Source organism: Eutrigla gurnardus, assembly GCF_963514095.1.
Source record: "Eutrigla gurnardus genome assembly, chromosome: 17".
In the NCBI taxonomy this organism is placed as follows: Eukaryota; Metazoa; Chordata; class Actinopteri; order Perciformes; family Triglidae; genus Eutrigla; species Eutrigla gurnardus.
The window spans coordinates 16,942,627-17,014,715 of NC_139928.1; the positions used below are offsets into that span (position 1 = coordinate 16,942,627).

The 72,089-nt window shown below is 42.6% G+C and overlaps 1 protein-coding gene across 1 annotated transcript; it reads right to left on the bottom strand.

The window, feature by feature from the left end:
* Window positions 1-459: 459 nt before the first annotated feature.
* angpt1 (angiopoietin 1) lies at window positions 460-48,667 on the bottom strand. Its single transcript, XM_084031988.1, has 9 exons — window positions 47,818-48,667; window positions 27,707-27,862; window positions 27,046-27,167; window positions 26,024-26,256; window positions 21,552-21,679; window positions 20,156-20,257; window positions 16,912-17,078; window positions 6,613-6,743; window positions 460-3,240 (listed from the first exon to the last, which is right to left on the bottom strand). Exons 1-9 carry the CDS (start codon window positions 48,229-48,231, stop codon window positions 3,077-3,079), a joined length of 1,617 nt encoding a protein of 538 aa, XP_083888114.1. The 5' UTR covers window positions 48,232-48,667; the 3' UTR covers window positions 460-3,076.
* Between the last annotated feature and the right edge of the window lie 23,422 nt (window positions 48,668-72,089).

Genomic DNA, 72,089 nt, shown 5'->3' on the forward strand with positions numbered 1-72,089 from the left:
GTCCAGACTCTCTATAGGACACATTCCAGCGAGGGTGTCGGGTCAGTGCAGGCGCTGAAGGACACGTGGTGGTTTGCAGGCTGCAGTAATTTGTTTAACCTCTGATTAGGCGCAGGAATGTCAACTATGAGGAGACGCTACAGCGTCGTTTGACACATGGGTGATCTGTCATTGCTTCAATAGCCGCTCCGCTGCCTGGAAGTTTAACGTCGGAACCATCTGGTTCGGGTGGAAGAAAGTGACTTATCTCAAGTCTTTCTGTGCAGTAAGATAACGATACGCCGTTTGTGAAGATTTCAACCGATGCTGTAGATGTTATCATGAAAGCTTTTCCTCGGTTAAAGCATGGAAGCCTGACTTTAAACCGTCGCCTATCATCACATCAATTTGGCACAAAAAGTGCAGCCCAAATGCAGATTGAAGACATTTCCCCCCTTTTTTTTTTTATTTAATCTCGTAACACAACACTGAACCACATGTCACAAAAGACCGTTTAAATAAACCGGGAATTGAATGAGGTAAAAGCAGAGTTATCAGAAAGGCACATTTCTCCAGGGTTATTATCTTAACGTCTATGTTTTATGCCCAACTTTAACACACCATTGTACTTCTGGCAAAGAAACAAAAAACTGAAGGAAAAAAAAAAGAATAGCTTTCCTCAGGAGAGCCGCTTTACATACACACACGTTAAATTATATGATTTTAGTACACTAATAAACATGTCAATAGTTTAACAAGTTCCAGATACACTTCATCTTCTTGCCACATGAACCTTTTTATTAATAACGCAGTAGATTCTGTTGTTCTAAAGTTATGAAATATGCGTTCACATGGATCACTTTGTGGAATCATTAATTTCATGCTTCATATCCAACTCCAGCTCCCTCTTTTCCCCCCAAAAGCTACATTGATGAGAAACAGAAACTGGCTGGACTCTGAGGCCGTGTCACGTCGATGTCTGCCGAAAAACATTCTGGATGCAACATCTCCTAATGATCTGCTCTTTGTCTCAAGGTCGGAGGTCATTACCGGGCTTAGAGGGTGACCTGGGGGTATTTTTCAACCTGGAAGCCGCCGTAATGTAACCGCTCTGGTGCAACTCCTCACCGCTAACGCACGTCGATTTAAAGTGTTTGTTTTGTCACTGGCGAGCTCAGATTGTCTGACAACATTATGAAATGGGCCCTACGGAGAAAGAAAACAATGACCTGGCTTGTTATTGTGTCATGTGACCAGAGACTGTATTTAAGAAGGCACTTGGGACGTTGCTATATTGTTTTCTTGCAACCACAAGAGGGTGTAGCCAAGTACAACTGAATGCTCAATAAGACATTTATTAGGCAACCAAAACCTTTCATGAAGTGAAAACACTGTTAAGTTGGAAGACAAAAACATCCCAACCGGACAAAGCCGTGGTAGAAACCTGTCAAGGTAGCCCCGCCCTAAATCAAACCCTGCTTTATGGTCTATTTGACGATAATTGACTAAATGAACATCATGATGTATTGAAGACTTGAAACTAGAGACCATGAACTCATCTTTACAATGTTTACTCAGAAAAGTGAGACCAGAGTCGCCAACCTCTAGTGGCCGGTAGAAAGAATGCAGGTTTTAGGCACTTCCACCTTGGCTTCACTTTTCACACCTGCAGAACGAGATTCTTCCAATCGAAAAGACAGACTGGATCAAGCAAAAGGTAAGAAAAATGTTTTATTTCTCTGTAGGGTCCTTTCCATAATGTTGTCAGACATTTATAATAACAATCTGAGCCTGTCAGTGGCAAAAAGAAGCACTTTTAGTGGACGTAGGAGTTACATTACAGCCTGTTTAGAGGAGTCTCTCAACACTGGACCAAAAACATGGGATGAAATGGTGGAAAAATACAGAAAGTAATCTATAACTGGGTTTTAGAATGTCCTCTACAGTTAGAAATACGATTCAGGAATATGAACTTATACTCATAGACACCAGCTTAATATAAGCATTTACATCTTTGTAAATATGGACGGATCAGTAACGAGGTAATCCAACACACGCAGGAATAAACGGTATATCTTTGTATTGTTGAAAATACACATCACTTGTATATGCAAACGTGCATTCTTTCCACCCACGTGCACAAAGCCGAAATTGTTATACATCACTAATTATATGCATCTGTATTAATGTGCTTGTTTTTCATATTCTGCAGAGGTAAGGTGATCACTCACAAGCTGAACTTTGGCCGGTATTAGTCGTTTCTCGGCCAATAACGAAGGCGAATGGATTAAAGTCCAGAATCTAACCCAATAAAAACATCACAAGTCTAATAATAATAATAATAATAATCACAATCTGTCAAGACAGCTGGCGTGGAATTGCCAGCAAATACTGTCGAGTGACCTCGTAACTACAACTTGAATTTCAAGGTCACCTTAAAACTGAACGTGTTTTCTACTTAATGCACACAGAAATGCAGTTTACACTGTACAGTACAAAAGACAATTTCATCGCACTTTGGATATTGTATACAGTTGGGATTACAAAAAAAAAATGAATACTAACAATAACACAATATATAATACAATGGGAATATTTATGGGGAACACTTTAATAAAAAGGCGTTATCGCTCATTCGTCTCCAGATAAGTTCTGTCCTGCAGTTGAAGAGTCAGTGCTGCTCTGTGAGTTCAAGCCCTCCGTGTTATTACAATGCAGGTCCCCGGGAAAATAGAAAATGCTTGAATGTTCACGCGAGCTGACGTTACAGCGTCCAGGTGTGAGATAACACACCTTAAATAACGTCACGTTTGTGAATCCACTCGCCGAAGAGAAAACCAGTTCAGGTGAATCATGTCCCGTTCTGTCGTCCTCCCCGAGGCCGCTTTCAATTTCAACGAGGGGAAAGGTTATGAGGCGACGGCACCAGAGCGTTAGCTGATGCTCTGGAGGAGAACCAAGTTAAAAAAAAAAAAGAAAGAAAAGATTCATTGGATGACTCCCAAATTCCAGCAAATTGAGATGAGACAAGAGGATAAAAAGGGAAGCGTCCTTCTAATGTGCTACATAGCCGTATGGAAGTTAAAAGTTCAAGAGACTAGGAGAAGTCCAGGGGGCGGATCATCATGACCGTGGCTCGTAGCGAGTAGCTGGGGCCCTTAAAGTAGTGCCACTTGATACCGTTCAACTTCCCTACGTGTTGTCCTTGGGTGAAGTACATGCCGTTGAGGTTGGACGGGCCGCAGGCGTCGAACCACCAACCTAAATAGAGGATAAAAGAAAAGAAAAAATCATATTTTTTAGAAGAGCAAATGTGTGTTGATAACGTCCTCTGTGAAGGTTGAACGTTTCCCATGGCCTCTCCCATGAAGGGTGCCATGGCGACGGTTCAGTCACCATTACGCCGCTATCTGCTCGGCGTGTCACTGTCGCCGGGTTCACTGGCATGCCGGTACCTGACGCTGAACACTGTCGCTACCTCCTTCTATTTAAAGCTCAGAGTGCATGTGCGGGAGCTCCGGAGGGACATCAGAGTGGCGGACGGCATGGGAAACTTTCATTCCACTCCCAAGGTGACACACTTCATCATTTCTGAAGTGTATCGGGTGCTAAGAGGACGGGGACACTGGCGTCCTGACCCCTCAAGAACAAGTAGTTACAAGGGTCTGAATGGATGAGCACCATGTGAATGTATTATAATAAAGTGGTACACACACATCATACATAACATATAATCAACACGCCCTTGCTGATACAGTCAGATATAGAACATATGCGAGGCATGGCATGTATGGAACGAATGGAAGCACCTCGCCTCTCTCCGGCACGGACCTCGGTCCCTCCGCGGCCTACGGGCTGACATTTCACGAGAGCCGTCGGTAATCAGCGGCAGCGTTCTGCCCTCGTCTCTGGCACGGATCACGCAGATATAAATTTCACCTTGATTGCTGCTTCATCATATAAGACACGTACACAAAATAGCGTGGAAAAACCGGCGGACACCTTCTTACGTTTCCACAGCTGCTTATGATTGCAGGATAGTGAATCTGACATTGCACCTGCTCTGCTATAATCTTCTTCTTTCTTAAGGAGTTTTCAGGAAGAGTCCTCATCCTGCTACAGGCAACAATTATAAACGGACAATGGATTGAATGATTACATGTATAAGTGCACTGCAGTTTCCCCTCAGCAATTTTGGTTCACTCTCGCTGGGTTTCATTATTTCCCATCAGCTTTTCTCAGCATGTGGGCTCTAAACTAAACGGTAAGCTGTGAATAAAGTTATGGCCCAGGCACAGTGACTTTTGACCACTTAAATCTATCAGTCCAACCTTCAGCAAAAGTGGACGTTCGTGCCAAATTTGAAGAATCTCCCTATCGCGTGTCCACAAGAACGGTATGGACAGACGGACAGAAGGACGACCCCAATTCATAACATTATAAACATGGTGAAATAATTATTCTCCCCAGGAGTTGGAGGTGGAGACTCAAACGGAGCTAAAAGAAGACTGAATATTGGACGTTAATGCTGCTGTGTGTGTATATTAGCAATACGTTTGACATGTGCTGTGTTTACAGTCCAACAAAAACCCCATTAAAGCAACTTTAAATAGTAAACTGTCTGTGAGGCAGTTAATCACAAAAACAGCTATATAGTTTACGACATCGAAAGTGTAAAAGCTGGTAGTACGTTCCTGTACTTGATACGATGGGGTTTCGGTGATATCTTATGTGTTTCATTTCATGGAGACTGTTTTTCTTCCTCTTAAACCGTTCGGCAGAATACAGGGATTGTCTCTTACTGACCATCCCTCGCTTGTTGATGAACCACAGACCACTGAGCCGCCGCCTCGCACATAAACATTCAGCGTGTACAACAGCAATCCTTTGGCATTTATGACCAGCATCCTCTCTGTTTCCAGGCCAGATATTTTTACTGACTTGTAAAAACAGTGGGGTTGTCTCGAAAAATAAAAAAAGGTCTCGGCCAGTGCTGTTTGTTCTCATGATGGAGGGATCCCCCCCTACCTCCGACTGTCAGTGCTGTATCCCTACTGTATGCCCTGGTGTTGTGTAAATATATACATTACAGTGTGTGTGTGTCTACACTATATCCTCCTGCGTTTTCCTGCCCTCATAAATGCAGAAGTATTTTCCTCTTGTATATTCCAGACACTTACATCATTTGATGTCAGCCCCGCTCTCATGAATGCAGGGAATAAATCAAAACGGTGTACTGTACCATGTTGTCATGCCTCTCTACTTTGTAGCTGGCCTCAGACGGGCTATGAATCCAGTTAGGGGGTAGGGGTGTTGATTAGCCATCAGATGCCAGGTCCCCTTTAACCCGCTGCATTCACAGTGAGCTCAGAGGTAACGCTGATCTCAAATCTGCACTTAGAAAATGCTTGATTAGTCCCAGGTCGGGATTCCACAGTGAAAAGAGCTGCCATGAGGCGACGGCGAGGGTCACTGGGCTCCACTTACACAGCAGGAGAAGCAGAGGCACTTTAAATCTCTCTGACACTTAGTGCCGCGCCCAGGGAGTTTTACAACGTGCTCGTTTTCCAACCGCGGCGCAACTGGGAGGGGATGCCGAATACCTAATAGGTGCAGATAGATGGATAAGTGGCCGGCGTTCGCCCATTGCATGTCGAGCAAGTGCAGGTTGTGATCGTAATGACCTGGACTAAAGACCGGGCAATGAAAACATCGTGGGGTTCATCGTAAAGAAAACTGTTTTTTGGGAATGATGACATAATGCCATTGTTTTCTCGTAAAAGAATAATGATAAAAATATAGAATGTCTCGCTGGTGTTGTAAAGGCACAAACGCTGAAAGGAACATTCTGGTTTATGACATGGCTTTTCTATTGGTAACAATGACACTGTTATCCCCAAGTGAACCATCAGACAGGTTCGGTTAGCTCAACTTATTTGGAAAAGAAAAGGAATGCAAAATGGTGAAATGATCACTTAAGAGTTGCTCTTAGTGGTATGTTTCATATTAACAGTGGATAAGATCATGGATGATGATGGGCCAGGGAGCCTGCCAATCATTCCTCCCTTTTGGGGGTTCACACGTCGGATTCTCATTGTGATACGGCTATGTGGTCCTCCAAAAAGAGGCTTTTCAGAGCCACACTCCAAAGTGAGTATTATAAAAATTAAGTATTTTCTGAGTTAATCAACGCTTAAAAATAATAACATTGTTCTATCTTCATCTCAGGTCAATAAATGAATAAAAGCTTGAAATGTATCTGTGATTTTTGTGATATTGGTCACTGGATCGATAGATAGAACATGTTTTCTACTTGCTGGATGTTTAGATAAGGAATACACTAAGTCGAGTCAATATTGGACTTCCATTAATGAGGCGGCCAGAGACGTAGGCCCAATAAATGTAGCTGCTTCTAAACGTTGTGTTAAGCGTTTTTTGTGCTGCCCCAAATGGCCAAAACAAATGTATTTATTCAAGGAAGTTTTACAACTCTTGTCATATAATAATAATAATCCTAATTTAACAACCAAATGTTCTGTATTTGCCGTAGCGACTCCAGGAGGTAATGGTGATAAACGGTGGTCCCCGCTGTTTTGCCATAAATGCATGAATGCGCTGCTTGGCTGCACTCACCCCCAGTCAGCATGAGGGCACACTTGCACATGCAGTTGTCATTGTCCATGTCCTTGGTGCTGAAGTCTGCTCCGTGGATCACCAGACTGCTCTGCCTGCCGGCCGTCCCACTGTGGCTTTTCAGGAACAGCCTGGAAGACATGGAGAGGGAGTTTGGGACATGAAAACACATCAGGGGGAGGAGCTGTGTGAGCAATAAAGACAGCAAGAAGACATAACACGCTGCAAGAAGTGTCTCCTGAGAGAGATTTACTTTTTGTTGTACATGTAGAACACCTGGCATAACATTAACGGGATGGGGGGAGATAAAAAAAAGAAAGAAAGTAAATAAGAGAGTATATGAAAGAATTACAGATGGAAAGAGAGAGAGAGAAGAAAGAGCATGTTGTGTAGGAATGTCTGGGAATCACATTTCCATCTGCAGGTCCACAGTGTGTTCATTTACACCGCAAATACCCGCCATGAGAAAAAGCAATAAGCTTCATCCTCCAGCCACAGCTGGGCAGGTAGGACACGCTCGCTACCTCTCTGCTGTCCGAGTACGCAACATTTCCCCTCGTCTTCTCCTCGTGTGTTTAAGTAAACTGTGTTTCCTCTTTAGATGATGTTACATTCCTTTCACAAACCATATAAACTACTGCAGTTAAGCTGACAGTCTGTATATCATCTATGCCCCAACTTAAAGGATTTTATATTTAAAAAGTCAGAATGACTGGTCATGGTATAAGAATTATATTTTGTTGTTTTTATTATTGTTATCATGAATGTGTATTGTTTTTTACCTCCTTGTTTTCAATTTCCTGTGTTTTGCATTATTGGGTTTTTAGTGGGAATAAGTTGAACTGATCTTGCATTTTTAAAAACAATCTGCTGCATCTGAGCTGCTAAGAAGAACTCCTCATTTCTTCAGGAGAACCTTCCTATTAATTCCCTGATTAAATCCCCTAAACCAAACTAAAAAGCTAAAATGATACCCTTCTTTTTAGACTTTTTGTGCCTGAAGTTGGACTTTCTGTAGGTGGCACTATTGCCTTTGTCTGTTCGGTCCATGCTATCCACTTCCTCTTTTTTTCTCCCCAAAAAGAACAGTCCCTGCTGTTGTTAATGCCGACCGAATAAACGGAGTGACGAGACAATAAGCAGCTGCTAAGCATCACCTGGCAGCTCTCCATCCAATGTAAGAGGTGACCAGATAGTGAGAATTAAAATGTCTGAGGATTATTGCAACAAACACGGACGTCTGGGACTGATAAGCCAAATTTCAGCACTCAACACACAAACTGGAAACTAATATGCAGCTTGGAGCGGATGTCTCCAGGGTGTGTCCCTCTGTGAACTCACTGGCGGACGGGAAAACTTCTGCATGTGGATCTGACGATCTCTTCATCCCATTGATAGCTCTAGCATTACCAGCAGAACCCCCCCACCCCCACCCCTCCAACCTGCTGCATCACACACTTTCTCGGTTTCTCTCACGCTCTCCAGCTTTCACTTTCTCCCAGTAGAAGAGATTGCACATCCACATTTCAGGACAGCAGCAACAAGCCGATGAGGTCTCTATTGTTGTTATATAATTCCAATTCGCTTGAAAGCAATTTCCTGACAGGGGACCAGGGCTGCAGGGTGAACCGTACGCCCGGTTCAGCTATTTTCCGATGAGAAAGTTACAAATGTGAACACATTTGATGTTTTTGGGAGATGCTGAACAACTGTGTCTGTCCCTCCGACCTGTGTGAATCTCAGCTTGAATACTTTAAAGCAGAGATCTTCAACAGAGGGACCGAGACATGGATATGACATGGATATAACCTATAATATGCAATAATAAATCTTGCTATTTTTTAAATGTTCGGAGGTGAAATTGTGATGAAGAAATGCCAATATAAAATTAAAATATGTTCTGTTATTAATCAAGTATTATTTAAATGGCTTAGCATTGTATACATACATCATAACAAATTGCTTTTATACGTGGCACTACACATTATTATTGGTCCGGTTTAATAAGCAACACAATTTATATGATATGTAATAGGGGGTCCTTGGCTTGTGGCCTGACTCCCCCAGGAAAGAGAAGTCATTTACCAGAAGAGACTTCTGAATTTGGACAGCTGGGTGAAAAGTGTGACTGCAGGGAATTCACTCATCCAGTAAACCGATGCACCGTAATCCTACAGTGGAAGGGTGAGTCACGTGGCACCTGATAACCCTGAGTGGTTAGCGATTGGACGATGGCCTGCGAGTGGATTCTAAGTAAATGTGAGTATGAAGTATGAACCGCCGCCCGCGAGGCAGCAGACGTCTCCGGAGATGCTTTCCAGCTCCGAGTCGACTCTGCACAGCGAGCTTACGGGTAGCCTGACTCCTATCAGCTAATTCCTGATTCGGAGGAATAAAACACGCAATGTCAAGGATGAGGTCTGCTACCGCTCTGATAGAGAACAGACTCTGCTGCACACTCGCTCTCCCGTTTTTCCCCAAAGCTGCGCTGACGGATCGCCAGGGCTCATCATCGAGAGGGATTTTCGGCGTGACACGTTTGACAGGCCGCTTTAAATAGTCTGCGGCTGTGTTTACCGGCTTTCTCTGCATATTTACCAGACCAACAATCCCCCCCCCCCAACTCCACTGACATCTGCAGTTTTTTCCCCTGTCAGGATCCATTATGTGCTCAGATGATAAGTGTGGTAATGTAAAGATGGGCCAAGTAATGAGCTCAAGGGGAAGAGCTGTTTTTTTCCCCTGAGGCCTGTGTGTGAGAATGAGAGAGGAAAAGAGTGACAGACACAGAGATGGACGGAGACGGCGTCTAGTAAATCAGATCAAATCGTAAGATCGGGATCTTAACGGACGATGCAGGCTGATCTGTAACGTGATTGGTCAAGGCTCATTAGGAGCTGAAACATTGAGCTGTGAGGGGAATCATTTGGTGACACGTCTGGGAAGTTACTGAAGACATCAAAGAGAGGCAGCTCACACTGAGTTTGCAGAAGTCAAACGAAAAGAAGCCGCGTAATTCTCAAAGAGTGACATTTCGATGCCTTCAAGCTTTAATGCAGATTCAGTTTCAGTTTCCATAATGAGTCTTTCCTCCGGAGTATCGCAGCTGCAAACTGTGTACGTGAGGAATGGGTTGTAGCACGTTCAGGTGGGGAATCCGATGACCCTGATGTTTATCTGAGAGCACTTCCAAGTCAAACGGCGTTGCTCTGACTGGACGTTTCATCACGCTGGATCTTCAATGCATCATTATCAAAAAATCATTACGACGACGAGGGCTTCACACTGACTTTCTGTCAGCCGCGTCTTGTAAATGTTAAAGCTTGCACATGAAATATAAGCCCTCCTCATCCTCCGTGTATATTATAAAATAAACTTTTGAGTTGAAGTATTTAAGAAGACATCACGCTCAGAACCTTTGAGTCAGAAATCAGCTTAAAAACCTGAACAGAATAAACACAAGTCAGCCTTCCTATTTGTAGAAATGCACTCATTTAAAGCAGAGAAGTCTTCGCTCCCCAGAATGATCCCCTTTCTCTCCGCGGACGGAAGATGTGTTAGATTACAGCGGAGCGGGCTGGGGTTGGTGTGGGGCCTCAGATCTGCTGACATGTCGCCTGTCTGCAGTTTTACTTTTATCTGACACTTCCCATTTCTCAACCCACTGTGTTACTCTGAGCAGAGGATATTGCTGTCACACAGTGACTTTATGAAGAAAATGTCTCTGGAGTGGTTAGGGAAGGGGGAGGGGGGGTGCATGAAACAGTGTCTCTAATGGAATGTATGTGTTCAAAGGTCAAGTGATTCTTTGAAGAAAATGGCAGAAATAAAATACACTATAATTCACTATAATGTGCACAAAATCTTTCTCGAGACTCAAACCTAAGTGGGTTTTTATAAAATATGCCACTTTTCATCTTTTGAGTGACGCAGACAAGGGGAGCTTGTTTTTTTTTCTTCTTCTTTCATCTCCGTACACGAAGGCAGCAACCCAGTCAGCCGAGGGTCCAGGGCGTGCTGTTACACACCTGGCAGTCATTAGCCTCCTGAACTGCAGTCTGATTGGCCCATTGCAGAGGTTAATCACCCTGACCAATGGTTCGCTTCCTACTGCAAGGCCACAGAGGTGTCTGGCTGGCTGAGACCCGGCTGACTGCTCTCCTGCCGCTGGGTGTCATGTAGCTCGACTGAAACACATACACTGATGGGAACGGTGTGTACTGTACTGATGATTCAGTCCGTAGTGCAGTTAGCTTTCATTGCTGGCATTGTGCAGGTATGTCAACAAAGTTTCCAAATGGAGTAAATTGTCATCTTCTTTATGTCTTGTGTCCATTAAAAGAACAATAGACAAACCGGGAATTTAAATTTGTGTCCAGGTAACTTCAGGCACACCTACAGGTTGTTCTTCCACAGCTTATGACTTCATCAGCATATATGGATAGACTCAAATACAACTGTGCAATAACTGCTTTTTTATATTCATATTTATATTCTACACACGAGCAACTTTTCAAACAATTTAAAATACAACTTTGATTCCAGATACACTCTAAATACACAATAGCACACAACATTGTGCTGCAGATGCTGCTTTTCTGTCCTACACAAGCGTTGCAGCCTGTAGCTTTGATGCTTTATCTCTGTATTATTGGATAACGTTGAACTTGAAGCTTCCAGAGACGGAGTTCAAGATATAATTTGAGATAGCGAAGGTAATCTCAGTGTGAGTCTTGGTAATATAGTCGCCTCGGTGTCTTGGAACCCAAATCTCTGCCAATTTCTTTCCAAAATCCTCACATGAAAAACATCTAAACGAGATCTCTCTGATTCCACGGGGGAAACCGAGCCATTACCATGTCAAGAAATCGCTGGATTTAGGAACTTGGCTGTCCAAACAGAGAAGGATATTGAATAAAGATGTAATGGCTCATTCAAAAATAAACATATACGTCTTTTCTTCAAGCTGGGGGGCTTAGAAGGTACATAGGAAACCTTTTCCATGTTAACCTCAACTTGTGTCTGTGCATATATTCACTGGCTGTGAATGTATACCTCGGACAACTTTGGAAATGATGGCTCTCTCTGGTGCCCAGGATTCTTCACTACACTGACCAAGAGTTTAACTTTAAAATCTTAATTGAAGAAGTATTTAAAAATGCTACATGTTGGAATATAAACCAAGATTCATGGTTTAAGTCCACCTTGGTGCAAAACGGCATCCCACATTACAAAAAGGGTTTGACAATAAATTCTATGTTTCATATTCAGATCTTTAAAAACAGATGTATCAGCTTGCATTTCTTTTTATGCCTGAGTAAAGACAGTCTATCTGGCCCCAAGGACTATTGTGTATAATCTGCCTTCATGTAATGCACAAGGGCTCACAATCTTATGAAACATAAAACCTTTAGGATTTTATTACTTCCATACAACAGCAACTAAAATAACGAAAACTACTGGAAAAACTGTAAGAAGTTGTACTAAATGCCACTTAAATTGCCATATGACCAAGTCTACTATTAAAACACTTATTCTATAGCGTTGGACCTCTAATTGAGTTAGTCAGTAATCCACTAGTCCTAGCCAACATTTAGGAAGTTTAAATGGACTTAATTTGTTATTCAAGTATTGTCTTTTGAATCCCTGATTGTCAAATACATCTTTATGCAGATGATACTGTTTTATACTTGATGGTTTATATACTGCAGGAATCTGCCTTCACTCACCACACCACTCTCAGATTTGTTACTGGAAATAATCAGTAATAATCTGCATGAATCTGTTTATCCAAAACATCATTGTGTATTTTTATTGTATTATTAATGTCTGTTTGTTGATCTGTCTTTTCTTGTTACATCATTTAGTTTAAGTGTCTTCATTCTGGGCCATAATTTACCTCTCACTCGGCACTAAAACCTTTTATTTCTCCATTTAATCTATTTTTTGTGTCATACAGGTCAACTTTTATTTTTCCTCTTCTATTCATATTGATACAGTATACAGCACAAAGCACTACTTTGATAAATGAGGGTGATTAACTGAATGTGTTGTTCTGATGGCTATCGTTAAAACAATATGTGCAGGTCATCAAATTATATCTGATTTTCATTATTTTCTTTTCTGCAACCCTTGCTGTATCACAGCAACCAAATTAGGTTTGATGATAGGGAACCTTTTGTGTTGTTTATAGAGACAGTAACCTCTGCAATTATGGTGACCCCAGTCACAATGGGGGGAAAAACTCAAGAGCTCATTTCACAATATTATGAGGTTGTGGTTCAGTGGGAACTTTGAAGCACTGGTCAGCCTAAATTTACCCCTCAAAGTGTTGTCCATAAGATTTGTTCGTTCAACTTTAAAACAACATTGCCAATGTCAGCTTACACTGTGCAGATGTAGCCAGTGTAGATTTCTTTTATTTGGCTGCCATTGCACTGATATATGCCTCTTGATCTGCCCCTGAGCAATTTTCGTTAAATCCTGCAAAACCAATGCAAGTTGTGCATGACAGATTTTCTGTTCTCCACTGAGGAATAAAAGTCCACGTCTTTGAGCCAGAGGTGCATAAATAGTAAAGCCAAATGTTAAATTATTCCACTATCCATTAATCTGCACTTTATTTTCTATAATAATATATTATTAGTTCGGTCCATATGATCTTATAAAAGTGAAAAATGACCCTTACCATTTTACACACACCAAGGTGAAATACTCAAATGTCTTGTTTCGTCTGACCAGCAGTGAAAACCTCAAATATATTCAGTTTACTGTCATGGAAACGGTCGATGACGGGAGAGGACGCTGGCAATGTCTGTTGCCGCTTCTCCCTCTGAGCCAAATTGTTGCTTTGTGCTCTTTTTTTGTACTGTTTTTTAAACCTGTTTTTATTTTATTTTTTTACTCTGTAGCACTTTGAGATTGTTTTTAACGTTGAAAAATGTGTTACAAAAAATGTATTATTATTATTATTATTATTATTATTATTATGGAGCATTTAGGAAACCAGCAAACATTCACATTGAGAAGTTGGAACGACTAATTTCTTCACACACAATAAATACATAAATATAGGTATACACAATTGGCCTCTTTTGACTTTTTTGGAGGTAAAAAAAAACCCTTTTTCAAATGACATTTCAAACAACTCTGTGTGATCAGTGTCTGAAGACGAATGGTGCCAAGATGGCGCCTGGCCTCCCCGCCGCGCCGCCAGCGCCTGCAGCTCTGTGCCCATCGGCCAGGAAAATTGTATCCTTTTAGGCCTCTTGAAGTTAACACTGTTGGACAGCATGAACTCTGCTGACACGCTGAAATCTGTTGTAACCTTATCAGATACGATTCATGGAAGCAAACTCTGAGGCAGGGTTAGCTTGAAAAAGCCACCGAGACAGGTAAGCACACACACCTATATAATAACCACTGAGTTATCTCTATTATTAAGATATTATGCACAAAAGTCACAAACCGTTTCTATTTTTACAATTCAAATGAAAAGAAATCAACCAAATACCCAAGAACTGAAATGACACAATTTATATTATTGAAGGTATTTCAATCATCTCATTATGATTATACTGATACAACAGTCCATATTTCAGGCGGGTCATAAATACGACACTTATTCCATGTACATGACTTCATTTAAAGGATTAGGAGCCTATATTTCACAAAGGAGTAATTGCACACCTCCCTCTCTCTCTTTCTCTGCAAGTTGAGTCATTTCCATTTCACAGTATATAGATGAAACCGAGAAGCTGGCAGCAAGACAAACATTTCCTGGCAACGCTCAGCGATTGTTTATGATAAATGGTGAGCACGATTCAATTATTATGCCTGTTTCCAAGTAGCCTGTTCGCAGCCTTGTTTGTGTGCGTTTGTTCTTGCAGCCAGTGTGTGTGTGTGTGTATGTGTGTGTGTGTGTGTGTGTGTGTGTGCAAGAGGCAGATTTACGACGTCAAATGAGGTCTTTACAAATGTTTGACGCAGACAGTGTTCCAGTAAACCGCCACGGACGACAGAAAATCATCCAAAATCAACAAAAAGAAATATTACGAACAAACAATTTTAACATTTTTTTTTATGTTTCAGAGCACGAAATGTAATTCGGAGATTGCAGGTTGTTTGACATTAAAAAAGCGAGATGCCAAAGCAGAAAAACATGGATTGTTTTGGGCCTAACCATCTGGTTTGTTTTGGCCGGCGTTTCAGAGGAGAATGTGTGATTATCATACCGCAACTACTTTTCAAGAACAAATCTATTTATAGAGATCAGTGTGTCGACTGGACTCCCAAACATGAGCCTGAAGAACACGCAGCAATGGAAAGGGATGCCCTTTGCTTGCCGCAGCAGGACTAAAACAATTACTGTGGCCTTAATTCAGAAGAACGAAAAGTCAAATATGGGATGTTAACACTAAGATAGACACAGTAAAATAAGTATTGAGGTTCAGCCGTACCAGTGCCGACGCATTCAAACCAGACTAGAAGTAAAGACTAAACTGCAATGAGAGTTGAGGTTCACACAGTCCTCACATTGCGGTTACGCAAAATCTCAACTCTGTGTTTAATTCAAAACAAAAAGAAACCAACACGATCTCTCACGCTTGATTGAAATCCATTTCTCCAGTCCTCGGAGAAAAACCGCAAGGCGCGCTCCAGGTACAAAACTCCACAAGACGGAAACCTCGTAAAGTGAAACGCCTGTCATCGCGAGACAAATCGGAAAATGAAATGTGGCAACGAGCCTCGCGGCCCGCGGCTGAAGGGAAACACTCGGTGTGCAAGGAACGGATTAAAGTCGAGGCTCGAGTTAAAGGCTTTCAAGCCGCAGGATCTCGTTCCTCATTTCGTCATTCAGAGCTGGACGCGAGACGTTTTTGCAACTAAAGGGACCTCTTATCAGAGAGAACCGGCCGCCCCGTGCAAACTGCACAATTGGAGATGTCAGACCTTCTCCTGTGAAGCCAGCGATTGCTTGGAACTCTGTGGAATTCGCTGTAGTTTTCCACATCTGAGAGGGCCAAGCATCTGCCATAGTTTGAGGCCTGTTATCATTAACCCCCTCAAAAGAAAACAGAAACCTTCGCCCCCGCAACAGGCAAGGACAAAGCGTCAATCAAAGGGAATGAGGAGACGATGACAAGTGATAGATTTGGTTTGGAAGGAATTTGCAACAGACTTGCATAACAGGATCGACGTGATTGAAGTGTCTGGAGAGTTACTAGCAATGTTTATAATCTTAAAACTTTTGAACGTTTTGTCCTTCCATTAAAGTATTATTTCCTCATATAATGAATTTCCCCATTCCCTCTTCCTCACTTTCTTCCATTAGTGACATACAATAAAGACAGCTTCGATTTAGGGGACCACCAAGGTTAGTAAAATTCAACCTGAGATATGAACGTTCAACACGTCACACACTCGTCAGATCCCTTTTGCATCCCTTTCTAATACAATGGGTAGCCATTAAACACTCAGGAAGGTTGAGCTTAAATAAACTAAGTAAACAACTTCTTGTACAGAAGACACATCACAAGCATGACTACTTCAATACAACACTTTTGCAACATGAACAGCGTCCTCCTGGTTGAAAGTCCTGTGTCTGTGTGACCCCATCTACCTCCCCTCCCACTCACCAACAACGTGGGTAATTTCAGTCTTTATAGTTCGACATCACACTTTTTTTTTCTCTTTTTGACAAGACATTGGTACTTGACACTTGACAACTGGCTGGAATGTTGGACCAAACGTCATGGCAAATTCAAACAATTATACAAATAAAAGAAAAATGACTGTCCATCTTATGAAAGAAGACACGGCCCTCTGCAGAACTTTGCAACTAGCGTGGTTAAAAACTACTTTGTTCAATTATTTGTAGATTAATTCAGATGTCAGCCTGAAGTCTGTATCATTCAACATGTGGCGCAAATATGAATTCAAAGCCGAGGATATTTAGCAGCCACTGTAATAAGCTGTAATGAAGACGGACAAATCTTAACCACATCTGCTAATAGCACAAATGGTACACTTTTGCTTCCTGACAAACACAAACTAAACATAGTATTATTACTTGCCAGTATCTAGCTGTGGGTTTCTGGGCTCCCATTCGCTGTTTTGACCACATCTCCCAGTATTACCCAACTCTCTCGAAACCATTTGGATTAACTGAATTGAATCACAATCCTTAATCATTTTCATGAAACACAAGCTTGCAAGAAAGCAGTGAACCGAAGCAAAAATGTTAAATAACCCAAACATGATTCCATCTTTGTCCAGCAGCAATAGACGTGGTCTCACCTGTAGTTCTGTTTCTCACTGCCGATCTGGAAGCGGTCATACAGTGAGAAGGCCTGGTGTGAGTCCCAGTCGGTGAGCTCTACGCGGAGGGCGTACTGCCGCTGGCTGGTCAGCTGGTAAACATACTCGTTCCCCAACCAGTGCTCTGCAGGCAAGCTCCCAAAGCCCTGCAGCCGAGGAAGAGAGACACCACAATCAGGAGCGGAAAAAAAAGCTTTTTGTAAATCAAAGACGAGATATGATTTATTGGTGTCTCCGCTCTTTTCCTAGAAATGATAAAAATCTCAGCGCTAGAGGATTGTGGAATGGATGGGAAGGAATTTTCTCATTTATTTTGTGATTTATTTATTGACAATCAGAAATCAGACCAGAACAAACAGTTATCGTGATAATAAATAATGTGGTTTCCACCCACCAGCGGACGTTTCCAGCAGTATTCTTTCCCATTCCTCTACACACATAACTCATTTTATACCAATGTATTTTACGCAGGTTTTATAAGCTCGTTCCTGGCGTGGACAGACTTACCTACATATAAAAGTGTATAAATGGGTACCAGCTGAAATAGACACACACCTTTTCCCATTCCTCTCAAGTCACACATGCTAAACTTATTATTACATGAAGACTTCTCTCCGCAAAAAAATACATACTGCATGCACGGGACACTCCTTCAAACAACTGCAAAAGTTAGTATTTGATCAGAGTGGCTCCCGGTTCCACAGGCAAAGTGCTTCTGACAGCAGCTAGAGTGGATTGTAGAGGAGAATATCAGGATGCAGGATGACATTACACTCTGACAGGACAGTCTGGACCGCTCCATTTAGGATTGGGAAAGAGGGGGGGGGGGGCGGAGGCGGTCAGGGAGAAGTCTATGTCTGTGCTGAGCGTGTGTGGTGATGAGGAATGGGAAGGAGGGAAAGTAAATATGGGGCATTCCTCGAGCCTGAGGCATGTCCTGCTGTGTGGGTGGAAGAGAGAGTGACTGGGGCCCATTACCGCTTTCTCTCTCTCTTTTTTTTCTCCCTCTCGCTCTCTCTGCTGATGAGATGTTCCCCTCTGACTGTCCTCCAGCTCGGTCCAACGCCACCTACTGCGAGTGTGGTTTATATCGAGAGCTCTGGCTTCGAGGCTTGGGAGTCGAGCTCTGTGAACGGTTTTTCCTTCACAAAGTTCCGCTTCTTCGCGATCGTTCACACGCAAACCTGATCCACATCAGTCGCACGAGGAGATGTTTCATCACATTGTTGGACCGAGCGCTCGGTTTGCATTTCAGTTACACTTCCTAAATATCCGAATGCCTGGGGAAAAAAGTAACTTTGAACACTGAGCGCTGTAAAACTCAGGAACTGTGGTTCCCAACCCTTTTGTGTTGGACGTCTCTATCAGATGAGCCCTGAAGTATCTCTCAATTTACCATCATGTTCTCATGAATTGATTATGATTTTAAACATAATATTGAACAATATGTCAAGAGTTCTCTGCTCATTTGCAACGCGTGGTTATTGTAAACTTACTAGTTAATTACTTAGGCGTTCCCCCCAGGGGTACTGGATGGGAACCAATGCTTAACAAACAGCGTTTTCACATGCTGATAAGAAGAGTGAGCTGTGAACATAATTTGCGAGGTCCCCTATGATGTGTGGTCTCCTGGTAATGCAATTACAAGCATTAGATGCTCTTAAGATCCTATTTTAACATGTGCAACAGATCCCTGTTGCCAAACGTCTCTCCGTGGTCCCACAAAGAAACAGCATGTCAGATGTTACTGAAAGATTTACAAATCCTCCAAGCACATTAAATCTGTGAGCACGCGCCTCCGGAGACCGAGAATGAGAAAATTAATAACGCAATAAAACCCCATTGATCACCTCCAGGCGGTTCAAGGAGACGAACGGTAATACTGAGCTGTCAGATCAGCGCCGTAAATGTCGGCCAAGGTCCGTGAGTGTGCCCTGGCGTGCTGTAACGAACTCCGTGCTCTCTGTGACACCTGTTCAAAACCTGGACCGTTTCCACGGCTGTCGCATTATCTCCGCCAGGCTTGTGAGGAGACTGTGTTTGTGTTTGTGTGCCTGTCTGTCTGTCCAGGGCTAATCTTGCATACGACTGGAGCCACCTGCTTCATATTTTGCTCAAGGACCATTCATGGTTTCGATGATTCACGTTTAAAAAAAAAAAAAACAGTTACAGGCTTTCCTGGTTATTAGCTCAGCTAGTCTGTTGCGGGCCACATTTTGTCCTTTGTCATTGCTCAAAAACCGGAACATCTACAGCTTCATTTCATACCTGATATATTAGAATCCACTGAAGTTAGGCACAATAAGAGATGAATAAATCCACATTTTTGTTATCTTTGCCCCCCCATCTTGACTCTTCTTTGTTTTCGGAGGGAGACGGGGGGACACATCTGGCCGAGGTCTGCACTAGAGGGCACTTTTTAGGCCACATATCTTTATTTTCTTCTTTTGCTGTCCTTTTCTTTTAGCTCTTTAGTTCTCTGGTTAACAATGTCCCACAAACTTGAACATCTTTCCCACTGTCTTGTACAGCAGCTGAGACAGAGGAAATCATTCATCCGGAAACAAACAAACTGATTACAGTGGATAGAATGAACACAGTCTACTTGACAATAAACTCAGAACTAAGGGAAGGTAAACACAGGTGACTTGCACAGCAAAAACACAAGCAACGCAACGGCCAGCAATAATAAATCCAGTTCACCGTCTAAACGCAGCTTAGGTTCTGAAATGTTAACACCCTCAATGCAAATATGCATACACTTCCCCCCCGATGACAAACAGATGAAACACCTGGCACGGCGCTACCGAGACTAAACAAATGTGTTGTTTGCAGATTTAGGTAATAATTTCCTGTTGGAAAAGAGGAAGAATAACAGCATGTCACCGAAGCCTCGGCTGAGTCTCAGACACCCTCGACAATATTGCGATGGGGGAGCTATCGCCGACGAGGAAGGACATCTGGGTCAGTGAATCCTGCCTCTTACTTCTCAGCGTGTTCAATCGAGGCCAAAAAGCGCTCGCCGTTTCTCATAATCCCAAAGTGGATTTTTGAAACAGGATGTTTTGCTCACAGGCGCAGTTTGTAATGGATACGAATGAGAGCATTATCTTCATTTATGACTTGTGTTGACTCACTGCCTTGTGTTTCAAGGACCACCGCTATCATTTTTGACTTTAATGGCTATGGATGAGTGGATGAATGCGCATCTGTCTCGTCTCACCGTCTTGTAATCCTTCCACGTCCTCTGGAAGTCCACGCTGCCGTCCTCTCTGCGCTGGATGACCGTCCATCCACCACCGGCTGTTTCCATGTTGCAATACACCTACACAATTGAAAACAGAGAGCAAAGGAGGGTGGGAAATAAAAACACATGTATGAAGTTATTGGAACAATGATAGCACACATTCTTTTTACATTTTTGTTTTTTTTGCAGGGTTCAGAAGATATGTAACTAACAAGCTGATTAACTCAACAATGAACGCGAGTCTCAGCGGCATTGACAAACAATGGAGGGTCATTTGGACAATTATTTGATTTCGGACACTCCTTTCCCCAGCTTTCGCGATGAATCATCTTCGGGAATGCGACGTATCTGGGTTCTCCTCAAACTTAATCAGCGTCTCCTTATCCCTCACCAACTCCCCGGAGATGGTCCTCATCAGCGCGGCCTGGTTTCTGCAGGATCAAAGCGGGGGTCCTGGGTGTAATGTGGCCCTTAACCTTGGACCCCAGCGTGTGTAAGCTGATAACGCCCGGGCTGGTGCTCTATCTGCGGCGTTGCTCTTTTGTTTTGAGGAGACCCCAGGGCGGAGCGGAGAAGGTCTCTCACCTCAGCCAGCCCACACAGCTGAACACACATGAACACAGCCTGGGTATAATTAGGGAAGTGCCCTTGACAGAGTCGCTTTCCCTCATCGTTCATGGTACACATGCACAAACTTACTTATATACTCACTTACGGTGGTCACGGAATCCCTAATGCTTAATATTAGCATTTCTAAATCTATGACCTTCATGTGCTCGTCCCTACAATCATACTGCTTTCATTTACATCACAGCCGTTTCAGCATTTCCCCTGAAACATAAGGTCTCGAGGAGGGAAATCGGCTGTACGTATTTCCCATAATATCTATCCCTTCTCTCATTAACACGTGACCTCACACAGTAAATGTTCCTGAACATTTTAGGGTTAGCCTTCATGTACAAAAGGGGCTTTATTGAAGTCGGAGTTACTGAAACTTCCCAACGCAGAGTAAAATTAAAATCTCTGCCCAGCAGCACCAATCTGGGGTTCGGGACAGAAATGCACACAGGCAAACCTCGTGCCGACCTCCCAACTTATTAAATCATCACTCCCATCAATCAAGACTATGTAAGCAGAGTGTAGAGGTTAGAAACACACGCACACACTTGCACGATTGTCACCATCCTGATCAGCTCAGTGTCCTGTTTCACACCTCAACGTCCCCCCCCCAACCAACCCCCTGCTTAACTCCTGCACTCACGCTGCCAAATGTATTTTCAGCCTTCAGTATTCCTGCTGCCTGCAAACCCACAATGAAAGACCTAGAAGCGGTGATGAGGCAGATATATTTTCACATCACTTGGCTCGCCACCTTTTTGGTCTCCTGAGGGTTGATCTGGATCGTGTAGACTCCGTTCTTGTGGAAGCCAGCCTGGTGGAGGTCGGCACAGTCGCGGAACTTCTTCTCCTCATCCGCGACCTTTGTGCTATTTGGCACAACTGTGGGCACAAAACAGAATATGGAAACACCGTCACACTATTTGAAGTTGTTGTTAATCTTTTAACATGGTTACTTTTACTTTGTTCACTTTTTCAGACTTGGTCTGACAGGATGCCAGATCTCAGGTGTTGAAGCGACAATATTTTGGGATAAAAGAAGCGATCAAATGAACATTTTTACCCCAGATTTAAACACAAGAATACTGACTGTTAAAAAAAAAGCCCATCTGTGCTATTAAAACCCGTTGCCCTTCATGTGACCCTGCGTGTATGGGAATCACAGTTCTATAATGTTTTATGAAATCACAAATTGCGAACAAACGCTTTAAAGGGGTCTATTTATCACATTTCAGATCTGTACATCTCAGAGGAGAAGATATAAAAGGAGTGTGAGGCAGAAGCCGATCGGTGAGGTCTCACTGCGAGTATCTTGTAACGGTCAGATACAATCTGAGGGGGACTAACTTATTAACAAGAGAGAAGCAGTTCATTGACTGGATGATCTCCCGCTCCGAAAAGGAAAAGGCCTCGGACGCTGACACACCAGCTGCATCCATTTCCATCTGTAGATAATTATGGCGGCACTATTTTGAAAACCAAGCAAGGGGCTAACGACAAAATACTACAAGCTATAAATTTCAAGTTCCTGTTATAACAAGTGGTTTATATTTACCTTCCAAGCCCTTGTTATATTGATGGAAATTCCTTCCGATTTTCCCTTTTTCCCCCCTTTCTCTCCTCTTACTTCCTCCCTTTCTCCTCCCATATGAGGCGTTCATCTCAATTTTCAAGCCGTTGTTTTTATTGTCGGAGAAGAAGATGTCAGCGATCTTCAGCCTTTGCTTTGATCCCCCCCTCCCCGAGCACAGAACATCCTGGTGGAAGCAGGCCGCTTATTTTGGGTGTTCCAATCCGAGCATTTTGACAAAGTATTGAGTGTCGGCGACAAGAATCTCCTGCTGTGACAGGTTGACAGAGTGGGCCCTCGCGCCCCAGACTCTAATACAACAAAGGGCGGCCCTGTCAGGCGGTAATTTACCCCAAGCCGGCAGACAGCGGGGCACATTTTAGAGGGTCGGGGAGATCACCGACAGAGGGGAACCTTCTGGTATTCGATCTGTAACAGTGCGGACGATCGTTTCGCAATCGCCTCCCTCGGTGGAAGAGGACTGTCTGCCGATGCTCAAGTGAAGGAGCGGCCCGCCTTGAACAGCTTGCTGCCCAGCTCTGCAAATATTATTTATGTCCTAATATTTATTTACAGAAAAATATTTTGTGGTTCAGCAGGGACTCGTATTCAGTAGGGGGTTCATGTGAAAGGACCAGCAGGGCTTGGGTGTTTGCATAAATCAGTACCCTTGCCAAATGAGCCCAAATACTCAAACTAAAGAGAGTGAGTAATGGAGCTAAATGGACTGCCATGGACATCACAGCTCCCATGTGACTATAATCAGTCTCTAAATGCCGCTGAGAGTTTAAGTGATTCCATACAAGATCCAATGAATTTCTCTAGTGGATTCATATATGAAGGGCGCAAAACACCATAAAATAACACCAGTTCATTCCCACAATACACTTTACAGCAGTGATGGGTAGTCCTCGTTCAACGTGGGACGAAGAGGATTACGGTGGGTGTGTGAAAACATCTGGGTAATGTTCAAGATTCATGAGATTTATAATAGAAACTTCCTTATGCTTATCTTTCCAATATGCCGATGATGCACCTCTTAAGAAGTATAACATGTACAACTATTTCATAGGAGCAAATGCATTTTGTAGGAAATACATGATGGAAATACATTGGGTCAATATTGAAAATGTGTTATAAAGTGAAATATGCTTCTTTAACAGTTTTAAATGTTTGCAAATGTAACATATAAAATCTAGTTCCCTCTGCAAAAATAAGGTCACTGAGGTGACGCGCAATAGCTGCCCACTTTACAGGATCTTTACAACAATAAGTGTCAACTCATTCTGCCGGTCAGTGAAGCATAAAAATAATCACGTGCAGAAATTTGGTCTGGATCGTAAAAGTGAGGTCTAATGAAGAGGTTTACTGTACATGTTGAGGCACTACAACCAAATTCCTTTTTTTAAGGTCTCAGAGTGGAGCCCTTAAATAATTCGGCTTTCTTCGACTCTGAGTAAGCAGCTGTAAAAATGATGAATGTCATTCACCGAGGGGGATAATAGAACGCTGTAAAACAAAATCATATTTAGCAGCTAGAAATTGTGACAGTGTTTTCCAAAGCTGATGTCAATTACCGTTAATAACAGTATGTGGCTCATTGCACCCTAATGAGGTTTGGTTAATGATTACAACCTAAACAAGAGCTCCACTGACGCATCTGGCCACATCAAAAAAATATCTCCACGGCCCTGAGTTTGCACTGCAACGGTTGAAAACACACTGGGAACCTTCATTTTAGGAAAAGCAATACATGGACAGCTGAGGGGGGGGGGGGAGAAAAAAATAAGTTTATGGAGATTTAATGTTTAAACTCCCTTTTTTAAGTAGCTGTAATCTTCCCCAAAACAAAGTCAAAGACGATTTGAGGCCATGCTTTAAAGGAAATGCTCAGGCTCAGTTTTCAAAACAGCGACTAACACAAGCAGACGCCACTCCGTGGAATGAAATGCTAACCCTTTCCTCGAATGAAAACACTAATCCGTTTCTCAAACAAACAAAAACCCTCCCCTGAACATGGAACAAAATTTAAAAAAAGACAGAGAGAGAACTCTGCTGTTTTTTAAATGCGGCCGTCAGATGAGCTCCACCTCCTCCTTCACCTCCTTTGGACGGGGCGTCCCTTAGGATCTATTACGGTTTGACTTATTCAGGCTGGGGTGAAGAAAGGGGTGGCCTCTGACCCGCACGCTCGCCTCAACCTTCAACACCACCGTGGAAGGGGAAAGGACCAACCACGGAGCGGCGGTGGCCATGTTGCATTTCTATCGCCTCTCATTAAGGAGGCCACCAATCACAGACGGCGGGACAGACTGTGGTACTCTGTTCTCCTGACCCTGCCGACACTGACGATCGCAGGAACGGTGGCTAAATAGAGGCTTGACAAGCAAAACAAAAACGGAGAATTTAATCAAACTTGCTAGAAAGCAAAGCCGGTAAAACAGACAGCCAGAAGTCTTCGCGTGAGGACACACTTGAGACTTAACACAAGGATGATACATAAGGATCAGTCGGGGCCAAAATGGTCTCAAAAGACCTCTGGTGATTAAATGCAATATACACAAATCCAGACTAAACAGATGGAGTGCGAGCAGAGGCCACCCGTGACCCTTTATTTTGCATGAAACATTAAAATTACAAAAGGGAGCAACGTGATAAATAGAAAGCATGTGAGATCATGTGTAGTAGTTATCCACTCATGACATTCCCTTCATACCCTTGTTGTTTCCGGTTTGGAAAGCAGCACTGTGAGGATTAGAGGTGTCTCTGCAGGAAAATCCACAAATGGAAATGAAGTTGCAACCGATCCCCCAACATGGACACTCATGTCAAATCTCATGTGGCTCTGGGGGAGTCAAGGCCAATGTTAGGATCAAGTGGGTTTTGGGATTAATGGCGAAGAAAGGGGTAAATGAGTTCACTGCGTTTGACCGAACAAGAGAGGTTCCATTGCTGCCGGGTCAAACGGTGGGCCAACAGGGAAATCCCTGGGCTCGCATTAACAGGAGGGAGAGACTCAGAAGAATAAAATAAGCCTATTACTTCATAACCGGTCATGCTTGACGTGTTCAGAGAAGCCGTGTGAACAGACTTCACAGAGCAAAGCGTGAAAAGTGACCCAAAAAAAAAAAAGAAGACAGCACCACGCTGGTTTATGAGAGGCACCAAACCTCTTTAACAGGAGCACACCGGGTTACAATAAGAACCGTGTTTCCTTTTTCCCGCTGCGCTCAACGACGCAGTGTTTTATAGCCAGCACATCCCTGTTGTCTCTCAGTGTGGGGTTAGGTAGAGCTTGTGTCATCATCATTTCTTGTAAACTCAAAGATGATATAACATCTCGCCAGAGGAAGAAAGTAATCAAAAACTAGTTGAGTGCCGCCGCCAACAGCAAGGGTTGTTGGGTTAGGGTCATCACTAGTGGTGTAGGCAACATTTGGCTCAGTCTATAACCAAATCAACAGAATAAATGTTTGTTCCAAATTATAAGAGATGTTTGGATACCTTTAAAGGTATCTGAAATGCCTGCGATACAGCCTAACATGCTCGATTGGATATCGATGATCCAATATCACAATAGCATATAATTGATCAGCTCATTTATGCTACACAGGAATTGCTGGAAAAAGGTCCAATCCTGACTGCAGTTCCCTTACCTCCATCTTTGGAGCAGAGGTTGAGCAGGTTATGGACGGTATCCATCATCTCTTGCTGCTGCCTCTGCAACGCCGTGCTGTTTCCTGTGGCCCGGCTCAGCTGGGCTTCCAGCTCCCCGATTACCCCGCTCTGCCTCCCCACCAGGGTCTGGAGGCTCCCTTTCTCCTCCTTCAGCGTCTCCAGCTCTTCACTGTGTCGTACCTCCATTTCTAACATCTTCTGCTCCAGGAGGCTGAGGGGAAGGACAGACAGACGGGAAGTTTGTGATGGAAGACGGAGAAGTTGCTTATTATTATGGTCCTTAAAGGCATCCAGATCTACTGGAACTACAATATTATATGACATTACAATCAAAAATGGTAGGTTTGGTTGCTATGCATTTCCCCTCACAATATAAACAGACTCATCGGAGGTAAAAGAATAAACCTTTTCAGTATGTGGGAATAACCACGATACAATCTAATGCCTGAAAGATGATATAGGCTGACATCAAATTCATTACCTGATCATACATTTAACTCTATTATAGATTTCGGTGAAGGAAAAAGTACAGACGACACGTACAAGATGGAATAATGTCATAATTGGTGAAGCTTAGGGGAATTGCCTTCAGACAACCAACTCCATAAGCCTCAAGAAATAAGTCAGAATCACCAGGGACTACGCTTTCAAATGGTGTTCTTTTTCCCCCCCTCCAAAGTGATTGCATGGGGTCACTATGGATACCGCAATGATGTGGACCAAACCCTTTACATCATCTAAGACAATCCCACAGCACCAATCAACTGTAAATAACCAGATTTGGAGACACGAAAACCCAAAAGCCACATTTTAATTGGCTGATTTCACGACAGAGGCGCAGCGGTCCAACATGGAAAGCATAGCCTCATCGGAGAAAAGACCAGCTTCCTATTATACTGAATATTGTTTGGGGAAAACAGACAAACTACGTGTTAAAGTCAATGAGAGCTATCTTTGTTACAGAATGGATGGTATCCAGGGTGTGGGGTTTTGGGTTTACCTGTTCTTGTCATGCAGCTTGCTGATCTCATTGGTCTGGACCATTAACTCTTTCTCCAACTTATTTGTGGAAAGAGAATTTTCCAGCAGCTGGATCTCAAGCCTGGATGTCTGATTCAGAACCTGCCGTGATAAGAAATACACATACAAATACAATAGATGTTGTACTTTAATCCATACTGAATTAGTTGCTGTAATACCAGCTAATATCATGCACATGCACACCAAACGCAGAGCCGTAGCTCAGGCTTTCTACACACTTATTTGAAAACACACGCACATTTGAGGCAAATATAAACGTTGTTTTCGTTGTGTTCCGACCAACACATGGTAATACTTGAGAGATATTAATCTCTGCTGTGATTATCTTTGCAAACAGTTATCTTTTTTAGCGCTTTAGCAAACATCACCCACTGCTAACTACTCAACTTTCCATCACCTCCTCCTCTAAACATGGAAAGGAACCTCAGCCAAGTAAGTCAAGGCATTTATACAGCATCAGTATTGTCTTTGGACAGTGTTCTGTAACCATTTTTTTGGGGGCCGAACGTGGAATAGCTGAGTTAATGGAGCGGAGGATGGATCCTCTCGATGTATGCGCATGAGAAAGACGTAAAGAGAGACTTCCGCGGGACACATTGACATGTTTTTTCAAGGGTTACCTGCGTCTCAACGTCGGTCAGCTTGCGCGTCTGTTCGGCGGTCTGCGACAGGAGGTTGGTGCCCATTTCCAACATGGCCGCTGTGTGGTTGTGGACGGCGCTCTGCTGCAGCTGAGCCATCTCTGTCTTCATGCTCTCTTTGATGTAGTTCTCAATCTGAAAAAAGAAAAATAGTTACAGACTATTCAAAAACGGAACCATGGAACCCTTGAAATGCAATTGCTTTGAGATTAAGTCCAGAGTCAAGAGAGTGAAAGTCATAAGCCACATGAGTCTTTTGATGTGCAGAAGCAGCTGATAAAACTGGTCCCACTGGCCTGATAAATCTTGCAATAGATGGAATTGATTTTCAACTCTTTGTCAGTGCAGTCAAATGATAAAAAGATGGTTTACAAGTGACAACAGGCGGTTTTCAACTCTAAGAAAAATATGAGCCGAGTATACATCCACTTTCACAGAAAAGCAATTTTAAAGGATACCTGATAATACACCTCAATTAAGATTAGTTTAAATCAACATTCCTCCAGGCACACACTGGAAATGGTTTCTTATGCGGCTTACAAATGAAAAATGCACAAAAAAAGATATCACTTCCATCGTTTGAGTGGCACTCAAGTGAAGAGCTGGTTTAGTCAATAAAGGCACAGCCAGATGGAGGTGGTTAGCAGAGGATGGAAGAGGCAGAGATGAACAGATATTCACTGGAGCTTGTCCAGAAAAGACTCTTTCATCTTTATCTCCAAACGCAAACAAATAAGAAGATGGAGGTTTATGTTGGTTACGAATCTTCCCGTGGAATATCTATATGGACCATCTGTGTACTATTCTTTTATTATTTCATTCTTTTCCCTCACAGTGAATTGACGGTCAGGTATAGCATCAAACTAAAGGCCTTTAAACTCTGGGCTTTTTTGTGTGTGTGATTATATAATGAAATATTTTTGTCATTAATTTCAAACAGAAAGGCAATATTAAGCGGTGAAAAAGCAACCTAACATTCTTCAGAGTTTTTGCAGAGTGAATGAAGGCCTCAACCAATCACATTGTGTGGAACTGCTTGGTTTGCATCAATATTTAATATTAATATACTAATAACAGGGTGGCTCCATCCTCCAAAGAGCCACTTCTGTATATCCCACATATAATATTGGTGGCGAGGTATTTCACATTTTCTTGTTAATTGTGTAAAAGTCTGAAGTCTTAGCTACGTTTTTGTAATTTGTATACTTGTGTCTTATTTTGTTTTTACGGCGTTTTACATCATTGTATTCCCTTGACGATATAGAAGGGCTTGTCTGTGTATTGTTAGAGAAATGCTTTTGTTTAAGAAATACATCTGACTTGATTGGATTTTAAGTGTCCACATGTTCGATGTCCGAACACGAACCGCGGTGATTCAATAATCGGCCATTGGGGAGATTTTCAGTTTGGCTTTGGCTCATCAATGGGGTGTAACAGCCATGTTTCAGGAACACATCGTCCAAGACAAATCAGAGTCAAACAGCACAACATCACATGTGTTGGTGTCCTTAGCAACAGTTCCCATCCTGTGTTGTAGCTGTGGGCCGGATTAAACTACTCGCTCACCGGGAGAAGAGTCTATAGAGGAAATGCTGTTGCGAGTTACAAGACGCGTCCCACAAAACGTAGTTGGCGACCATTCGTCTCCATTCGTCTCCATTCGTCTCTGCAGGTGCACTTCATTCGCTTGTGCGAGTCCTGATTCCCGCTGATTTAGCCCCACTGACCTTTGCGCATGTATTCCTATGAAATCAAACATAACGTTTCCAAAACATAAAAAATGTTACAGCATTTTTATGGACCTCTTGGCACCAAACTATTTTGACAATGTTTATTCTGCAGATATTTCTAGTAAAACACTCACTTGCAGAAAACGAGTAGCCATTTGTCTGCTTTGATAAAGAATTGATGGACTGCGACATTTCACTAAATTCCCATTTGGTAGATAATAAAAGTGTTGGAACAGAGATGGACCTCTTTGACAGAAACAGCCAGCTCTCGGCCGTTTGCACAGATCTGCCAAGTCGAATTAGCTTTTCAATGTAATATTCTCTCTTGGCAACAATGCTAAAGTTAAATGTAACTTTTTTTTGGGGGGGGGGGGGACTACATAAGGCTGTGAACTACATAAGGCTGATATAAGTGTCACTTTCCACATAACCTCCAATAGTCTGGCCCCAGGAATTGGAAAGAAAACACTGAGCCTGGAATCCACAAAGCTCCAGTAATGATGGATTACTCTGCCTGATAATGAACCAGAGGACATGACTGTGTTTGGGGAATGTTTCTTACTCCATCTAGAAATGTACAATCTCTACACTCTGCTCAAGGTGTAGGTTGTTCTTACATTCTTTTTCAGGACAAGGTTCAAGAATTCATGTTCACTGCTTTGCACTGCAGTTCACTTATCTGCTGGGACTATTGTGTCTGTTGTGTCACGGGTTTGTACGCTCTTAAACCTCCTCGAGGGAAAAGGGGACAGACGGTTGACGGAAACTTAAGCCCCAGCAATCTCTTCGTGGTTTGTGTCGTGGGGAGATGTGGCTGACTCATGGCTGGATATGCCGGGGTCACCAATGGAAAGTACCAAGGAGAAACAAGATTACGCAAACACGCCCCGTCATGTAAAGTCACCGCTTGAGAAGCTGTAAAAAAAAAATGCTTCTTTGTGGGTGTCGGGTTATGCTGATGGTTTCTAACCTCGGCTCCAGTTAAACGCTGGCGTTTTCCACTTGCCGACTACCATTGGTAACAACTGTCAGCAATGAAAGCGTATACTCTCGTCGGTTGCCAGAGCTGAGATGCAAATCAGTGTCAGTGGGGAACGAGTCTGGGATGGTGAAATAAATATGAGTGCATGATGTGAGAGCAAAGGTTGTGGTGTTTTATTTCCTACTAGGACATGGAGTTCTGATGTCAATGACTTTCTTGAGAATACATTGTGACTAAACCATATTAGTTGACTTGAAACTGGACCCAATTCTTGCTGATTTAGATATTTTTTTGCATTTTCATTAAGAAATAGAGTCAGAGAGCCAATTAAATGAAGAAACCACATGGTAGCTTTGTCTGATTCTCCTGAATTCTTCTGACTAATGGGAATTTGACGAGAAACAGGTGTAAGACGAGTAAACGTGGCTTAAAAGCTTTATGGTTTGGTAAGCCTCTAGGTGAAGCCCACCAACTCAGGGTTAAACTAAAACAAATGGGGGGTCACCGTTAACCGTACAGTGAGATGTAACCATCTAAGTATGATGGACAGCGTGGCCACAAGTCAAAATTCTGATATACTTCTAAATACGTACTTTAACAGTGGAGAGAAGTCAGGACTGTTATCCAGTTTATTCATTTGTAAAAGAAATAAAGTGTAATATATTCCTACCAAAAAGGTACAGTCTCACTTTAAAATTTCACACTTCAACGGCCCTCGATGCATGAACATTTAAACTCTGAATAAGAAAATTGAAGGAAATGAAACTACACTTTCAATTTATCTTTTTTTTTTTTTTTTTTTTTATCTATAAAGGGACATTCCAGGAGGTGCAATAATACAGAGCGCCACTTTTAGAAAACCACTAAATCTGGGCTCTGGTTTCACAAAATCACTGTTTGCTAAGTGAGAGGCACATAAACACAAGTTTATGTTTCCCTAAGTGCTACTTTACACCGAGGCATAAAGGTTTTAAGGTGGTGTCTTTGGCAGAGTCTGGCTTCATGTGGCCCGCCTGTGACATTACTAAGGACGCTGTCTGACATCACAGCGACGGACATCCATTAGTACCTTAACGGCACACTCAGCAATAGTGCATGTAGAGACTGGTCCGTTTATAACCATTTATGAGGTACACTTATGTGTTAATCACTTAACAAGCTGCTTTGGGCAGTCTACAACATAAATGAGAAGCCGTACACCATAAAGTGTGTACCTGTAGCAGGATTTTAAGAGCAAAGGGCCTGTTGGTTATCCAGAGGGACAAGTGTTCACGGGCAAAAAGGCACAAAATCCATCAGCCGGTATCCCCGACATCTCCTGCACATCGTCATGGTGCAGCTGCTAAATTGCCATCTCTTGAGAGCCAAGAACAGGATAATCCCTCAAGATGATGCTCCCCGCTATCAATGTAACAGATTACCGCAAATGTTTACCACTTTTCTGACATTTCCCATTTAGCCGTTCTAAAAGGGGGTCTTGATCTTTTTCTAAACAGCAGCAGTGGCGATGCTGAGAGACTCTGTGAGAGTCAGGGAACAGTGAGTCTGGACTGTTTAAAACACTTACTGCTTTAGCGCTGTCACATCCCTGCTTATCTCTGGCTCTGTGTGTGTGTGTGTGTGTGGAGGTGATGGTGTTAGTGAGACAGTCTGGCTTCTGGGATGCATCCCTTACGCTCAAGCCTGGATCCATTTCAGACCACTTTAATGGACTAGAGCATCGGGGGGCTGTTACCCACTGCCACCTAGCCCCGAAATCAGCACCTCCTGGAGTATAACAAGCACCTTTGGAATGAACGCCAGCAGATAAACTAACGCCTTCTTATCGCCTACTGACAATGAAGGGAGAATGTAACACCACTCTTTGAGAGCAGGGCCTATAATTCACCCTGGAGGGGCTTTAGGAGGTGTTACCCGGACTCACGGCCCTGTCACTCTCCAGTCCTGTATAATGTAGATACGGTGAACCAACGTACATATTTTAGAAAGCTGTCCGACTCGGTCACTGGCCTCTGTTTGTTTTTAAATCCACCTTGAAACAGCCGTAAGACTCTTAAACTCTGTCAAGATCAGGTGAGTAACAACTCTGGCTGAACTCACAGTTGACCTCCGTGACCTTCGCCCCGGGTGGTCAACATACAGGCCTTCACTCAATTGTTGCCACATTTTCTTCCCTCTCATAGAATGTTGACAGAGAGAGAGAGAGAGAGAGAGGCACAAAGACAGACTGAATATAACAAACAAACAAACAAATGTGCCTCAGTAGACAAACTTGCACCTTATAAATTGATAAATTCTCCTACAAACAGCAATTTCCCAATCATAGCTTAGTACTCCAGGTCTGATGTGCTGAGAAACGTCATGAAGGGTCTTTATTTTAGCTTTCCAATAAACAGAAACTCAAGAGCATGTGTTTATCCCGCCCGACGTGAGCTGCCGTTGTTAGTAGCTTACAGGTGTTAGCATGTATTGCCATGGTTGCTAAACAAAGCCCCATCCATGACTTGAACATTCACTGAGTAGTATTTCAGTTATTATAATTTAACTTTTAATGCCATCAGACTTTACACAACCATTAGCAGCTCTACTCTTTATCGGATTTGTGAACATTTACGCTGCACAAACTTCAGACATAACAACCTGAGAAAGCGTTACGTTGAGGACAATTTTAGCACTTTTAAAGCAAGTCAGCTGGAACCATTAAAAAGTCAGAGAGCAGTGGTTACATCAACTGTTTGTTTAAGCCCTTTGCTGCTCTAGGGAGCACAGGCCAATACTGATATCGGATATCTGGCCAATACCGACTCATTCAATTCGATAGCCGAATGCGTCAGCAGCATGTTGGTAGACCTCAAAGCTGAGGCAGATTACAAAAGTCAATGTTTTGCAGGGTGGCAGTTAGCACTTATGCTAAATATAACAAACCAACTTCATCAAGCACCTCCAGAAGCATCATGCTGAAGAATTCAATGAATTTGAAAGATCTCTTTACCGAGTTTCTGGCGCCCGTTTACAATGCAGTAAATTCAGATCTGTGCATTTATTTGATACATTTGGTTTTGACAATGTTTATATCAAGCCTGAGACATAAAGAAGGCTATCAGCCAGGACTGAAAAACTCAGGTATCGGTATCAGGACTGAAGAAGTTGGATTGCTACATTCCTGGTTACAGATGATAAATGCATTAGGTTTTTGTTTCATTTGGCCGAATCAACGGATGCTACAAAAGCCAAATCATCTATTGTCTACCTCCGTCTGAAATCAAGAACCCATTGTTTAAACATTCAAAACACATTTTGAGTGATTAATCTGCCATCAGTGTAGAAGGAGTGCGCCAAACTGGAAAGCCGACAGCCAACAGTGAGTGCAAGGGGTTGTAGCTTAGCGCATGGTCAAAAACCATCAGTGAGGTGGGTGGTCCAGCCCTCGCCCCATCCCTGTTGACTCCGTCCGAATGATCTGGACTTCCCTCGTCCATAAAGACCAACTGCCATGTGAAAAACAACGCAGCTACTGCCAGCGAACGCAGCTCTAAGACCCTTTTTCTGCTCTCCTTTTATATCTTTCTTCTTCCTCTCCCACCTTTGTCTTCCTGTCAAGTTGCTAATGCGTTGATGTCAATTGCGTTTTCTCGCTTGTTCATTTCCAAGGGTATAATGAGCCTCGTGTACACAACCTGAAAACAGACCGAGCGTTTCTCTGTATAAATTACTGGGCAATTCATTGTGCTTACTCGGAGGTTTCCCCGCAATCGTTTGGCAGGATCAGAGGCGCTCCATTTCAAAGGTTTTCCGTCACAATGGTTTTGTCAATAGGGCAAGCAATGAAATGAAGCGAGAGTGTTTAGCCAATTGTCAAGTTGTCAAGAATTGTTGGTTGTTTTTTGGGGGAAAAACAAGTCATCAATCAAAACTTTTAAGCTGAAGGCAACTGTTTTAGGCCAAAACTGTTCATCATTATCCAGTGTTGAACCACAAATTATAAGAAACACAGTTGGAGTGGAAAATGTGATGTTAAATTCCGATATGTTCAATTGTTCAAAGGACTAACGAGCTGACAATTTACTATGTTAAAACAAAACAAAAACCCACAATGGAACAACAAGGCTTGATTTCAAGAAAGTCTGACTTAAATTGAAGAATGTGGTGCTAAATCATGATTTAGAATCACAAATTGGCAGAAATGTGGCTCTAGTTGAGTCAAATTAGAGATTTCACTGTTTATTAGGATAAGGTCAAATACCCAAAAATATAAAAGCCATGAGAACTGAGAAGAGGCTGGATGTACCCTTTCTGTTTTTAGTTTCCTTTGGGAAAGGAAATGACATCATATTTCAAAACAAGAATATGGCAATTTGCTTTTACTGGTTTACCGGCACTTTCTCCTTCAGACCCAAATATCCCATTTGGTATTTTATGCTTCGCTTTGTTCTATAAGATGACGGACGTAAAACCACCAGAAGGAATCACGCCATGTGAATGTAACTTCAATGTAAATCAAGAACCCTGACAGTGTTATGTCTACCAGACATACCTTCAGTGATTAACTATGAGATGAATCCGAGAGGGTCGTCTGTACAGCTGTGATATGTATAAGATAAAAGCCGACTCATCGCTAAAGTCTAAAACTTGGTATACCAATTAGGTTTTGACATGATGTTATGGAGAGAATTAACTTTCACTTTCCCATCAAAAAAGAGATGGACAACATGTTGTGAACTGGAGTTCTTCAGCACTTTGGAGCAGCTGTGAGCACATCCAACAGAAATGTTTTCTTTTTCTGTTATTAATATTGCTGCGGCGGTGTGGACACTTGCTTGTTTTTACGATCAAAATTCACTCCGGAAATGAATTTTCGGAGTTGGTCCAGACAGCGATAGCTCTATGCTTTAAGCAGACTCCAGTAGCAGCGGATTTAACTCGAGTCCTTGAATGCACGTGTGTGGAGGTTTCTTTGAAAACGCATGAAAATAAATTTTACAGGATTTAAGCCAAAGTTTTTACAACAATAAGGCTTGCAAAGGGCAATAAAATCATGGGGCACAATCAAAGCTGTGAGCTGGCTTCTCATTTGTAGATTTTATAAGCTGTATCCACACATATGTTGTGAGTTAGCCAAACTACTGTACATGCTGCAACTCAAGAAGGTGTCAAGTACATTCTGCCAAAGATGATTTCTTAGGAGTGAAATGCTACTTTTCATATTTAAAAAGTTAGTGACGATTAGACCAACAGACTGATCTGGCGTTAGCTACTTGTATGTTGTAGCTAATGCTAGCATTTAAATAATTGTCAAGGGCATCAAGATGTTTCCACACCTCTACACTTTCGCCTGTAATATGATTAGATTATTAAAACGTGGTCTGGCCTTAAAGTGAAACACCGATAGTCTTTAGTGTAGGCCTAATTAAAGACCAAAATTAATATCTATACAGTTTAAATGTAATGGGGGAACTGAAAATCCAGGAGAACAGCATTTCTACCATTTATAGTAGATTACCAGTGCGTTTGCTTTCCTCAGTTGCTCGTATATGGAGAAAATATATAGAGAATAATAGAGTTTAGATTCTTAATATACAATATAAATCAACCAATTAACTATGATATATTACAAATTAGTATATAGCCTAATTATTAAGTACATACAAAAAATAAAAATAAATAAGCTCCACTTTTACCAGCTGCAACATTAAAGTGATGAACACATTCATGCATTAATAATTATATTATATATCTACTGTAAATATATTATTTTAAGTGGGCCATTCTGCATAATAAGTATATTACTATTTCCGTACTTTAAATATATTTTGATGAGACTCATTTTGTAGTTTTTACTGAAGTAACATTTTGATTGCAGTAACAGCATTTTGACACAGCGCTCCACTAAACAATTCAATCACAAACACATAAGCTGAATAAATGGTGACACGACAAACACGCTCAAATATATGATCACGTCCCTCGACATCACTGCAGACACGCACCGAGGTTAACAGTCGCCATGGGAACAGGGGGGGGGGGATCCATTACTCTCTGCAGGAAGAGATGCCGCATCAGGCCTGAGTTCACGACCCCGGGAAGCAGCCAAGTCTGGCTGAGGGTGCTGTAAAGCTGACGCGGCCGGAGCCGTCGACCAAATCGATGAGCATCACCCTGTTTTAGTTCATAATGAAAATGTGGCGACCGTCACTTTATTGTGACGTCTTGTGGTTCCATTTCATGTTAAATGAAATTACAACTTAAGCATGACTGTATATTTTCACTAATCCTCCGGTTGCGACGCTGCTCTCTGATGTCAAAATGGGCCCAAAAATTAATCCGATTAATTACGCGTATCTGGCCGTATGGGAGAGGAAGTACTTGCATTCACCCGAGGCATGGGAATGCATACGAAACCCAAACAAGCAAACAAACTCAAGACCTGCTCATTCATCCAGAGGTCTTAAACAGCAAGTACCAGCACAGGGGGGGGGGGCAAGTACTGAGCTACTGTGACGCAAGTTGTCCAACATGGGAATCTTTCCTCGGGGGCACATCCGGGCAGGAATGTCCCTCATGATGGCGTTTTCTTGTGTCGATGCTACAGGCCGGGTCAGTCTGCCCTCTTTTACTGAAGCACGCAGGGGATACCACAAAACCCACCGTCCCACGGAGGAGGCGTCTACGTCCAAATGTTTGAGATAGCATTCCTGTGTACCCTCTCGGCGTTACAGCCGGGGGATTCCTCTGCCAAGAAGCTGCAGACGTAGATGCAAAAGGACATGTTTTGTTTCAAACTCGGCCACGACAGAAACATTACTGTTGCATGTTAAACCTCCCAGCCGGGCAAAGATTCAGGGAAAACGCGGCTCCAGGGTTCCAGTGGGTGTGCCAGCACCACTATCTATCAAGCTCGGCGTCTCTTCTAATCAAAACGAATGGGCGGTTAATGACAGGGGTCGTTTCTTTCAGCGTCACATGCGTGTTTATCTTTCTCCCTAACATCCCATTAAGCGAAAGACGCCTAAAGTTTATAAACCAGCCGCTGCAGTCGTCCAGGGTTACAACGCCAACCACAGCCTTACAATTTCTCATCACTCCCTCTTTCTGCGGCTTTATATCTCTCTATCTCCCCGTGTCGTAGCCTCCCCCCCTCTCTCTCTATCACAGGCTCTGCTTTGCTTTGCCGCTATCGCGTTGGGGTCCAGATTATGTTACTCAAACCAGCCATTTTCCACTCTCACACTGTCGCGAGTGGCTAACACACCGGGCTATACATCACATCAATGGCGACATGAGGCACTTCTAAGTGCTGACGGTGGTACATTAAGTGAGTGTGTGTATGGATGTGCGGCTAAATTCCCCTTAAGTGATGCAGAAGTGACACGGGATCTAAACAAAGAGATGAGCAGGAAGACGAGGTGCGGTAGCCCGACTAACATTTCCAGATGGAGTCGCTTCAGTCTGACCTGTGGTTCACCACAGCTGTTGGAGAGGAGGGAAATGTACGCCGCTGTTAATAATAAAGTGCAGCCCACAGCCACTGTTGTATCACTGCGACATTAGAAACAGTTGCTGCTGTCGAAACTTCGGCTGATGATGGATGCAAAAATGCTGATAACGTGCTGCAGGATAAATACATTCGGAGTCGTCATGCATCTGAAATCAGTTGAAACAAGCATGGCAATCGACAAACGCCGCAATTTATCCAACATTCGTTTCTGGATGATTTACAGCGTGCTTTTGCTGAGAGATGTTAAATAACACAGCGGGGTTTAGAGAAGCACAGAGGACCTTTCATGTGCCCAGGTTTCTGTTTATTTGTTGCATTTCTGAGGTTGAAGTGCACATGATGATGTGTGTATAAACACAGTCTGAAGCAAAGGCTGAAATGATCAAAACCGAGTGCAACTAAACTGGGATCATTATGTTCCGACAACGAAGCAAAACATCCTCGCTCATCACACAGGAATCTCCACAGACCTCCACATCAACATCAACCACTCTATTGAACAAGGCATCTCCAGCAAACACAAACAGCCATCTGTAAACCCCACGTCGGGGAGAATATGGCATGGATGCTCTGGTCAAGATGATGCAATGTGATCAAAAGGTCCAGCTACTAAAGGCACTTTTAGGTTCAGCTCTAAACATTCCAAGGACCTCAGCTGTATACTGTTAAACATAAGGGAAATACATTAATTCAAGCAGAAATGTGTCAAGGTCATAACTGAAGACGGGAAGTCGATGATGTTTTCAGCAAGGGTTTCCAGATAAGTCTGGTGCTATTCTAGACATCATGCATCATAAAGATAGATCCATCTGTGTGCTCTATGACAGGTGAAGGGGAGGCTCTGTCTGCGCTTAGAGAAGAAACCTCTTATTCCATCCTTTTCAGGTCATTGAGCTGAAGAACTCGTGTGCACGTCAAACCGCCCGGCCTGAAACACGTGTGCAGAAACAGACATTAGAACGACACACATGCAGGAGTAAACAAACACGCGGGGCCTCTGGAGGGTCAGCCTCCATCGCGGGAGCGCTGCAAACATGCCCATTTAAATAAACAGCGAGAACCCATTTGCATGTTGGTTGTAAACGCAGACCCAGAAAGCACATCCATCTGGTGGATCAATGACAGATTTATGAGCGACTTCCTGTTAACTCACCGCACAGCAGCACATTTTGGTTAGCCAGCTACTGCGATACACGTGTAGTGTACTTTGGGGAAGCGATGTATGGAGACATACGTTACTTTGTTTTACCCTCGCTGTCACTGTTAACACCAATGGAAAACAACCAGATCAGCCATCTAGATAGTCAAGGTGAAATAACTAGGTCAACAAGCTTCGTTTACTACTGATCACATATTAAATGTCCTGCACCAATGTGCCAATGAATGAGTGCCAAACTTATCAAATATCAACATGCAGTGCTATAAAAACTACAAGTCCATACAAATTTTTACGTTTAAAGTCTTGACTCTGAATTATTGATGTGTTACTAATATCTTATTGAAGAATGATCCCAATCAGCGTCCTATCAATGGGTTAGAATGATTCTAAATCTGAGAAAATAAATACAGCAGCTAAAACAACAAGGGCAGCGTGGTGGATCTCTAGTCTGACTCTTCATCAAAGCATAAACAGACAGTGTGCAGCAGGTGTTTTCCATCAGCTGATCACCTGCTCCGACATGGCTGACTGGGCCGTCACCGAAAGCACAACAACAAGCTGACAGGGCGAAGGAGAAGAATTGAGCTGAAAGGTCAACAACGTCAATGATTTTATGAGGACTGTTGACATTTCCTGCACTATGTTTTGCGGCTGTTATTTCTGAACAGTGCGTGATACATAACACGCTTTACGGTGTCACGTCCACGCTCCCTGTGCCAGCCCTGCTGCTGAATGTGGGACGCCTGGCTTCGTTCCCAGACGAGGCAAACGCAGCTCTGGAACCGGATCGAGGCTTGTTTTCACAACATATATCCAGATTTGTGAGTTAAACGCATCCATCTGGTGCACTTTTAAGGAAAATGAAGAGGCGAGGTAGATAATGTTGTTTGTGTGCTCTAATAAATGTAATCATAAACTAATTGGGAGTGTGATGACACAGCAAAAAAGTCAGACACAAAGTATGGTTAACGAGACGGGCTCTTGAAGTTTAGTTGCCATCCTGTTTTTACTTTCAGATAATCTGCTTCATTTTACAATTTCGTGTTCTCGTTCAGCTGCTCATGAAAAACCAAGACTCCCCGATCTTGCTGCTTCATTATAAGTAACAAAATGACGGGGGGCTTACCAGCACTTAACCAATAAACCAAGAACTAAAACACTCAATGATTCAATCCACCCACAGAAAACAGAGACGGGGCCATATCAGCCCGCCACATAGTTCCAGACTGTCTACCATGACGATGAGTGGGTCTCACATTGCAAATGAATACATCACTGGACACTCACCCACCAACACTCCGCTCTCACCCACACCAAAAGCACAAAAAGAGATTAAACAAATAAGTGAGGTCATTCCTGGATGCGACGCGGAGGCTTTAAGAACAAGTGGCTCCGTTCCACCGCCGCAAGAACCAAAGTAAAAATAGTGGAGGCAACCATTAGTTATTTGAAGAGGGAGTGAAACTGTTTATTTTTCACCCAGTGTCTTGCACTATGTTCCTTCCTTCTATCCGTTCACCTTTTCTTACTTCCTGTCATCGGTTTTCCACAACCCTTCCCTTTCTTTTCAGATTTCTTTCGACCATCTGATTGTAGTTCTTTTTGTTTTTTTCCCCCTTCAATTTGAAATCTATAGCAACACTAAATCCGCAGGGCTGGTCTCCAAAAAAAAAAGGTGAAGCGGTTTTGTCCCCTGGAAGGCTCCCCAGCGTTGACAGACAAAGACATCCACTCAGAGAGCAACATCTGTCGGGGAGAGTCGGCCTCAGAGGCAGCATGTGGGGAGGCTTCAGGAATTTTTCTCCCCACTTTCCAGCCCTTTTTCAGAATTAACATAGGAGATAAAAAGGGGACAAAACAAAACAGTAAAACAATAAAATGTGACGATCATAAACCGAGGCACATGCGAGAGCATTGACACTTTTTCATTCATGTGCAATCCAGCAACACAAGACATGCATGTTTTCTTGGTATCTTTTCCTTAAAGCAAAGCGGCTAGTTATCATGAACAAATTCTCAAAAGAGTTTTTTTTGTTTTTGTTTTTTTAATACCCTTTCAGTTCCCTTGACCTCAATCAAACCTTGATTTACATCGCGCAACCTAAATGGACCTAAAGTCCAGGGGAAAATAAATCGCAGCAGATACGGGTGAGTAATATCATCATCTGCTCTGTTTATCGAGAGTCATTATAAAACAAAAATACAACAAAGATAACAGCCGGTTGAAAAAGGTTCAAACGCAGTTGTGATTTGCAGCGAGCTTACGATAACACCACTTCACTTGCCCGCTAACTGCGCGCTAAGATTGACTAGAATATCTAATGTTTCTTTCTATCTAACCTATTACTATCTAATATTTGGCTCATAATCACTCAACCTTAGCAGTGGCGGAGATACAGCCATGAACCCCGTGCTTTTGGCAGCTCTTCTGACCATAACTTACACTCTCAGTACTAATGACTTCCACTTGCCTGCCCAAAATAATATTATTCATACTCATTCCTTTGAAAAGAAGCTTTTGCTCTCCTTACAGTCATTTTAAAAGAAAATATGTAGGTGCCACAATCAATATCACTGCACAGCACTCACATTAGTAATACATTAAAGCTGCTATGATCAATATCTTTATATTAACAATGGATCACATGAGCGCATGTTTGTGTGAAAGGGTTGGCTTGTAATGTCAAACCCACTGATGATTATCGGCTTTTCAAAATAAAATAAATATTAGAGAAGGAATTATGACTTATGAGCTAAAAAGAAATTCAACAGGCAGCCAGAGACCAAATGAATGCAAATGTCGCTCTTTGTTTAATATTAGTTAAACAAAACTTAGTTATAATGAAATAATGTTAATTTGGAGTTCATAAAATTAATAATTCTATCAAATTTTGATGTTTCGCTTCCTCCAAGTGGCCTAAACTTGAGTGACACTTTGCAGAGCGCTTGCATTCATACAACCGCCGGAAACCAAATGAAGAAAAATTAGCACCATTACGGGAATGAATGTACTCGAGGGCGCATGGAAACACAAACCTATCAGAGGAAGCTCTCAATTTATTCCACAGATGCATCGGCGGGTGCCAAGCTACAAGCGTTCACGCAACGATGTTTTCAGAAGGGATATCATAAATCCTGCACACATTTAGCCAAATGTATAACCTTGTAATTAAAAGAAAATAAATCCTCTATAAAGTGCCCACCAGAGAGCGATTCACTCAGATGAGCGATGGAAGGAACCGCACGCTTGAGTTATAGTCGTAATAAGGTAAACGAGACAGATTCAAGACACGGTGTCATTATCAAGAAATGTACTGCTTCATTTATTGAGCTTTAAAGAGACATAGGTGTACAATACCTGCCTGCCCAATATCAAAACTTCCCGCATGTTTGGGGCCACAGGCTGCACTGAAATATGATTTCTGGAGAAAAGGGGGGGTCTCAAAACAAAGTGGCTTGGCATATTGAGCGTGACAAAAACACTAAATGCCCCCTTTCCTGAAAATCAAGAACATTAACAATGTTGGGCTCCGTTTTCATGTCCATGTGGAATTGCTGTGGCATAGCCATAATGTTTTCCCCTATTCCCATGACATGTTAAGCAGAGAGCTCTGTTTCCTTTTTGCTTTCAGTCATAGTGCAAGTGCTGCCTTCCAACTTTTTTTTTTTTTTTTTGGGGGAAGCTGTTATTGTAGTGTCCTTCAGCAATTTCCATGGTTTCCTTCTTACAAGTTTTCGGGGTCAGGAAGGAACAGCTTTTTATTCCTCCGAGCATTTCCTAGCCTTTCTGCATCATCCGATTGTTAGTCTTGGCCCACATTATCAGTGAAAACAAACTCTCATAGAGGCAGTCACCCCTAAAATAGATAGCTTTCTCCTTGCATCCCCAGGCATGCTGTGTGGCCCTCTGATAGCACTAAGTAGAGAAACATATATTCTTGTATGAACTCCCAGTATGGAAGGGAAACAGGCTGCTGCCCTAATGTTGGTATATCCTCTAAAACCACTGTTTATGCAGCATAGTTAGTCGAGAGGCAGAATGATGGGAATTTCACAGGGATAAGACACCGCAGATAGCCCCCCCCTCCTTTGTTCAACAGCTTAGTTTGGCACAGGCCATCCTTCTCAAGAAACTCTCAACCACCTTCTACTGTCTCCACCAGGAGAGGAAGGAGAAGATCTATTACTTTCACTCCCAACAGCAAAAACTAAATTTGGCCCGGTACGCTTCCATCAGTGCCAAATTTTCATCATCCATGAAATATTAAAGAAGCAAGGACATTCTCAACATTTGCTGTGAGATGTGGGCTTCATCTTGAATTCAATTTAAAACAACCTGTCTATTCTCATGTTTCCAACAAGAAACTGCATGATCCTCAGTGCCCATCAGCTCAACGAAAGCCCAGCAGTAAGAGACACTAAAACAATGACATATCAATATAATCTCCAATAGGGAACGGGTTGTCACATCGCTATGTGGCTTCTGTGTACGCCTTTCCTGATCAAACTGTCTCAGAGACCAAGCAAGGCCACAGAGAGAGCAGGCAGGCCGCAGCAGGATGAAGCATACCTTGGACTGCATTCATTCAAAACTCAGCACCTTCTCACGGGTTTGTCAGGAGGTGTGGATGTGTTTACTTGTGGTTCACGTAACTGCAGTGACGCATTCAGAAAAAAACACTTTATTCCTCTGATTCACGACATTGTTCTCAAAGGAAATATAGAAACAACAAGTTAAGCTTTTACTTTGAGTTCTGTGCTAGAGTTTTTCTTGGCCGACTCCAGCTTCATATTTAACAGACAGATATGAGACTGGTTTTGATCTTCTCATCTCACTTCCAACAGGAAAACTAATAAACTTCTTTCCCGAAATGTCAAACTATTCCTTCAAAGGACATTTCAATCTGGCTCCCGGTTACATCGGTGACTTTGCTGCTCTTTCAGTGATAGACTGCTGCCATGATTGTTCCAAAGTCTACAAGACTAAAGATGAGAAACCGCTAGCCGTGACGGCTCCTAGAGTAAAGGCGCCTTTAAACCGGGGGCTACTAACATTCTTTCAAGTTCACTGCATGTCACACTGTGCGAGAAGAGTTTAATAAAGCCGTGGTTTCAATCTGTGTCAGGCCATAGAGTATCCATTTTGAGATGTGTCACACTGATAATGAAAAAGAAAGAAGGGGAGTGATTGTGAAGTTAATTGCGGCCAAGAAAGAGGGCGGCGTGAAAAGCTTTTGCTAATGTCTTCCAACATCATGCTCGCAAATATATACAGTATAAGTATATTTCTTCCTCATTTACTGTTGTAGTCTTACTGGTTCCTTGAGGCTAATTTGCTGGTTGGTTTGGCCTTTTGGCTCTTGATCCTGAATTTCCAATCCAGCCAATCTATGGTCGGTCACTATTTTTTTCTGGGACAGCTAAAAAATGCAGTTTTGGTTATTTTTCAGGTGTTTGTTTTGATCCCTAGTTTTAGACTGTGTTCTGCCAAGAAAGAGGCTGCTACTTGTTTTATGTGTAAAGTAGCTTGTTTCTTGCTGCATCTTCTGTCTGAGCCAAGCTTGTCCGAGGGTCTTCGCCTTGCAGGCGGGCCAGGAAGGTAATCCTTGGACAAACACAAACCACCTTTGACTTGTCAAGAATGTTATCAGGGTCCATATACTCCACCGTGGGTTGAGGAAGGAAAGATCTCAGACTTAAAACGCTTCCCCAACAGCTGTTTGCTGCATCACTCTCTCTGTCTGCCCCCCACGCTGGACGGAGCACCCAGGCACGGGAGTGCTATCTTGAACGGTCTCCTCCGTCCGTCTCTTTCATCAGGGGCTGGCTGGAGCAACATCAGGGCGAGCTTTCTCTCAGACAAGCAGTAAAAACGTTGGCGTGATTAAGATAGATAGACTGGCCCGGACACTTAATCTTCTGTCCAATGAAAAATGTTAACTGCATCCTGATGTCCACCCCCTCCCCCCCCCATGGAGTGCAATTAGGCTGAATTACCACTGTTTGTTTCAGCGCCCCCTCTGAAATGTCGACACCAATTATTTTCTTGTGCTAATCTTCTACTTGTGCCTAATATTTGTGCATCCATGGAATTCAACCCTGTAAATATAACCTACTAACTATTAAACCAAATTAAATAATGATCTATTTCAAATTAAAAATGTCTGCAGTCCTGCAAAACTCCAGTGTCAGGAAAGAGGCATGGCAGTGTTGGTGGTGATGGCAGACGTTTTCACATGCTCCCCATTTTCACATCTGAGCAGAAAGTGACTGGAGGGGTCTCATTAGTCAAACCTTCAGTCTACCAACGCTGCCGTCGTGTTTTCATAGTATCACTTGTACTATCACAGACGGATGAGGTCCACTGAGCAAAGATAAAGCCGGTGTTATTTCACCCCTGGCCTTTCTTGACACATGGATCGCTTTTGGGAGTCATGCAGAAACACACACACAAGTTGTCAGACAGCGAACCGGTGGAGAAACTCATCAGTAGTGTTTATATTTTTTGATAGATTAATGCATGTTGGTCGGATCTCCAGAATGGAAAAGTGTAATTCCTGCTGTATAAAAGGTGATTCTGCACATACAAAAAACGGGGCTCCCAGATCGGCTGTCAACCTGGGCAGACTGTCCAGAGTGGGAGGAGCCTGTAGCGATGTTGGCAACCCACCCAACCCATCACTTTTTTTTTCAGTGAGTTTACAAACAACTTTATTAATAGAGCACAAAAGCTCTCAAAGTGCATCAAATTGATGCATTTTTTTAAAAATCATTATTCATAAATTGCAGGAAGAAAATATTGCAATGTCAGTTTTGTTCCATTATCGTGCAGCTCTAACACACACCATGCGTCAAACCTTGACATACACCGTATATGGTGTATACACAATTCCTCCTCCAAACTGAGATAAAGTCAGCGACACACTGTGCAGTCCAATGATAAATTGATATTACACATATTTTTCTTAGCTGATATTTCGCAGATTCCGTCCCGTAAACTCAAAATACCTCTGATACGATATTTCATTTCTATCAGCTCTGTGTTTTAGTCAGAGAATCGGGCGAAGCGGCCTCCAACACGATACCTCCCCAACTACAAACTCAACCAACATCTTGCTGAAACATACTGTGACCAACATTTGGCTAATTGATGAGGAATGACCATTTCCTCCAACCCGAGGAGTGAAAACCTTACCGAGAGTAAATTGAAAGCGGGGGCACAGCAGAGAAGCTCAGACACATTTGGGAGGACACGCTGATTGCTAATGAACAGATTTTGGGTATTGATGAAGCCAAGGTTGATTAATTCCCCAGTTCCACTATAATCCATCAAATCCATCGATGACATTAAACCTGCTAATCTTATTTCAGAACAATACAGAGGAAAGTTGAGGAGCCGGTCCTGCCGAATGTGGAAGTTTGTTTATTTGATTCATGTATTCCTTTCAGGGAGATAGTCTCGCACTCTTTGGAGACATGAAGTCTCAAAGCTTAGAAAAGCAGAGCGCCTGCCAAGTCATATCGGTGGTGGCTCCGCGATGATTCGGAGATCATTACCATTACAGTAGAACCATATTTGAACATATTAAACACATCGGTGGCTCTATAAATAAACCGTAATTTGGTTGTTCAAGAGTAATTAAATAGAAGTTGTTTCATATTATATCAGCTAAGTAGAAACCCAGATTGTATCCTATAGAAGGACAACAGGTTGTAGATTTCTTTTCTTCTTTTATGCAAGTCTGGATGTTATACTCACACGTCCTTGACTTGAATAAATAAAGGGAGCATTCTCCTCCTCTGTCTTTTTCCTCCTCTCAGTGTCTCTAGGGACTCTCTCTGACTTCCTGCCATTAAAGAGACAGCCCACTGGAGAACAGGGGGTGACTGACATGTAACTACCTCTGCTCTATGACCGACGCGCTGCGCAACTCAATTGGACATCTGTGGAATTTACTCAAAGGGTCGTTTACTCAGGAAAGAAATAGAGAGAAGTAAGAAAAAATAACTGCGTTTGCTGGACGGGGAGAACTGGACATATAAGACAGCTGTGAGACATCCAGAACAAAAAGTTCAATTCGAGTAATGTACACAGTTGCATAACAGCATAGCAGGGTTGATATAAATGGTGTTGCTAATTCTGTCTTCACAGATTATTAAATACAGACCCGTCCGATAAAAGCTTTGTTTCTGCAATCTGTCAAAGTATCAGGGACACAGAAATACAGCCGTTCTTGCAAATTAACCACAATGTGATTTTGACCAAGGACACAGTGTCTCAACGCATGACCCGGACAAAAGGAAGAAAAGAAATCTCAACCCTCCAAAAGCACATAAACTTCGCTTCTGACAAACACTTTGACAAACAATGTGTCGAGAACGAGAAAACAGCAAACACAGCCCGGTTTATGTCTGAGAGCCTCATCCAGAAACCCAAACAAGTTATCTAGTGAAGCCACAAACAGACACTCTGCAGAGACCACACACGCCCACGGAAACACAAATATCTCAACAAATACACGACATCGCGACCACTTCAAAAGGATCGGGCCCCGCTCTCATGCAGGGACGTTGCAGATGTGATCCAAGACGTTTTCAACAGGGATCTAATTAAAACATGAAAAACCAACTGAAGTCCTTTTTTTTTCTTCAATCTTTTTATATATAAGGATATATACTGTGCACTCTGTCTGACAATGTTCAACTGCACGCCACCCTCCTTACCTTCTGTAGCCACTGGGTATAATTCTCCATAATGTGTTCGAGCTGCTGGATCTTGTGGCTGGGAAACTCTGGCTCAGGTGGCGGAGCGTCTCTCTGGAGAGAGTTGCCGTTTTGCTGCGGGCTCCCGGCTTTCGCCTCCCTGCAGGAGCCTCCTCTGGCTCCGTCGCCCTCAGGCAGGATGAACGTATAGGTGCACTGGCCATGCTGGATCTTATGAAAGCGTCTGTTACTGTAATTACTGTTACTGCTTCCTCCACTACTGCTGCTGCTGCTGCTGCCACCTGTGCTGCTGCTGCTGGTGCTGCTGCTGCTGCTATCCGTCCCTCTGCGCTGCTCCCCTCCTCCGCTGCTTACAATCACCAGAAGCGCTGCCAGAGAGAACAAGTGGCGGCCAATGTTGTACCACAGCATCATATCAGCCTGGGGTAAAAGATGCAGGTGAGTTAAGTTCTTGTATGTGAAGCCGGTCTGTCGGGTTTCCTTTTGAAGCTGGATCAGAAGGTGGTGAAGAACGTCGTTAGCCCGTGTCGTCCATCCTTACGTGGGACCTCCAGCATGGAAAGCTTCTGCATGGACACTTACACATGCTACGTCTCCAAGAGCTCCCTTTAAGTTTTTGTCCCGGCAGGAAAAGTTACACACGTGGTTTGCAGAGTGACAGTTTTTGTTTCAAATCTTGATGGCCCTCCAAGGAAATCAAAGCCGGACCGTGTTGGTGCATTTATCAATCATGTGCATTTAAAAATAGGCGGCGGGGCGAGCTGGGATGGTGTCGTCAGACCTCCCCTGGTCCCTCTGCCTTCCCTTCCTCCTCTGCTCTCTGACTTAACGGCTGGGAGAGAGTGAGAGAGAGAGACGCTCACTCTGAAGAACAAGCTCCAAGCTCTCAGCACACTCTGCGCCTGCCCCTCGCAGAGTCTGCGGAGGAATGTGAGTGTGTGTGCACAAGCGAGTGTGTGCATGTGTGTGTGTGTGAGCCTGGCAGAAAAGGGACCCCAGCACAGAGGATGTGCTTAGACTATGAGGATCGGTTTACAGGCGCTGCTGACTGCAGGCTCATGTGGTTGACCTGCCTTTCTGCCTGTGTGTTGACACAAAAAAAACTAAACGTGTGTGTTTAATTCATCTGCTCTTGAGATACAACTCTACTCCCTTCTATACTGTACAATGGCAGGTGCTATATCACATGTAGTTTTTTTATTGTCCAATACTCAACTTCTATTACCTCCCAGTAGAAAACCATCCTCTTGGCTATTGAGATTTTCTTTCTGTCAGCCATTAAATTAGTTTGCACCATGCGGCAATTTCCGGTCCTGAAGAGTGCAGCCAGTGCTGAAGTGCCTCAAACTTGCATTCTCTCTACTGGCCATCAGGGGGCGACTCTTCTGATTGCAAATAGAAGTCTTGCTGTTCACTGGTTGCAAAACAAGAGATGGATTCCTAGATGAATTAAGATGTCTTTTTTTATTCCATGAATTCTTCTTCCTTGTAAAACTCAGATGCCTAATTACCCACAATGCAACTCAACCGCTGATATTTCAGTTTGAGATCTGAGTGGTAGTTATGGCTAATGTAGCGTTAAACCTCAAGCAAATATGAGGAGTTCTGCTAACTCAGAGATTTCTTTCTTTTTCAAACTTGTCATCTTCAGCCACAACAAACCCTGACTTAATAGACATCACTTGATGCGTTTCTCATTCTGAGCCTTTAAAATTCCGTATTTTAAGAAAAAGCAGAGCAAATTTGAATGTGAGAAAGCTCTGCTCTGATTTATTTTCGATCTCTCATCTACTCACTCCGTCTCCATTACATACACTGTTCCTATCACCACTCATTTCACGTACAGTATGTCTCTATAACACCCTACACTCTGCTGTTATGTTTTCAACAAAACAAAAAGTGAAATCCAAGAATGAGCAGTGGAAGAAGGAATGTGTCTTCATCATTAGGCCAGAAGAAGGAGCGGAGTGAGGAAACAGCACTGAAAGGCTCTGGGTCAAAGGTCAAGTCCTTGTTATGGACAGTCCATTAAAAGCTCTGATTCGGGGAGACACAGCTGTCCGAAATCTGGCCGGACTTCAACATTCCTCTTCGGTCCAAAAACATCCAAATGTGTGTGACGGTGCATGTGCTCCGTCCGTGAGCGGCGCTGTGGACTCGTGTTTACCGTCCCTATCTGCTCATGCTTACATGTTATACTGAATGTGTCTGCACGATCCTGCATGTACGTGCGTTTGATAGAGTGTGTGTATTCAGTGATAGCAGGGGGCTAGAAAACGTTGGGCCCTCTGTGTGGGAGCCGAGGGCCGGTGTGAACGAATGCATGAAGGAGACTCAAGATAACAAAACCCCTTGAATAACTCAGTCCGGCCAAGACACAAAGCATGTGCAAATATCTCGTGGAGCGCTTGTCTTTGGTTGGCGTACTTCGGTGGTGTCTTAAAATCTGGGCGCCGGTTAGAGTGTCCAAGGGAAACTAAGTGGGAGATAATCTTCACCTCTGTGTGCAAAATTGAAAACAACATGACGTTTTTATGAGCAGCTGACGTACTGATGTAGAAATCAGGAGGGGAGCTGTTGCATCTAGTCCTCTGTTAACGAGTCATTAAGTCAGCTGGAAACATTCACGTCTTCAACGAACTCATGGAGTGAACGCTAGCTAGCTTACCGAATGTATAGTGAGAAATATTAAGACCCTATAACGTAGCCAAGAATTCAATTTGGTCACTAAATGAGCAATATTAACCATCATGCATTGTGCTGAAGGAAAAATGACACATGGAAAATAAGCTATTTGCACCCATTTCAACAACAGGAGCATATACCACTTTTGTTCTACCCTTTCACAATAAAAGCCCGAGACAAATACGCAGCATCACTGCTTACCAGTGCAACAAATTAGCTATAAATATGTGTTTATTACACTAAAATATGTCTGTATTTATTATGGAAGGTCCACCAGCCATAATTAATCTGCCATGTTTTAAATGTTCAACAGCAGTGACGTCACAGACAAAATGTCCAAAAGTGTTTCTTCATATTTCCGATGAGCTCACTATGTCGTCCTCTACATACTTCCTGTATAGTGAGTAGGGAGTAGTGAATGAGTGAGTGATATCCGACAAAAACCTAGTTACAGATGTCATCTAATAATGGGCTGAAATAAAAAGAAAATACGCTTGCACAGATAGCTTGTCACATGACTACAAGGAATGCTTCTTAGTGATCCGTCAATTCTGCCGGGGCATCTACAGTATATGGAAAGTTAGAACTTGATAATAAATTTGGTAGATGCGTTTCATTGAAAAAGGTTCTCACAGTTTGCTGTATTGCAGCCAGCATTGGCTTATTATACTTGAACAAGATTTTGAGGAAACACAAGTTGTTTATATTTATGAGTCTGTAACCGAGTGGTGTAATCTCCGATCCGAATTCTTACTGGAATGTAAACTTATTCAGACCCGCTGTCCAAAACTACAAGAGCGAAATCATTTGCTAACCCTGGAGGTCCCGTGCTGTGTGTCCTATACTTCCTGTCCCATACATATATCCAACGCACATGATTATAGTAAAATGCAACAATCACTTCGCTGGTGCCAGTCAAGTACAGTGCGGGTCATGTCAGTTGCGAGAGGCCTCGAGGCAGCTGGCCTTCATGGGAATCTGGCTTATGTTTTACTTGTGATAAGTTTGGGAGGACATATTGTATAACTCGACATCAATCTGAATGACACTGCCTTCCGCATGCAATCTAAAAATTGAATGCATGATGTGGGAACATAGAAGATCAGAGCTTTCAGAAGCCGGTCGCTCCTGGTGTGGCGGCGGCTGCTTACAGGTTAAATATACAATACAATATTAAAAATACAAAAACTCTATTTACATTCACCCAACTTTTTGTTTCAGCTCTATTTACGAACTAAAGCAGTTTTATAAGTTCTACTTTTCTAAAACTAGATGCATCAGGCAGAGTGAGGGCATTAATATCTGTAGCAATTCGTTTGTACAATTATTAAAAAGGTTCCCTGTGGAGTTTGTGACCACTAGCATTGCTGTGGAGCGATTTATATGACCGAGTCCCTGTTTTATATGCATTGTGCACAAGCTGGAGGACTCGCATGCAATTAACATTATAGCCATTGGTTAAACGCGTGTTTGCCAAAAGACACAGCAATCCTTCCAGCAAAGACGACGAAGAAGAAGACTGCAAGCTAGCAAACATATGTACAAACAATGGAACAAGTCTGACATGTAACCTTACCCTCTGTGGGGAATCAATGCTTAGGTATCAATATCTGGGATTCTACAAAATATCTTACAGTCTGGCTAGGTCACAGGCTCACTTGGTTCTCTAAGCTGACAAAAAAAAAATTATTGAAAGAAAGATCAACGTTTTCTGTTCTGTTTGAATTATGTTACAGTTCCTTTATTTTAAATCAAAGTTTTCCTTTAGAATGCACACCATGGAAATCAAACCAGAGGTGGGCGGCGTCACCGGATGAAGGCAGTGCAGAGTGTCGGCCGATCAAATACTTTTAATATTGAGGTGGGATACGAGAAGCCCCTTCCAACTTGGAATGGGATCCTTGTTTTTATTGAAATCTGATTGGCTCAGTCATTTTCATAGTGAACGTGACAAACTGTGTCTAGTGTTCCAGCTGGATTCGGTTGAGTGGTGACGTGCTTATACAAACTGAGGATGCAGGTGTGAGAGAGACATCCATAAGGTTTTCATCATCATCGGATTCTCTTTATGTCTCAAGTGTTAAAATTGTGTTTAAATCACTGCCAAAATCTTCTTGTGTACAGAAGTCTAGTTAGTTAAGTTTCCTCTGGTTTGCTTCCTACCTCCTTTTGCAAATGGCAGTTATCACACATAAATAAAAATCTAAACATTTAAAAATACCATATTTCTAAAAGTAAAGTAAGAAACAATTTAATTTATCGACGGAATCTCACCAGGAAAATCCATGATAATTGGAAAGAAACGTCCGAGGGACATCCATTCCCCAGTTTAACGGTTTTCTCTCCTTCTCAGTATCGTCAGCTTTACATTATTACTCTTTGTTGAACATCTTACGTTAGAAGTTTCCAATTTTACTCTTCTCAAACTAAATGAGTTCCTGTCACTCACCTGTCAGGTGTCCGGTAGCTCGAGGTTGGGAGTTGATTAGGTTTCCTGCCTGTGAGGCCTTTTGGGGACATCTGTAAATTAGGGTAACATAAAATGATCGGGGTTAAAACATAGTAAAAAAGCTTGAAAATGTATGTGATTTTCACCAGTAATAAACACTCATTAATCTCCTATCCCTGGCCAGGACACAAAGAAACACACTGTGGGTTATAAATGCAGTTGCCACTGGATTTAGAAGACAAACAGCGTTCCGTTTGACTCGAAAGACAAACCTCAGCAACTCATTCAGACGTGCTTGAATGGCTTCAGCACTCTCAGTGTTTGCCTGTTTCTTTTAACCCGGACAACTTCAATGTGATTAAACGGTTGCATAACACCAGCCAAAACACCGATGGCACCTTTTCTTTCGCCCCTGGGTTTCACCGTTTGTCATGGTGATGGTGATGTGTGCACACACACACACTCAAAGACAGTGTCATGGTAATGCTGAACCGGTGCCAGCATCTATAACATTGAGTCGTCAGCGAAGAGACTTATTTGAAGTGCTAATGTGGGTCACTCTTGTGTTATTCTCCTGTTTTGAGTTGAGGGCGGACTTGTCATATTCCGAGTTCCTTCTGAAAGATCCACATTTCGGTCTGCTGGGGCCTCGAGGGAACAATAATCACCTTGTTAGCAATTCACCCAGTCATGACATCACTTTGAACACTCAATGGCTCAAAAGGTAAGAGTTAAGGAATTACACATTTGCGTGTGAGTGGATTTCAATTTTGTAAAGGACTCTCCCGTGTCCGAGTGCATGTGCTGAAGGGGATGGATTAAGTACAGAGTTACATTGGTGGCTTGCTCTCCGGAGCCACTTCAACAACTTTGCAATAAGCCTATAGAGTAATAAGATCACATTTTTAAGCCTGCTTACAGAAATCCTTTTGGAAAATAATACAGAGGCTCAACCTCCAACGGTTTTCCACGTAGAGACAAACATAAAAGGATTAAGAGGAAAAGTAGATATCCAGCAGAGCACGGAGTTGAACGGAGGCCCACCAAGAACAGTTTCCCTTTGCACCACCCTCTGGAGAATGGAATTAAACGTTAAATCCTTAATTCCTCACAGACCTATCTGCGATGAAGAAAAGCAGAACGTTTAGCTGAAATAGCATTATTTGGTCGCTCAGTCAGACTGACATCAACTATTGGATGGATTTTCATGAGATGTGGTACAGACGTCCATGTTTCCCCTCAGGATAAATTGTAGTCACATTGGTGATCCCACCACCATCAGGTCAATATTTTACTTTCACTATATGACAAAATAAACTCATTCCTATCAGTTTCTGCTGTACTTTGTGTTGAGTGCTAATTAGTTAATATTGTGCCACAACTCCAGCCTCAACGATTTCCAAATTCCTACTTGTGAACGTGGGAATATATAGTACGTTTGCCTGTATTTAACTAAAATAATACACCATATGATATAATTAAACATGTTCAAGGTTTAAACTGATGTGAAAATATGTTGCCATGTTATTAGGCAGTACAGTTAACAATCTCTGAAAGTAATCTTCTCTGCACAAAAGTTATTTGGTAAATCATTAAAAATGCCAGAAAAATATGGAGGCTGCACTTCTGAGAGTAAAATCACGTGTTCACTAGTCCAACAAACATCAATTTGTCACGGTCAGCCATAGTTTTTGTTTACGTTTTGGCTCCGTGCAGCTGCAACGCTTGGAGGTCGGAAGTCGGAAATTTAAACCTTCGAGTTGTCTGGAAGAGCACTTCTATGCTAACATGCTAAAACCATGGAGTAAATATTACACCTGCGTAACATCAGCATCTTAGTATTTCCATTGTGAGCATTTAACTCACAGCACCTCGTTGCCTAACTTTTAAAAAGAAAAAAAGTTAGTGTAGCATCTGTATGAGGTGCACCTGGCTTTCAAGTATCTACAATGTAAACCCACCCACCTCAGAGAAAATGCTGTGGGAGTGTGATGACGTAGGTTCAAAAGAAACCACATAGGGCGAATGGAAGGTGAATGGGTGGAACAAACGCGGGACACAGGAAGTGACGCCAAGGGTCCTGACCAAGTGTGCTTCGGTGAAGAATTGGGATGAGAACACGTTGTGACAAAACAGACGTAAACACAAAGAGCTTAGAGATCGTAAAGTACGTTTCACTCCCATCGATAGTGGCTCCGACTGAATTCTGCTGCGGCAGCAGATGACTTGATGGATTCCCTGAACGACCCATTGTGACACGTGCCTGCCTGGAGCCATGATGTCATCAGGGTGAGACCGCTAGAAGAGTGACACCGCGGAGCCATTAGCACGAGGTGGCTGTCATTCTTCATTACCCCCACCCCCCCGGTTTTCCAAGTCGGCCCTCACCGCAGGCATGGCCTCTATCTCCTGTCAAAGCAACCGTGTGCAATCCTCGTCCCGCCTCGACTTCTCCCATCCTCGGCACACGAAGTTCAGGCGGAGGTGAACGGAAAAGTAAGGAGGTTTCTGTCTGTCAGTATGATGTTAAATCTTTTATTCCACTTCTTAAGTCGAGGGGCCTTTTTTTTTTCTTTCACTCACAATACTTGTCCAACAATGTGAGCAGGAGAAAAGGGAACGAGTTCCGAAAAAAGGAGGCATCTGCGGTCAAAGCAACCACTTTCCTGCTGGTCTCACAGTTGGGGGGTGAAGCACCATGGTAGCACTAAATATATCAGCAAAGAACAGAAACAAACAAAGGGGAAAACATGTTTTAGATTTCCAAGTGCCCTTGCCGTTTGTTTTCCCGCCTATCAACGTATTATTATCATCAAAGTCTGTTGGAAAAGCAGGTCCATATTTCACAGCTCAAGTTAATGTGTATACTTCTGTGTACCGCGTGGTACCGGTCCCATCTGATGTGCCCTTTTCCAACATCTCACGCCATAGTTTATTTTCGTTTCTGTCGTGTACAGTGGAATCATTTTCTGCAAATCACGGAGATCAAATCCGTCAGGATGAAGTCAGCTGAACCCCCGCTTTCAGTTCGCAATCAAAAGCAAACCCCCATGGGAAAACAAGTGCACGAACAAATTATGACCTTTAGTGCGGCAATGCTCGGCTGTTACAAAGGTCAGAAGGGGTTTTGGCATCTCGAGCGGTACTCTGGGTATGCTACTCTCTGTCCTGCCACGAACCGAGGGGGCTGAGTAAACACTACAACAACGCAGGTCTGCAGAACACAAAAATACTGAGATGTACAAACACAACATTAACTCAAAAGCCATACACACAATGTAATGCACACACTTGGGACAATAGGCAGACTCGCTCTGCCAAATCTAATAGTGGGAAAGCAGCTGCTCAGCTTGCTCAGACTTTTGGCTGCATCCAAAATCGCTCCCTCACTATATAGTGAGTTTGCCATATTTTCGTGCTGTCCTATATAGTGGACTCAAAGCATCCCACAATTCATCTTGAAAAGTGGTGTACAACCAATGGTCACTAACAAGCATTATATACCATCATGCATTGGTCAAAAGTAAAAATGACAGATGGACGAGCGTAGAGAGAGCGGCATGATCGGGACAAATCCGAGAGTTGTGGTGCGAAAATAAGATATGGGAAAATACATTTATTGCCCCCACATTGACAATGGTAGCATATAGCTCTCCTTTTGTTCTTACCTTTCACAATAAAAGCCCTAGACAAATATGCAGCATCGCAGCTCAATGGTGCGACAGGAGTGATGTAACTGACTGAACAGCGTCTGGATGTTTTTTTTTTCATTTGCCGATGAGCTCGCTATATATTCCTCTACGTAGAACTCCCTGGATAGTGAGTAGGGAGTAGCGAATGAGTGATTTCAGACACAACCTTTGTATGTTTTAATCATTCCATGGTCTGTTTCCAGCGTTCGTAACTATAGCATCCTCACACATCACATTCCTCAGACTTTGGCTAATATTCTCGACGCATATTCTCCATCCACATCAGATAACGTTGAAGTTCAACGTTGCAGGCTGACACCCGATACAGTACTTCCCAGTAACATGTGATTTCTGTCAGTCACAACAACGCAGTTAGACTGCCTCAGCATTTGTCAGCGCTTTATCAGCGCGACATTATGAAACACTGGAACCCGATCTGCTGCGGTTATGAGGCCGTTTTAATTAGCGATAACTAATTTAGCCCCGGCTACTTGGACCACTGTTTGACATCAGCCACGATGCCGCTGATGGAGGCGCTTTCTGCTGGCTGTGGATAGGCTACATTGTCCAGTGTCATACATCAGACGCGACACAGTAAGCCGTGCTATATCTTCTTACTCCCTCTGCTAATTTCACCACTGGCGAGCGTTGTTTGCTCTCTTCATCTTAACGACCAGCCAGCTTGCTGCCATTTGTCATGTTGTATTTTCTTCTGTGGTAATGGGGGCCGGTCGGTCCTCTCGACACGGGGAAAGAGCATGACATCACTGCACGGATATTTTCTTGACTTAACCTGCCTGTGGAGTCAACAACGCATCATCAGCATATGACCCCGGCTTCGGTCTATTCAATTGCATGTTGCCGATCACATTCAATGACTCATACACACACAGGAAGTGCAGCAGTGTTGAAAATGGATGTCACACTTTCTCCACACGTACGCTTCCTGTGTTTCATTGTCTCGCTTTCTTTTCAGATGATGTACGGCGGTCCAGCAGGCCGAGACGAATGGGGAAAGGCCTCCAGCTTCACCTCAGCGCGCACTCCCCTCCGCTAACCGCATGAAAGATGGAGGGTGAGGAATCAGATAAGAGGCCCCGGGAACAAGAGTTGGTCTTTGTGCTTCACTGTCCGCCCCACCTTCACCTACCCATGGCTCTGTTTGTGGACATTATGAAGTATGACAGTCAACACCAGGCAGAGCAGGGTTTTGTCGATTCTGTCACAGTGGTAATCCTTTAATGGACGGAGGTTTAGCTCGGTAAGAGCCAAAGAATGTCCACAACGTCTTTGCAGTGTCAGGTGGTGCATAAAATAAAAAAACTCCTGAGAGAAGATGGATCGCTATGATAGTGTTCCTGATGCAACATCCATCTTAAAACCTGTTTTATCTAGAGGTGATGAAGCGATAAAAACTTGCAACCAGCAAACATGGTGGAGAATACGTGTTTGATTTATCAAATTCCAGAAAAAAAAGGGTCAAAGATCCCTTAAACTGTGATGAAATGCTGCTGAAAGTCTGCAAAATCAATCACTAGTTGCTACAAGAATGTTCACGAAGGATGCACAGTGGTAAATTTATGTTAGCCAGCATGCTACAGTATAACTCACAAAATGTGCAAACAGCACACACTTGGCTCACAGAGCACTGCATTTTTGTTTTTTTGTAATGATTGATTCATGATACATACACTTTAGAACATTGACAGTTGTCATATTTTGGGGCTGAAGCCATTAATGTTTGCTTTGAAAATCAACTGCAGATGACCGCCAAGCCTCATGGGACTAATCTCTCTATCATGGTTTCAGACGCAAACGGAAGCATCTGCATCTGTTTTTGGTCAAGCAATACTCAAATTGGTTATGCCCAAAGAAATAGAAGAGGAGTAGAACTGACATCGAACAGCTCTCCGTGGCCTTCTGACTGGCGCAAAAGAAAATGCCGATTGTTGTCACGGTGACAACAGACAGCTAAAGTATAGTAGTAAAGTATTGTCGCAGCATGCCTGCAAGAGAACAGCTGCTCTGAAGACGAATAGGTGGCTTGTTAGGCCTTCTCTGAATGGGAATGTCCAGTCGAATCACATTTTATTTTAATGCCCTATAAAGAGTGGAGTGCCCCAAGGCTCAATCATCTTTTATTTACATATACTTCTCTGAGGTTATATGTAGGGATGGCATTGCATTTCATGGTTACGCTGATGATACTCCAATATTCCTTCCAGTGAAGCCAAAAAGCCACCGTTAGCTAGCTAACGTTGCAATGAAAACACGATGTGGGAAACTACCCTGCACCAGTAGAAGTGCCAAATCATCTGGTGGTGAAATATGACCCTGAATACATTACATCTGGATTCATAATGGCCGGAGGTGATGAGTGAAGGTAAGCAGAATATTATGTTTTGTCACTGAAGATGACATTCATGTAATTTACTTTTCTGTCATGCTATGTTTGGGTTTTTTCCCCATTTATTTGGGCAGATGATCCTTAAAAGTCACAATAGGTTTAGAACCCCTGGTCTTATATTTTAAGTATGTTTAAAGCACTTTGCAATGTGTGCTTTGAAAACTGCTCAACATATAGCATTTTTTCTTTACTTTAACTGCTGGCAATGTTTGTTTCTGTGTAGCATTTAGTCAGTATTTAAGGTGGTTTGCTGGAATTGTCTGTGAAGATTCTGATTAAATACCAAAAATAGTAAGAACTGAAGAAGCCTCTTGGATGAGAGTAGCAACGTCTTCAAAAACTTAATCAAGTCAAGTTACCTACAATAAAGCTTTCAAAGTATGGAATTGTTAGTCTGAAAAAAATCCCCTTAAAATGTACCTTTTTTCTGTCTCTCTCACTCCACCTTCCACATCTATATGTCTACGGTCTCTGAATCACGTGATGACAAGACAAAGTGACTCTTGTATTTTTATTCTCTGCAGTTCTGACATCAATCAGCTGCTTGTTTTGGTTGAGGTCAAGTTTCTACCTCTAAATTCACCTTTTTTTTTTGGTATTTGACATTTTAATTTATTTCCTTATTATTTCACAAAATGATTTCATGTTACAAATCTTCAATCAACGCTTTGTCTTTAAGATAATGAAAATAAAGTTGTTGAAAAAATATGTTTTCACCAAAAAAGATTTGGCATCATCACCTGGCCAGGTGAAGTGCTGCACAATGTGCTGTCATCACCTGAAACTCATTGAAACTTAGACTTAGCAATAAGGTTGATAAATGCAATGCAACATATAACATTTCCATCAAGTTATTTTTTATTTTGAATGGTCACATAATGAATAAATGTCACCACACAAAACATAACAACATTCTTGTCAGTGGAATAATTGCTGGTTTCACCACTTTGGCCATCAATGTCACAAAGTTTCATGTTTTTCATTTTTTTCTCTCTCTTTGTCTCCAGACTGGACTGTATCTATGACACTGTGGCCCAACTATGTATCCACATCTTCAGGCTTATCTGAACTGAACCCTTGACCGTCACCATGAAGACTGGATTTAAAATGTCAAAATGTCATACAGTTTGTTGCCAAACTCGCAGTTTAAGAAGCAAGAGTCACCAGTAAATAGACAAACTTATCTCTAATGGGACATTTTCTGTAGCTCTTGAGATTCAGCATGACACTTAATAATAAGATAAAGGGATATTACACATTTTTACCATTTAGCGTGGTTATCTGTTCTCCTGACTTGTGCCAACATTTTAATCCACAACACTTTGAACGGATATGTCTTGAGCTTATAAGATCATATTTTCATGGCATCTCCGTGAAGAACGGCACCCAGCAGATATGACCACATCCCTACGTACACTCATAAAGTTAAATGTCACTGAGCCAAAGCAATTCATTTATTATGCTGCACGGTTGATCTTATGCAGCACTCGGACTTTGCAAGTGCGTGGGCCTGTGTGCAACGTCAAAGTGATATGAATAAATAGCACATAATCGCTGATGTTGATAGCACCTCAAGACCCTCTGATAACGGGGCGACGTTTATAGACGTAAATTACAAAGACAAGGAGAGGTGGGAGAAAAAAAGAGAAATGAGAATTTCCACCTTAGGAAGCGGAGAAGCGGTTTTCTACAGTTTCTCTGAATATGGAAACGGCCTGCGAGGCGTCATTGCGTCAGTGTCTGGCGACGCTCGCCTCCGCCGTTGGAAACACAATGAGGTCAGGGGAGTGAGTGACAGAGTTGAGCGTGTACCTTAAACGCCTCGCAGAGAGCGGGGTTATTAGCTGCCTATTACAGCTCAAATAGCAAAAGAGCGTGTCTAACTTGTCTCCCTGCAAACTGGCAGTTATTCACCTGGTGATTCGGGCGGGTACGTTTCAGCGGTCTGTCAGAAACATTGACTGTGCAACAAACCAGATCTTAACACCCCCCCTTCTACACACGAGGCGCTTCTCGGAGGTGAATTCCACAGCCGCTGATCAGAAACAAATGTCTCATTAAACTGTCACGATTGATGAATTGATTCCTTTAAATCAGAGTAATTTGCGCTCACACGAGTGATAATTTGACCTTATCAATTTCATGTCGGGAAATTAGTCCGAAGGTGGAGAAGTGGTATAAACCTGGCCCATGCTGTGTATATGTTTACCAGAGGTCTGTCACGTCAAATAAAGCCAGAAGCGCACCAATGGTTTACATCACGTCACTTTGTTGGATGGGTCAGCAGGCCAACACTAAACACAATCAATGCCCGGCCCTCCAGGACACACCAGCGAGAGGGTCCTTGTACTGCTTATTTGAGTTTGTGTCTATGAACTTGTCACGCACTAAAGACGCTATTACCAAGTACAAATAAATGGAAACTAATTTAGCAAATGGGGAGCAAAAGCACCGCCACATGGTGCATGACCTCTCTGACATTAGGGGTTTGACCAACTTGCCGATCTCCCTGGTTCTGTTTGTTGCTCCTTGTGATCTAACAGTTGACAGAACTGGGGCCGAGAGGTGCACAACGCTTCCCACTTCTCTTTTAAGATGGGCCATCAACAGGGACACTCCCCGCTGTCCCGACCAATGAAATCTCTTCTTAGATCTCACAGCTATTACAGCCTTTTCTTAACTGATGGCATTTGCTTTTTTTCCTTTTGTTTTCTGGAAAGCACTTAGTAATGTTGAGGTGCTCTATGATTAAAGTTATTACACAGTATAGTTATCAGAGAACCACTAAATGTTAATAAGTTACTATGAGTGACTTCTTCTCGTCTCTCTACTGAGTGATGTCACTCCTCTCCTTAGCTGTCGCTGTCAAACGCAGACTACCAGCTTCACCTCGGCTAGGATTTTGGATCTTCTCGTTCAGATTCACAGAAATATCAGACACAAATTAAACTTGACAGGCTTTTTATCCGTTTTAGTTGAATGGTTACATAAATAACCCTAGCGCTACACTCTTGTGCTAGGTTCCACCCATAGATGCGTTAATTAAGCACTTTTTAAGCATTTACAATACACAAAAGGACAAATTATTAAAAATAAGAACAAACCGAAGCAATGAAACATCAAGAAAATGCCTTTTTGATTTTTTTAACAGTAAGGATGTAACTGATGGGATGTAATCTTCATTTTGAACACAGAAGAAGAGTCAAGTTATTGTAAGTGAAAGTGATATCCTTAAATAAATTACTGATGTATGAAGGTGGTGACATCTTATTGTTCAGATATTTCCTTATCTCGGAAACCTTTTAAGGACCCCGCTGGGCGATGGCTGATGCTTGGACGCCAACACACTGATGTAAAGCATGTTGCTGTTGAAAGATAAAGCTTGATTTCACAGGAGATTTAATATGCAGCGGTCAAAACGTGGTGCTGAAGATGTTTTATTTGAAGACTTTGGCCGACCACACCCCAGCGTGTGGATGGGAAAAGTGTCCTGCACTGAGTTGATCCATGTGCAAGTTCATATGTAGTTTATGAACTAGATACATTTTAAGGGTTGCACAGCTTAAATCTTACACCTAAACCATTAGACCTTGGTAAAATAACGGAGATAGATATTAAAGGACTTTTAGTAGAAACCCATAATACATGTATGAACCTGAGTTTTGCTTTCTTATCACTTCACACGCAATATTGTCCTTGTTTCTTTCATGCTAATAATGCATATTTAAATAAATTAAACTGACATTGATGTATCAAGGTGGAAGTTGTTCTGATTACAGGAGTAGAATCAGGTGCATGTAGACTACGTTGAGTCATATTCCACTATTATTTCAAATATGGCAATATTGCGAATTTGATATAGGTCAAACATCATATTCAATTTGGATATTTTGAATTAGACCTTATTCCGAATGGAGCAATTTTCTGATTAAGATATTAAGGATATCAGCTCTCTGCTCTGTTTACTCCCTCTGACTGGCTTTCCTTTGCCAGTTCCCCTGCCTTAACTTGCCCTGCCTGGACTCCCTTGCCCCCGTCTTCACCTCAGACTCCGTCTGTGAGCCTAAACCCCTCAAGGATTCCGCTACCCAGTTTCAACATACCAGTTTCTTAACAAATTATCCCTTGCCTCCATTTCAAGCCTCCGCCTCTCTGTTCTGTACTGGGGTTCACTGACCCGAGCTCTTTGAAATACCTGCTCTCCCAAGTTTCCTTCAAAAACAAAATGACCGTAAAATGCTTAATGCTGGGTTTTTTATCCCTCACTTACAGTTGGCAGCACAAGGTTTCGTTTTGACATAAAAGTGTGGTTCAGTTCATCTGAACTGGCATGTCATAATGTGTCTGTCAGAGTCCAGGGCTACGAATGGTTCTTTTAAAATAAAGCAAATCCTGAGATAACCTTTTGTCTTGTCCTCAGCAAATTCAAAATCATGGTGCTTTTTCATAAACGTCTTTCATAAAGGAACTGGAGAGTCTGTCACAAAATTTGATTTTTTTTTATTAGTATGTGTGAAACCACTAAATATTCTCAAAAGAATCACCTAATTTGGCCAAACAACGTGAGTCATAAGTCTTCTTCATGATGCGAGACTCAATTCTGTGGTCAACGACAACATGGAATCCACTTGACCCTCCAAACAGATGATTAAAAGTGAATGTGCGGGACATTTTATACCATACATAGCTTGCCTATCCCACAATGCCATGCAGGACAGTGGACACCAGCCAGCCTTTCAACACTACATCCACCTCCTGCAACTTTCAGCATGCTGGCCCTGTTTTTTCCCCACGTTCTTCCTCCCCACGGCCTCCCCTGCCAAACACCTTCATACGCTTTGCTCCGGTTGCCAGAAAAGCTCTCCACACACTGAGATTGTCCCAGATTGATGACCTCTCTCGGTTTTAATAAAAAAGTCTGAGTTGGCCCGTCAATGCCACTCTGTTGAGCACCTTGCTCTCTTGGACGTCAGAACAGAAGATGAGAATTGGTGTAAATCCACAAGTTACCGCCGATGGCTATCGGACTGTGCAACATGAGAGGGGGATGACCCAGCTCCTTGGCAAAACCACACCAGGGACATCCATTCAGATCATAAATTCTAGCTTTGTTATAGGATATGCTTTTGATTTCAGTATTATAATGTTCTTTTGGGGATTACAGCATGAAATGATGATTATTTCATTGCAGAGCACACTGTCAACAGAATGTTAAAACGCAACTTTAATGAATGATTCATTGTCTTGTTGGTGTTTACCTTTGTGGGATGCTAACCAGCCCATAGGAAAGCATGGGCAGAGATGTAAGAATAATAGAGCTCTTCTGAGAAATGATGAGGTCATCTCTTTGATTTAAAAAAAAAAAAAAAAAAAAAGCAAAAATCTATGAACTAGCGGGAAAAATGACAAAAGCCTGACAGATCCTAGCTCTCACCATTTTTGGCCCTTAAAGGTCCAAACGCACCATTTCAGTTAGAAGTTTTAAGTCAGTTAGTGGGGAATTGGCGTGCTGCAGTGAGTATTGTGCAAGTTACAAAGAAATCTTAAGGACTAAAGGCTAAAGATTCATTTCACAGAAAGAGGTGAAAAGCTAAGGATATTGTGTAAAGCTTTGTTAGCTCACGCTTGGAATTTATATTCCTGACTTCCAGTATAAACCATGGAAACACTGACCTAGAGAGGGGTTTTTTTTATAAGCAAATGTAATGCTGCTTCTTGGTATTCGGAGGTTGTTATATTTTGTAATTGTAGCCATAACCAACAATAACGGCTCACCTTTTCCTTTGACTGCTATATGGGTCCAAACCTAAATCCTCCTCAATCAAACTTTAATGTTTCTGTTCAGTGTCATTTCTTGTGAGAAAATGAATTAGTCATTTTTTTGTGTGCAGCTTTGGCCGTTATATATAATATTTTATAGCATTTCACTCATTACAAATGGTTTTCCTTTAACAGATCATTATGTGCTATGCAAAAAAAAAGCACTTAATGTGAATTTTAAACTGTAGATGATGTTATACGAGTGTAATACCGCTGTCATATTTGAAGCTGGTCTCATTTAAATGCGTCCAAACCACATTGGAGCCATTAACATGGCGCTGCAGCCACAGCTCAAACCGTTCTGACAGAATAAGCACATGTATTTCACATTATGTTACATATTCCTTCTAAAAGCTAGATTCAATGATATTTGTCAACCCTGTCGTACTCTTGGTGCACGTAACTCACACTCCACTCAACATCTAAGTACCACATCTGAATCTGAAAATAACCAAATACGTCACGTAAACATTTGTCTTAAAATGAAGAAACCTGATCGATCGGCTCCCTTCTGTTAGTTCTTTACCTTCCACCTCCAGTGGTGTAACATTAACACCCTTTGTGAAGGAGGTGAAGGGCACACAGATAAAGAGCATTGAGGGAGGACAACAGTGGGAACAGCAGCCAGTGTCCAATGTGTAAGAAAGGCTAGACAAGGGCAACAGATCTATAAATAACACTGACAGAGAAAGAAAAAATAAAAGCAGAACATCAACATTGGGTCTGTTTATACCGGGTTTATTCCAGGCTTTTGCAAGAATGTACAGGATGGAGTGGGAAGGGGATTATACTAATTAATGTGCTTATTTTTTTTGTATCTGTCACCCTAACATCACACAAAGACACATTTGGCAATGCAGCAGGAGGCTGGCAATGTGAGGACGAGCTCTCAGGCTGGAACTTGACACCAAAGTCCAAGATTTGGCTCCCAACGGAGAGTCACTAAGAGCCTAAAAATATGTATAAATTCAGTTGGCTCTCATGTCATGTAACGCCTGAATAGTCATAGCAGATTATTGATTGTATTGTCTTGAGTAAGGAAGTGCGACATATCCAGTAATCCTCAAATTATTCAAAGATATTTGGCGTTGAGCCAATGCAGATGTTGACCTGACAAGGTTGTTGCCGGGGAAAAAGTCTAATGGAAGCTAGAATGTTGACTCCCATTAAGAACAACTCGATCTTTATCTTAAATGACTAACACAATGACTCGGGTTCCAGCAGAAGCGAGTCAGAGAACCACTGGTTAATAACAGAACCAGATGTCTCAATTCTCCAGTTCATGCTGATTTCCATAATCACGCTTGTGTTTGAGTGTGCATCTGTGTAGTCACTAAATCCTCTGAAAGTGGAGGAAGTGTTTTACCGATGTGGTGTGTGGTGACTAGCACCCTCTTGTGATATCATCACAGCCTCTCTTGTCACCTTGGACCTGGAGAAACAGGCCAGACGCGATCCAGCTTCTGCCTGGAAACCGAGGACTGGGATCCAAAACGCCGGCGCTGCCGCCAAGCTGTTTGTTCTTTGCTGTGGTGATAATGTGCAGCCCCAGCGGCGCTGTGGGCAAACGGGGCCCATTATAGAGTGAACCAACTTTATCTCAAAGGCAACATAAATGTCTCGGATAACAAGACGGTTCACCTTGAAACGCTGTTGTAGTCTATTATATAAAGTTTAAGTTTGAGATTGTTTACTTTGGAAAAAGTAGCACGAATGGCAAATAAAAGTCCTGCATTCAAATCCAGTCATAAAAGTCGTATTAGCAAAGAAAAATATGTAAAAAAATATAGTATGCAACATAAATGCAGCATTTAAATGTAACTGGTTACTATAGGTGCAAAATGTAAATACTCAACTACATTTTTGAGATAGAATTAAGTACAAATACGTCAAATTGGTACTTAAAGGGCCAGTCTGAAGCTTTTAGGGAGATCTAATAGAGAAGTGACATATATATAATTTACATAATAAATCTGCATTACGGAGTAAGTCCTCTTCAAGTGTCCACAGTTGCCCAGAACAGACAAACCAAACACTGGCTCTAGATAGGACCATTTCCATGTTGGCCACTATGAAAGCTCACAGCTAAATCCTATACACTGGCCCTTTAAACACAGTACTGAGTTACTTGATTCCAACGTCGGTCTAGTCACTTGAGAAATGCAATCAATTAAACATCCTCACATAATACTCATTAAAAGGTGCAACATATGAGATTGGTCGTCTCTCAATGGCTTTCAATGACAGTAAAACAGCAAACCCGCAAATTAGGGATTAATGACTATAATGTTGTCCCTTACACTACACATTTCATACTTCAAATGTGTGATGTGTGACTGTTAAAAGAGGCTGTGTCCCCATGTGTGCTCACAAGCTAAATAAGTGGTAGGGGTTTGCCCCCCCCCCCCATCTAAACGAAGCCTGGTGTCACCGAGGTGACGGGAGATTATACCCACACGCTGCCAAGTGTATGGAAGAACTTCTCAATTAAATGTTTCATATCTGCTCAAAGGTGTCAGGACACGGCAGCATGACTGTCCCTTCATTCTCTTACACCCTCTATTTTTACCGACCACTGACAGCTGTGCGGCGCAGCAGATCCCGACGCCACATGGAACCCATTCTGACAGGCCGCGAACAACCGGATGCCAGACCCCCATCCACTCTGATCCCAAACACTGCAGATTAATTGATTCCCAAATATTGATTTAGTCCCGGTTTTATGCCTTGTGTAAAACCGAGACCTCCTCTGCCACACACACACACACACACACACACACACACACACACACCGTTTGAATTGCACCTGAGGGATTTGGGATCTAATTTCTCGGTTACAATAAAAATAAAAAACACTATCAGCCATCAAGTTTCATTACAGACAGGCTTCCTTTTTATTTCCCAAATAATAGGACTTCAATGACTTCAATCTATCCCAATTTATCTGGGAGGTCACGCTGTGTTAACAGACCCAGTGTTGCTTTGGGAGATCCAGAATGTGAGATTTTCTGAGTTTATCTGTAATTATACAATCACTTTCACAGCTGCTTGGTATTATGGTCAATTTGTTGCACAAGCCTCGATACGAGCCCGCTGCACTATGCCACACTCCACCTATGCGATGATGTATTTGATTTGGCATCGGGATGCATGCAACGGTCCGCTTGACATCTCTAATGTGACAGGGAGAGCTGAAAACAAGCCAATAAGCTCATTCAGTGCCGGCGTGATCGATGAAAAGAGGTTTAGCAAAAAAAAAAAAAAAAAGGTAATTTTCACTGTAATTGCAGAGAGCAATCTCTTGACACTGCCAACGCGGTGTGTGTGTGCATGTAACCATGAGTAAATGTGATTAATCTGAAAGCCCACGCGTTCCCTCGAGTGGCCTTTAATAAATCTGACCTCAATTTAGCGGTTTAGTCCAGAGAGCTGCTTCATTTCAGTTGGGTGTTGTGTTTTATTCCCTCTTCTCTTGACCACACATACCTGAGCTACGTCTGGCTGCAAGCTGCCAAGAAGTTTCCGAACTCATTATTGCCACGTCTCTCTCGAGTGTCCCGTACGCGGCTGGAGAGATGGCATCTGCATTGAAAGGATATTTCTGCCCCCGCTTAGTTGAATGGGCTCTTTGTGCGACCGGCTTCCAAATCTGCAGAGTGTCACGAAAAAGTGCTACTCATGTCCTTATCTGAAAAACGGGACAGAAATGAGTTCCAGACCCACGTGAGGAGGGGGGGAAAAAAACGAGGAAAAAAGGGTGCTATCTTAGATCTTGTAGGCGATTTGTCATCCCTTTGAAGGCCACTTTTAAATCCTGGCATCTTGTTTTAAAATATTGTCATTGTGACTCACACCGTTGGCACTGAAGAACGTTGCAAATTACACTTACATTGGGGTTTAAAGTGAGATGGCTTGCGATGATAGAGCTGTAAGTAAAGTTTTCTGTAATTTAAAAGCCGGTGGATCACGTCACTTTGAGGACCTCTTGGGAAATCATAATATACAACATTATCGGTCCTATTTGCCTTAAGAATCCTGCTTTATTTAGATTGAAAATGCAGCTTTAATCAAGCAATAAAAGACAGCCTTCTTCTTTTATAACTGGCAGACAAACAGAAGTAATAGCAATGCCATCCCTATTTACCTGAACCTGCATTCAAATACATTAAGCATTGTAGTAGAATGTCTACAGTGTCAGCCTCCTCTGCATTCAGGAAGTATTATGACTCCTTCACTCTTGACACAATGTGATAAATCTTTTTTCTTTCCACCAATCTACACCCAGTAACCCACAAGGACAAACCAAGATTTAAGAATTTTTGTGCGCTAATGCAATAAATAGAAAAAATACTGAAATATCACATCAACGTAAGTATCGTCACCGTGGGGATGGTATTGCGCAGGTGATGAGCGATTCTAATGTTAAGAATTAAAGCCAAACGCATCAATCTAGCTTTCATCAGACCAGAAAGTCTTTGTTTCCGAGAGTCCTTGAGGTGCTTTAATGCGTCTTGAACTGAGGCTTCGGTGCCATGAAGTCCATACAGAGCAGGCATCAGCATATTGGTAGAAATATACTGCGAATACACAGTTGTACTACTAAAAGGTCTGATAGCAGACAGTCACATTCAGCCTTCCAGCTCAGTTGAAGCCCTGTGACAGGAATGTACTAGCTCTCTTTAAACTACATAGCAGCACCTGTAGGAAATGCCAGCCAGACTTGTGATAAGGACAGCACTGACAGAGTATCAAGTCATATGTTCCCTCTGGGGAAGGAATACACTTTTACTCAACGGCATTACTGCATTTATCTGGCACTGCAGCTGGAGTCTCACAATGCATCGATCACGCTAGCGTCGCAGGATCACATATCACATGGAAATCCATCATTTCAGGCCTCAAGTGAAGCATTTGTGTCCCTGCTCTGGTACCAATCAGTGTCCTGTGAGGTGCTACTGTCTCCTATGGGTGTGTTTGTGACGACACAATAGCATGCGGTCTTTGCAAGTGTGGGTCAGGTTGTTAATCGGACCAAAAAGACTTGCCGTCTTTGATTTAAACTTCTTTGAACAATACAGTGTCTTGGAACATTGCTGAATCATTTCAACAGCTCATAATCAGCTAATAATGATTTGCGATGTGCGATATAAGTTAATGGTAGTGTCTAAGGTGTTCTGGACTACACTACTTCCAAGTGCTGATTGGTGGGTTGTGTGTTCACCTACAGAGTTGAGGAGGGTCCGAGGCAGCAGCTCAAAACCAGCAACCGCACTCTATCAACTCTGATGGGTGTGAATAACTGAAACACTGGCATATTACTGATTTTAGCACATGTGTTGAATTGACACTGAAAATATTGGTTGTTTGAGAGTGAGTGAGAGAGAGTGAGTGAGTGAGTGAGAGTGAGGTGAAGGTGGGACTTTCAAGCTCATTCAATCACCGTCTTCCTTTCTGTCATCACCGATGGAAACGTAGCGGCTATAAAAGGCAGCATCCAAAAATACCGCTGAACCACACCAACCTCAACTCTGGAGATCGAGTGTACGTATTAAATACACAAAGCTGATAAATCCATTATATAGAAAGGGTAGAAACAGTAGTTTTAGGATATAGGGCCTACTAAAAAGGGTAGCCTTTCTGTAAACTTGCTTTATTGATAGCAGCCCTTTCGAAGAAAAATAAATAAATAAAAGAACGCAGCCTCTACAGTTATATAGCAATATTTCATTGGCTTTGTCAAGCTTGACAACTTACCAGTTCACCTCTCTGTGGGATACAAGTGGGTTAACACGCAGTTAGCATACAAAAAGCAATGCTTCTCAATGGGAAACAGATTATGTTTGTGAAAGCAGCTGTCTGAGGACGGCTGTGAAGGTCAGCTCTGTGGGTCAGATGTATAGATTGTACAACCATAGACCTTATTCTGATTAGAATCACTGATTCCTCCCTCAAGAGATGACTTTGAAGAGAGTCAGATAAACACAGATGGTGGCGTAATGGTTGCAGGCAAGTTATCACACTTCACTACCATCTCTACTGCCCTGTGTGTGTGTGTGTGTGTGTGTGTGTGTGTGTGTGTGTGTGTGTGTGTGTGTGTGTGTGTGCATTCATAGATGAAGGCACCTGAACCTGAGTGACCATAACTCAAACTTGCCGTCCAGGACTCATTCGTTTAACTGGCATGCGACTGACTGGAGGTCAGAGGGCCGACTCTGCACTTGTGTGTGTTAGATGGGACGGTTTAAGGAAACGGACCAGACAACTGATAGTGGTGTACATGGCCAGAGAGCAGACAGAGTATGCTTTAAGTCCGAGCCTATGGGAGATACTTGAGCAGAGGCCTGGGAGCTTTACTTTGCTGGCAGAAAATAACCTTTTCCTTTCGTCCAATTTCAGTGTCTTTATGGGACTAGTTTGGGAACTGCACTTATGCATGCAGAACATTGAAACTACTCCCATGTCTCTATGCTGATGAAGCTGACTGGGAGTCAGTTAGCTTAGTATAAAGTCTGCTGTTTGTTAGTGAGGTTTAGAGGTGCTGTTAGGTGTATCCAGTCTTCTTCTATGCTGAGCTAAATTACTGCTGGTAAGTATGCACAGCAGAGTGTCATACATTCTCTCTGCAAAAGACAGAATGTTGAGGTATACCTTTAAAATAAACTACATTTCGTTGCCTTGCATTTATCTTTCTTATTTCTTTTTTTTCCAAAAGCATGGGAAATCTAATTTCACACAGCCCCAGCTATGATTGTAAATGACGCTAGCTGACAGCTCTTGGTGGCCACTGGTGCTGTTTGAGGACCGGGTTGGATCAGAGGGTGATGCTCATCAACCACTTGTCACAGTCTCCTTCACAGAAAAACAGCTGAGCCACGTCCAGAGGGCGTGCAGCATTTTGATCAAGAAAACAAGAAACTGTTGTCCTTCATTTTCCCCCTGCATCTTTGATTTGATTTCTTTTCTCCTGTCTTGAGAACTTCACGTCTTTTGACGAAGGCCTTCATGGTGGGCGGGTAGAACCATTCATTTTATTTGAAATTTACTCTTACTCTTACTTTTACTTAAAGTACATTTAAAAGCATGTACTTTTGGATACTTAAGTACCTTTAAAAGCAAGTACTTTTTTACTCTTACTCGAGTGCCATGTCGACTGAGCTACTTTTACTTGTAACGGAGCAAATTTTGACCAGCAGTATTTGTACTCTTACTCAAGTACTGG

What these genes read in the sequence shown, in the direction of transcription:
- angpt1 (XM_084031988.1), bottom strand. Translation starts at nt 48,231, where the DNA reads ATGATGCTGTGGTACAACATTGGCCGCCACTTGTTCTCTCTGGCAGCG. An exon ending in ACCCTCAGGAGACCAAAAAG is followed by an intron (nt 20,258 to 21,551) that starts GTGGCGAGCCAA and finishes TCAATTGTGTAG; the next exon opens with GTGTATTGCAACATGGAAAC. An exon ending in CGTGGAAGGATTACAAGACG is followed by an intron (nt 17,079 to 20,155) that starts GTGAGACGAGAC and finishes CCTCGGCTGCAG; the next exon opens with GGCTTTGGGAGCTTGCCTGC.